Raw genomic sequence first — 72,089 nt, 5'->3', positions numbered from 1 at the left:
ACAAAGCCAAAGTGCTCATTTATTTAGCAGAATAAATAGGACACAATTTTAAGAAATGGGACAAACTGTGCTTAAAAGGACTGAGATTTATCACTCCGACTCCAAACACAACAATGAAAGACATGAAAAGGATTAAATTTTCTGAAGCATTGCAATTGAATGAGTGTTTCCATAGAAACAAGTGTTTTCTGAATAAGAACGGCACTCCTGCCAGTCTTTTGTACATGTAACGGATCACCAAAAAAAACTCTCATAATTTAGGAGAATTTTGACATTTTCTGACATTTGAGATTTGCATTGGTTACACTCTGGGAAGTTGAACAACACCAAAATAATTGCCATTGGTGATAACTAAGAAATGACAAAGTCAAAGGCAGTGGATTTAGTAACGTTTAGGCATCCATACAAATGTGTAAAGAACAATTTCAGTTTTTGGAAAAACTCTATTTAATAATGAAGTGGGTGGCATGTAATGTTAGAGTTGCATTAGTTTCTGCCATCTTTAAAGGAACACCACTTTACCTGAAGTGAGCAGGTTCAGTTGATTCTTGTAGAATTTGAACTATGACATCATTTCCAAGTGACAATATGTTGTGTTTCAACAAGTTCTATGTATTTTCAGAAAGTCACTGAACAAATTGGCCAACAACTTTTGTAATGAAGATTGGGTTCTTTGTCTTGTTTGTGCAACAATATGGCCTGGATCTTGAGGTAAAAATAATGGTGAGACTATAAATGCTCACAATTATTCAAGAGTAAAACAAACTTCAAGCACAGTGAAGTTCAGAAATGTCTAAGCTGATGTTTGAGTTGCATGACTGCTCCAGAAACTGTGTTGTCTTGGTGTGTCATTCACAGAATGGACAGTGAAACACATGCATGGACGGAAATTTATCCACAGCTCGTCATAACTTGAATTGCGTACTATTCCCCTTTTCTCTCTTAATGCCTTTTGCCCACATGATTATAATTAAAATTCTAAATGCCAGCAGAATGCATGCAAAATATGTGCAATGTAATGACAGCCATAGCTTTTCAAACCCATCATTAGCTAACAATTCTGGCATCTACTGGCAGAATTCTAAAAAGTTTTCTGCTCACATGGAGGGGATGTATGTTACTTCTTGGACTAATTTTCCCACAGGCATCAGAAATCTGAGTGACTTCTGACATTGGCCAGATCCATATTGCAGCAGCATCTGTGTGGGGGTTCTCCTCCAAGCTGTTAGGAAAAGTTGAGGAGTGCTCTTCTTTGAGGATGGTATGAGAAAGACCTCCCTCCAGACCGAGGCAGCCTGACAGAGATGGCAGAGGAAGCACACTGCCAAGTGGTGACCAGGTGAACCTCATTTCCATTGCATAAAAAGGGTAGGCAATCTGTTTTGATCTGCAATGGTGAGTGTCCATGACACATCTTTCAATAGAGTCTATTGTATAGTCATCAATATTATACATGTACCAGCATGCAGCTCTGTCAGAAGGGTGAATGCATGATCAACCTTACTGCCACATGACAATTCAGGGCAAAGAACTTTGAAATGCACTTTCAGAGAAAAGATGTTATACCTGATTGAGATTTGTGCAGACAAGAAGCTTAGGTGTCACTTGATATCACTAACTCTGCAGAACAAGCAGACACTCAATGCCTGGGATGTGGCAGACCTTCAGCACCTCACACTAATAGAGAAGGTGGCAGTGGGTGTTGTTAAAGAAAAGGGAGTGAGATCCATGGCAGAGGGTTATGTTGAACGAGTCTGGTGTTAAGAGAATGAGATAATCAATCAGCTGGTGGTACTTAGGTGCATGGGATGCACACACGAAAAATATTACTTGCTTAAACTGTGAAGATGTGTAACATAGATAATGGGAACTGCAGATGCTGGAGATTCCAAGATAATAAAATGTGAGGCTGGATGAACACAGCAGGCCAAGCAGCATCTCAGGAGCACAAAAGCTTTTGTGCTCCTGAGATGCTGCTTGGCCTGCTGTGTTCATCCAGCCTCACATTTTATTATTAAGATGTGTAACATGCTTTGTTTTGTTCTCTAAGTTATCAAGGACCAGGCCCCTGCCAAGACAGAAGTCAGAAGCCTCCACCTCTGGCAATGAAACAGCCAGTATCTCATAGAGCATACCATCAACTGCCTTATCATCTATCTCTGCCAGTACACAGGCACCCACAGTATCTGCAGAGGGACCCATATGTCGATTCAAGAACATAATCTTAGTGAGCACAATAAAAACGTGTCCCAGCAACTGAAAGAGAATTTGAGAACCAGGTCCCCGATGGTCCGAGGACCTCTGGGGTGTAGGCTCCTGGAGAATGAGACCTACTGGTTATTGTCAACTATGGCTCTGAGTGAAGAGGGTGCACACAGTGAGAGCTGCCATTTAATTATAAGTCCCCAGCCATTTAATTAAGTATTTGGGAGCCACTATTGTTAGCCAACTATGCATAGCATGAACTCTATGCAGCCGAAACAACCCACCCCCCTTCTACTTCAATTAAACTTACATTCAGGAAAACTGTATCCAACAACAGAGCCTTAAAGTATGGTGCTGCTCTACATTTCAAATTCTTCTACTTATGCCATATCCCATCACCATGCATCATCTTTGCCCCTGTCCCTATACCTACTTTCATCCCAATATGTCCTCTGACTCTGAATCCTCCCATTATCTACTTCACTTCTTTCATTCGTTCCTGTGATCCATCCATTAGATCTTTCAATATTGGACATGACTTCAGATCTCCCTCAGTTCCAAACTCCATTTCCTCTTTGAGAGTGACTGTTCCTTCCGCCACTACCACCGTAAATTCAATCCTCAGGTCCTTCCCATTAATAGAAATCACCACTCCCTTCAGACTCATTAGCATCTCCCTGTTTGATCCGCCAACTCTTATCCCCTTTTGGGCCTACCACAGCAGGAAGATAGGTTTAGATTAGATTAGATTAGATATAACAGTGGAAATGGGTAAGGAAATTAATGAGAGAAAAAGAACAAAACTTCAATATCTGACAATTTTGCTCATATTATTTGAAGATCAAAATATCTTGAAAAACACATTAAAAACACAAATGCTATAATAATTTTAAAGATCTGACCAACTTTAGAAAGAGAATGCTGGTTATAGAGAACAGAGGTTAATGAAAAACTGGAACTGTTCTCAGCACTTGAGATGTTTCTTGATCAGACTTCAATACCAGTGTCTTATTTCAATCAATATTTTGATGTATTTCTTGTCTCGATATGAATTTGAGATTGGAACATTGCAACCCATATTGCCTATTTTGTCAGATTTCAGATTTTGAAGCTATTCATTTTCGTTTTGGCCTTGGGGAAAATAAATTATCAGTATATCATTGGTCAGGAGAGCAAGGTTGTTGCTTAGTCGTTACGATATATGTTTAGAGTGCAATATATCATGCAAAGGATAGTATGACAAGTGTTGCAATGTTCCTATCTGTGCTAAAGGACAAATTGCAAATTTTCTAATGAACACATTTTTTCTTTTTCATAAAGTTTTATTTTAATGGGTTTTGTTTTTGAGCCTGGACATGATTAGAGATCTGTTTCAGAGTGGCTCACTTTACAGGGGATCAGAGACCCATGACAATAAGACAAGCCCTCACATAAATTCTTACTGATTAGATATGACAGTGCTTTGAATTAAGCTCTGTGGAGTGCAGGAATACAAAATGGACAAACCCAGAAATGTGTTTCCACTGTTATCACTTTTCACAAAAGGCTTAGTAAATGAGATTTCAGGCTATAATGACCAAATGGATACAACATCCATTTCTGATACATCTGCCATGACATTCACCTGCAGGACAGAATTCATTCCAGTGTCAGGATGCTGTCCTTGGAGATTCAGACCAAATGTTGGAGTCAAATGATAATCACAAAGTTGTGTATAACTGCAATTGTGCCTGAACTGAACAAATTAATAGCCAGAGAAGATTGAGACAAGGTACAAAAATGAGGAGGCGGGAGAGAGTTGCTGGAGAGCAATTGTTCATTGGCAGAGGAGTCAAGAACCAATGAACACTAACATAAGTTAATTGGCAAAATAGGCAAAAATTACATAAAAAATATACTTCATGCACAATGGATCGCCTCAGTGTATTGTGAGGGCAGTTTGTATTGAGGCTCACCAAGCAAAATGAATAAGCACTTAGAACATAGAACATAGAACATAGAACAGTACAGCACAGAACAGGCCCTTCAGCCCACAATGTTGTGCCGACCATTGATCCTCATGTATGCACCCTCAAATTTCTGTGACCGTATGCATGTCCAGCAGTCTCTTAAATGACCCCAATGACCTTGCTTCCACAACTGCTGCTGGCAACGCATTCCATGCTCTCTCAACTGTGAAGAACCCGCCTCTGACATCCCCTCTATACTTTCCACCAACCAGCTTAAAACTATGACCCCTTGTGCTAGCCACTTCTGCCCTGGGAAATAGTCTCTGACTATCAACTCTATCTATGCCTCTCATTATCTTGTATACCTCAATTAGGTCCCCTCTCCTCCTCCTTTTCTCCAATGAAAAGAGACCGAGCTCAGTCAACCTCTCTTCATAAGATAAGCCCTCCAGTCCAGGCAGCATCCTGGTAAACCTCCTCTGAACCCTCTCCAAAGCATCCACGTCTTTCCTATAATACGGCGACCAGAACTGGACGCAGTATTCCAAGTTCCTGATATGCCTGAATGATGTTTCAAATCCTTGAACTTTAAATTTCTGTAATTTATGAAAAACATTGTCATTTTAATGATTTACTATTTGGGGCACACATCGTAATCAGTTTTGTTTATTTAGACTTGCAGTACATCTGATTTTAGATTGGGGAAAGCCCTTGACATCAGGAGAATTAAAATTCTAATACTTACTTCCAAATATTTCCATGTTTTTCCCCTTACCTATTTGTACAATCTTCACCAGCTGCACTATTGTGCAAGATCTCTGACCTTTAAATTCCAGCCTTTCAAGCAGCTTTGATTTTTGACTGTTCCAGGGCCAGACCTGATGGCTGTGCTTTCAGTGACCAAGGTTCTGTGCATTCAAATTCTTCCCTCCACCCCTTAAATCTCTACCTTTTCGACCTTACTTTCAACTCTTAAGATATTACTTAGAACTGACCTGTTTGACCAAGCTTCTGGTCAGCTCTCCTGATATCTCTTCATGTAGCTCATATTTGGTTTCATACTTGGTTTTATAATGCATCTGTGACGTTTAGCACCTTTGGGATATTGTATTGCGTAAACTCCCCCTTATAAACAAATTGCTATTCTGTAGACAAGGACTTTGAATCATTAGAACACTTTCCCGAAGGGAACTGCCACGGTCTCTCAACTAATCTCTGCTACGTTTCTGAAATTCATTTTTTTTTTGCCTTATTTTGCAACATTTTATCAAAATCAGTCACAAATTGAACATTTGTTTCTTTCCAATTTTCAACAATTTAATCGTATTCAGTTTTTCTTTGCTGGCCAATTCAATTAAAAAGTGTTGAGAAGATCAACTTTTCTGAAGAAGGGTCCTGAGCCGAAACGTCAAGCTTTCCAGCTCCTCTGGTGCAGCTTGGCCTGCTGTGTTCATCTGGCTTTACACAGTGTTATCTGAGAAGGTCAACTGCTTGGTACTTGTAACCATGAAAACAAGTATGGTACCCTTAAGATTAATACTTGTGATTACAGGATGCGATAAATATTTCGACCAGAACATGATTTATTTCTATCTGCTCCTGCAGTCTGCACTGCTCCGATTTTCTACGTTTAGCTGAGTTATCGCCATCACTGAACCCACATTGTATTATTCCAAGAAACAGGTCTTCAGGTCACAGGTGCACAACTATCTGAAAGGGAGCTCCTCAGAGTTGTTGGAAAGAGAGCCTGGAGTTAGATGGGAAGAAATTAATTGACAGGGCTGCCTTGACCTGGAAGTGAATGATCAAGATTGGGAACTTAGCTCACTCATGCTTTTATGATGTCAGCTGAAGCATCTTTTGTTGAGTTCACAAAATGAACCAAGTAGTCCCTTCATCTTCAGAATTTGTTCAGAAAAATGCGGAACTAATGTTTTTTTTCCTTTGCAGTATTGTTTTGAGTTTTCAATGATCTTTTTAATGCTAATGAATTGTTCTGGTGTGGAAGATAATGAATCTTCCAAGTTAACTGTTGAGGTTACTCGAAGCAGAAATAATAATTTGAATCAATAGTCGTATTGGGTGTTATTGTGAAAGATGTCTCTTCAACGTATCAAAGTGCATTTGTGATCTTTAAACAGAGAGCATTGACAGGGACAAGAGTAAAGTAAAATGTCTTATGGTCGTGATTAATAATGATTTAATAAAACTGCACAGTTGCGCCTCTGAACAGTGCTTGTGAACTGTACTATCTGGAAATTAACTGCTAGTGGCATCATTTCCTCCTAGTTTGTAGCCATGCTCAGTGATGTCCTGCCTGCTTAGCTGCCTAACTTTGCCAGCCACCTATATGACCTTGGACGTGTCTCATGCTGTGTAACATACATGTGATGAATTAATCTTGCTTCACCTGGCAACTTGCACCCTGGCATCATATCTGATCGAGTTACACAGTGCATAATGTGCTCAAGCATCTAGGGCAAGCCCACTGCATGCACATTCCCCTCAGCCAGAATCACTAGAATATCTGTTGGCTGTCACTCATTGCGTTTGTCAACTCAGATTTGCAAGTCTTGTAAAAATGTTTCAATCACAACAGATTTCAAACACACCTCTGTGGGCAGAAAGGTGAGGGGGATAAAAGAAAATTAAGAGGGGGCTTCCTGATGTACATGTTGCATGTTTGCCAAATGTGGAAATGTCTCATTCCTGCCAGTCAGAGGATGGAAACTCCACAATTTATTATCAGATCTCTTGACTCCCAAAGCATGTCCACCACCGAGAAGGAATGAGTCGGGAGTGTGATGAAGACTGATCCAGGAAAGTGAACAATGTTGCTTGAGCAACACTGAAGACACTCAACATGAGTGTGGATGAAGCAGCGTGCTTTATCAGAACTCCATTCGACACGTTAAATGTTCATTCTCTGCACACCAATGCTAAGTGACATGAGTGTATATTATCTATGAGAAATCCTGCAACAACTCACCAAGGCTCCTTCAAGGGCAACTTCCAAACCTGTGTCTTTACAACTTCGAATTTTGGTAAGAGCGGCAGATGTACCTATCGTGTCCCTTTTTTTGGAAGCACACACAATCGTGACTTGGAACTACATTTACTGTTGCTAATCAGAATCCTGGAACTCCCTTTCTAACAATATCGTGGGTGTAGTTGTACCAGATGGACTGCAGCAGCTCAACATGGCAGCTCACAACCACCTCAAAGGCCTTCAGATTGGCAAGGTTAGCATTTGTTGCCTGTGAAGCCACATCCTGTGCAAGGATAAAAAAATGTTGAATCAAGCAGACTTCAGGTATGGAGTAAACTCATAATCACCATGCTAAAATTAGCACCTACTTTCATATCCTTCAATTTGTGCCATTTGTGTACATAATGTCAGCATTCATAACATTTAGGATCCATTGGACTTGTGTGTGTCAACCGGCTCATCATCTTTTGCCGTTGTTGGGTTTTTCAGATCAACAGAACTAATGTAAAGGAACTGCAACAATTTTCAAGTCAAAAGTACCAAGGATTTAGCATAATTTTGTTTTTGCTTCCTTGACATGCAAGAAATAAGAGATGACTTCATTTCATAGCTCTCCAATCACAACTTTCACTTGACTTCAAGATTTTGCTTCAAAAATTATTTATGCCTAAACTTTGATCATGCTGGGAGGGCAAGTATGACACATCTGTTCACATCTATCTTGTCTGGTGTGTCAGTGATTTTTTTTTTAAATAAGATGTCATGACTTCAACAGCTTGGCATGGATTTGAATTAACCCTATAAGATGCAGGTTTATAAAATTTAAGTGACAAATTGACTGACTGCTTTCAATAAATGAGTTTCAAGAATCCCCTTTGTAAGAGAATGTAGAAAATGTGAGTTTTTGTGCAGGTTTGTGTCCTCCAGGTTTTTTTCAGAAGTTTCAATGCAATCTTATCATCACTGTTAACACTTGTAATGTTTGAGTTCAGAAACAAGCAACTCTGTATTAATGTTGTGTTATCTTTTGATATGTGTACTTTTCTGAATACCAAAATTTCCAACCATGAATTCATAATAGACTTCTTTACTCTATGCTAATGAGCAAACTATATATTCGAGTTGTTCACGTCTATTAACAGATTTAAACTGTAAGTCAGTGACATTATATAATTGTACTTAGTTTATGGTTGTATACAAATACCTGAGAAGCCAAAGACTTGTTTCAACCCAAACAAAAAACTTTGTGCAATTACTATTTCTCTTTGACCTCACATATTATTCCCAATTTTACTGGTCATCACCAAATTCATTCCTGTGCTGATTTGCCTGCAGAACTCTTATGTTGAACATTGCTGTTCATGGTAAACTTCCCTTATTCATCTTTTCTATCAGTTTTGGTCATATAAGGTAAAAATGTGCAAACAAAAGATTGGACTTCTGGCACAGTGAAAAGGACTGGAATACAGAATAGGGCAACATAATATATTTATATCATTTCTGGATACCACCTTCGTGGAATGAATACCAGCACTAAAAAAGATGCGGTCTTTGTTTATTGTTTCATGTCTTGTCTTGTGATATGAGGTGATATGTGGTGGGATTAAGAACTCAACATCCTTTAGAAGTGACTGCAGGTGTCTAGTTTCTTTTGAGAAAGCTGAAAAAGTTGTGAAAGCTTTCAAAACCTTCTGATGAATTGGAATTCCCAACAATGAAATTGCTAAACTAGAATGGCTGCTCAAATCATTTTTGGATTAATTCTCAAAAGAAGAAGATGTGAACTTGTAGATTAAAAGAAAAGTAGGGCTACATGGAAAGATTGAGGGACTGAAATTAACTTAATTATTCTTCTGGAGATCTGATGAACCAAATGGCCTCCTTCTGTGTTGTAATTATTCTGTGATTCTATGTGAGAGATCAGGAATTCAAGATTAGCAGAAATCTCAGAGCATCAAATATGAAAAGATATAGTTGAAAATGGTAGTAATCCTAATTGGAAAGCAAAGAACACTGAAGAAGTCTTGCTGGGACTGTCGCTATAGCTCCTGGTGTTCATATTTACTAATGACCTTGCAACGAGGTTGTAAATGGAATGTTTAACTTTATAATAGATGACAGAAATTTATGCAGACAAACAGCCCAAGAAGCAGAATGTTATTGAAGGTAATCAACTGCAACAGACCATGTGGACAGTGAATAATAAACAATTTCACTGGAATGGAATGAACCTCACGGGCAATGTGCCCACAATTGTCTAAATACTGGCCTTTTAAAGTAACACAAACGCAGAAAATTACTCCGTTGTGTACTTGAAACATCAAACAAACAAGAAACATTTTGATGATTCTGAAAGTGTTTTTTTTCTGACCAAGTAGCTTTCCTCATTAAAGATCCATCTGTTTTCAACCTTCAAAAAGCTTTCACTTATTTTTTATTCTCGTCACAAATTTGTCCGATTACATCCCTCACCATTGCAGTAGTCAATAGATCTCTTCAGGTTTTTTTTTCCTCATGTAGACATCTCGAAGTGAATATCAGAACAAAATAATGCACTGTACAATCATCAAATGCATTAACTAGCAAGACAGATCTATTGTTATTTATCAGACCAACTATATCTGCCCATTATTTCTACGTGCTTCATCTTATAGACTCCTGTCTTCTAGTCCATCAAAGGACCAGGCCAAGAGCATTAGGAAGTAGAAAATCTCCAGTTTTCCCATGCTGAAAGGGAATACAAAACTCTTTGATATTTTGCTTTTTCTAAATTGCTGTCTTTCTTTTTTATCCAGTGTCTTTTTGTTTATGTGTAATGAGGCTACAGATTGACTGCCCAATGTTTAACAAAATGACTAAGTAGCAACCAATAAATTACTACAATAAGAATTGCTCCATGAGGGAGCAACCCATATTCTAAAAATATGAGACATATCTTGGTTCTTCAGTGTTCTACTGCATTTCTCTGTTAAAGTTGAAATATCAAGGCAAGGCTTGCTTCTGACCTAAGTGACAAGATTGCGCAATTCATATTTAAATGTTATCTACATGAATGGAAAAAAGCTAGTATTACGCTAGTTTAAATAATCAATTAAAAACGCACTGTGCTCGATGTTGGGATCATACCGTTGGATATTTTAAGTTAATTGTTGATGAATTGCATTGAAATCAATGGCTTTTCTACTATTGACAACAGACATTCAACTGTGTACATTTATTCTTCATCTTAAATTTGTCACATCTGGTAGGCGCTTATCCTACCTACAACTTTAAAACAAGAACTGTAATCCATTTGGCATGTTCTAGAACTAAATTTCAGAATGGACTGAACGTTAGCAGTCAAGATGACCCTCATTGCTTATTTTTGACTGAGAACTCAGACAGCCATTACTCTCTTGAAATACCTGAACAACTGTTTGAAAGCCCTGGCTGTCTGATCTCTGTTGTCAATTTCACCATGTGTATTTACAAAATGTTTAATGGTTCTAAGTACTTTTCAGTTTCAGCTATTTAAGAGGCATGGATCAGTGAATGTTTTATTGACCCTTAACAAGAAGATTTTTTTCTAAAAACATAAGTAAAATATAGCAAAGAATGATTGATCTTTTTAGCACATAAAATTTTCATGAGAGCTCTTGTTTTTTTCTACATAGCGTATACTGGGTGAATCGACATGGAATTGCAATACCTTGGCATGGAGTTTTGATGTTTGGGAGGTTGCTCTTATTATTGCATTTGAGCATAAGGAGGACAATTAGAACTTACTTTTCAAAAGGTTCACTCATGCGAGCTATGGTTGGTAACATCTCTGCTGTGTCCTAAACTACAACCTTTAAAAACTTAATCCAACCCCAGAAATAATATAAAGGAGTAGGCTGTGCACATCTCAGCAACAGAGCCAGTCAAGTGAGAAATACTATCATAAGATAATGAATCAAGGCAGTCCACACCCTTATAAGGCACTCACGGAAATGAGAGATGCCAGGGATGGGGTTTGTCATCACAAAAGCACAAGTTTTAGAAGGCTCCAGACTTATCCTAACTTGGTAAAAACCTAGGAGAAACACAAATAAACCAGTTTATCAAAAGTGTGCATGACTAACCCGCCCATTTCTCCATTGTATCGCAGTAGCTTCAAATATCAAAACATTCCAGGCACACAATACTGGGGGTTAAATGACAATTTAGCATGATTTTCAGATGATGAACCATTTATTCTGATTCAATCTGTCTACAAACAACAACTGCAGAGACTCCAGACAGAACTGTAACAGTGATACCATTTTTTCAAAAAAAATCTGTAGACTGTAATCACTCAGGGGTGGCATGGTGGCTCAGCAATTAGTATGAGTGTCATCCGGTTAGACTTTCAGGATGAATGCATGAATAAATAATTCACTTTTGTAAACCTCCCAAAACACTACTGATTTTTCAGACACACTAATTAAGGAGAGTAAAGGAAGAGATTTGGAGTTTCAAGTCTCTCTCATCGCCCTCTGTAATACATTTAATCACATTATTTGTAGTCAGTTTTCGAGTTAATGTTTTAAACCATTGATCAAGCACTTTTGTGCCTTCTGCAACAATTCACAGGATGATTAAAATTAACCTTTCTCCATTTTATTTACGAACAGTAAGCTAAAGTAAACACCTATAGAAATTAAAACCCAAAAGAACTGTGGATGGAGTAAATCAGAAACAAAAACAGAAGTTGCCAGATAAGCCCAGCAGGTCTGGCTGCATCAGTGAAGAGACATGAGATATAACATTTCAGGTCTGGTGACCCTTCTCATTTCATTCCACAGATACTGACAGACCTGCTGAGCAACTTTCGTTTTTTGTTTCTAAACAGCTATAAATTTTCCTCACAACTGGTATCAGCAGTTTCCTTCAATTTGCTAATTTCTTACGCATTTCACTGTCCAGTGAATTTTAGTCAGCTAGCTAAGTTGTTTTCTCAAGTAAGGCCAGATTATTTACTTATTTATTTTACTATACCAGCGAGTTTTGAGAAGATTTGTAGCTCAGGTTGAGTTTCTGGATGTGAGTTTCCTCGCTGAGCTGGAAGGTTAGTTTTCAGACATTTCGTTACCATTCTAGGTAACATCATCAGTGAGCTTGCAGTGAAGCGCTGGTGTTATATCCCGCTTTCTATTTACCTGTTTAGGATTCCTTGGGTTGGAGATGTCATTTCCTGCATTGGTGATGTCATTCCCTGTTCTTTTTCTCAGAGGATGGTAGATTGGCTCCAAATCAACGTGTTTGTTGATGGAGTTCCGGTTGGAATGCCATGCTTCTAGGAATTCTCGTGCGTGTCTCTGTTTGGCTTGTCCTAGGATGGATGTGTTGTCCCAATCAAAGTGGTGTCCTTCTTCATCTGTATGTAAGGATACGAGTGATAGTGGGTCATGTCGTTTTGTGGCTAGTTGATGTTCATGTATCCTGGTGGCTAGCTTTCTGCCTATTTGTCCAATGTATGTTAAAAACCTATTAAAAACATATTTTAAACTAGTGTTAAAAAATTCCTAGAGGCATGGCATTCCAACCGGAACTCCATCAACAAACACATTGATTTGGAGTCAACCTACCATCGTCTGAGAAAAAGAACAGGAAATGACATCACCAATGCAGGAAATGACATCACCAACCCAAGGAAACCTAAACAGATAAATAGAAAGCGGGACAGAACACCAGTGCTTTGTCGGAGGCTCACTGATGATGTTACCTTGAATGGTGACAAAACATCTGGGAACAAACCTTGCAGCTCAGTGAACCAGCTTACATCTCGAACACAATAAAGACCCACTCTCTTGTGGACCGAGAGGACGAGAGTGCTGTCTTGGAGGTGAAAGGAGGACGTCGGGTTGGCTGTGCACCCTTGTGACCAGTGGATCTTAATGCTGGCTTCGGCCTAACGCTGGTTCAGGGGAGCAGCCAACCTGCAACGATGGCTGCGGCAAGTGCACGTGCCCCAGGTCAGGGGGTCCGGAACACCATCTGTGTTTCTGTAAAGAAGGTGGATGAAGGTGCACCTGTGGACCGCACCTTCTTCGTGAAGAGGGTCCTGTTGGACTGTTGTGGGTTTGCTGCTGCGGACATTTACTGCCTGCAGGATTTCCCCGGAGGAGGTTTTTACGATGTGACCTTCCGGAGTGCCAAGCTTTACGAGCGCTTCCTGGAGGTTTTCAAGGAGAAAGGGGGTGAGGGCCCCCTCTCTGTATTGACCACTGTCCCACTGTTTGTGATGCCAGCACAGAGGAGCCGTATGGTGACTGTACACATGTACAACCCGCATGTGCCAGCAGTTGATGTCCTGACCTTCCTCGGAAGGTATGTGAAGGTGGAAGGGGACCTAACTGACATCGTGGACCCCTTTGGCATCTGGACGAGTAAGAGGCAGGTCAAGGTGACGCTGAGGATGGGCGCAGACGGGAATGTCGCACACCCACCGTCCAGCTTCGCGATCGGCGGGAGCAGGGGCTACCTGACCTATGCAGGGCAACCTAAAGTCTGCCATGCCTGTGGTAGGTCAGGTCACATGGCGGCCGACTGCAAAGCCACCATCTGCAGGAACTGCAGGGAGGAGGGACACCTTGCAAAGGATTGCCCACGAGAGAGAAGCTGCAACATTTGCGGGGAAGCAGGCCACTTCTATAGGGCATGCCCGCGGCGGGGTACCACCTACACCCAGGTCGCCGGCAGGGGAAATGCGGGGCCAGCACCCCCGGAGGAGAGGAAGGCACCAGGGCCCAGCAAGGACCCCACTAATGTGCAGGAGGGCCAGGCCGTGCAGGAGGGCCCAGCCCCACAGGATGGGCCCGAGGCCAGCAAAGCACCCCTGCAGGCTCCGATCCCCCCCGACAACCCGGAGCCAATGGAGGCGGCGACAGGCGACCCAGGGGAGTGGACAACAGTCCGGAAAGCGAGGAGGAAGGTGCGTCGATGGGCCCAGGAACCGCAATCATCAGGTGGGAAGAGGCAGCTACAGGGGGGCTACAAGAGCTCCTCTGACGAGGGGGATTCGGAGAGGGCCCACCCGAAGCAGAAGTTAAAGGTCTCGAGGGGGAAGGAAAGCAGCACCCCGCTTCCAGGTGACGGGAGGCGTCCTGAGGCTCCCTCCGACACCCAGTCAAGTGCCGCTGGAGCACTGGAGGGCCCCCCGGAACTTCCAGGCGGGAAGGAGGAAACAGCGCGTCCCCAGCCTGACCCGGAGCCGGACCCTCCTGCCTCCGCACCCCTGATGGGGGGATGCCACCCGGAAGGCAGCACGGACGGTTTCCTGAGCCCGGAGAGCGTCCAGCAGTTAGCCCGGGCAATAGGCATGAAGGGACAGATGGAGGGGCTGGACCTTGGACTTGGGAAGAGTACTGCGGTCACTGCCCACAATGGGGGTACGAGTTGCGAGCATTAATGTGCGCAGCATCAAGTCAACCGCGAGATGTGTGTCCACGTTGGCCTACCTGACCACCATCGAGGCGGACCTCCTGTTTCTGCAGGAGTGCGGGATACCGCACCTCGGCAGGTACGGGAAATGGTCTGGCGCCTGGACCTGTGGGCCTTTGATCTGGTCGGGGGGGTAACCACTGTCGCTCCTCGGGCCTGGCTATTCTGCTGCGGGGGCGCAACTTCACCATCTCTCAAGTTCAGGAGGTGGTGGGGGGGGCGCCTCCTAGTGGCTGACATCACCTACAGGAATGCTCCCCTGAGGCTGATCAACGTGTACGCCCCAGCGGTACGGAGTGAGCGGTTGGCCGTCCTGCAGCGGCTTCCACCCCTGCTGGCTACGTCCAGGCCGGTCATCCGAGGCGGAGACTTCAACTGCATCATTGATGCAGATGGAAGATCCGGCGTGGGGACAGCGGGTGGGGGGATTCAACTGGACGTCACGTCCAGATTCCTGAAGGGCACGGTGAAGGACGCCAAGCTGCTCGACATCTTCAGCACCCCTGCAGACGGAGCGCAGCAGAGGTACACCTGGTCGCGGCCAGACGGGTCTATCCGCTCAAGGATAGACTTCCTGTTTGTGTCACGGACGTTCTCGGTCAGGTCCACCGGTGTCGAGCCGGTGTTCTTCTCTGACCACTGCCTCCTGTTGGCCGACTGTCACTTACAGGACGACCAGCCGGCCGGCAAGGGGACGTGGAAGCTCAACACGACTCTGTTGACCCCAGAGAACGTCGAGGAGCTTAAGAGGGAGTACGCCGGTTGGAGAACCGTGAAACCCCTCTTTGAGTCTCCAGGCGACTGGTGGGAGACAGTGAAGGAGAACATCAAGAGGTTCTTTGTCCTCAAGGGTGTTCAGAAGGCAAGAGAGAGGTGGGGAAAGCTGTCGCGACTCCAGAAAAGGGTGCAGAACCTGCTCCTTCTGCAGTTGATGGGGGTCGATGTCACGGAGGACCTCCGCGAGTTGAGGGGCCAGCAAGCCTCACTCTTCGCCGCGGAGGCCTCCAGGATAATCTTCCGGTCCAGGGTCCGCTCCGTGGAGCAGGACGAGACGTGCTCGCGTTTCTTCTTTCAGAAGGTGCACAAAGAGAGCTCTGTGCTTAGCCGGCTGAAGGAGGACGATGGCTCGGTGACGTCGTCTCGGCCCGACGTTTTGAGGATCAGCAGATCCTTCTATGCCAGACTGTACGACATGAAGCCCACGGACAGCACGGCCTCCGAGTCGTTCCTGTCGTCTATCACGGAGGTCTTAGACGATGGCACGAGGGAGTGGCTGGACCGGCCGATATCCCTGGACGAGCTGGCCAGAGCCCTCAAGTCCTTGCAGAGGAATAGGACTCCCGGAAGCGACGGCTTACCGGTCGAGCTGTATTCCGCTCTGTGGGGCCTGGTCGGCCAGGACCTGCTGGAGGTGTACGATAGTGCGCTTTGGGCAGGGGAAATGTGCAAGTCCATGAGGAAGGGCATCATCACCATCATTTACAAGAGGAAGGGGGAGAGGGAAGAAATTAAGAATTGGCATCCCATTTCACTTTTGAAAGTGGACTACAAAATCCTGGCCAAGGTCATTGCCAACCGGGTCAGGTCTGTCCTGGAGTCAGTGATTCACCCTGACCAAACCTGTGCTGTGCCGGGCAGGGAGATCGCTGAGAGCCTCGCGCTCATCAGGGATACGATCGCCTACGTACAGGACAGGCGGGGGTGGACACCTGCCTCGTCAGCCTGGACCAGAAGGCCTTCGACAGGGTCTCTCATGCTTACATGAGGGGCATCCTCTCCAAATTGGGGTTCAGGGAGGGCATCCGCAATTGGATCCGGCTGCTCTACGCTCACATCGTTAGCGCAGTCTCGATCAACGGGTGGGAATCTAACAGTTTTCCTGTTAGATCTGGAGTCAGGCGGGGCTGCCCCCTCTCTCCTGCCTTGTTCGTGTGCTGTGTGGAGCCCTTCGCCGCCTCCATCAGGAAGGACGTGAGCCTGAAGGGCGTGACTATCCCAGGCAGCGGAGGCCTTCAGGTCAAGACCTCCCTGTACATGGACGATGTCGCCGTCTTCTGCACCGATCGTCGGTCAGTGAGTAAGCTGTTGGACATCTGCGGCCAGTTTGAACTGGCCTCGGGTGCCAAAGTCAATAGGGGTAAGAGCGAGGTCATGTTCTTCGGGAACTGGGACGACCGCTCCTTCATCCCCTTCACCGTCAGGACAGACTACCTGAAGGTGCTGGGCGTTTGGTTTGGTGGAGCTGGGGCATGCACTAAGACTTGGGAGGAGCGTATCGCCAAATTTAAGCAGAAGCTGGGCAGGTGGACGCTCCGGTCCCTACCCATCGTGGGTAAGAACCTGGTTGACAGGTGCAAGGGGCTTTCGATGCTGTTGTATGTGGCGCAGGCCTGGCCTATTCCCTGGACCTGCGCCGCTGCGGTCACCCGGGCCATCTTCCACTTCATTTGGGGGTCGAGGATGGACCGGGTCCGCAGAGACACCATGTACAAAGACCTGGGAAATGGGGGAAAGGGCGTACCGAACGCCACCCTCGCCCTGACGGCTACCTTTGTGTGTGGCTGCATCAAGCTGTGCATAGATCCTCAGTACGCAAACACCAAGTGTCACTACTTACTGAGGTTCTACCTGTCCCCAGTGTTGCGAAGGATGGGCCTGGCCTCGTTGCCGCAGAACGCTCCGAGTAGTTGGACCGTTCCGTACCACCTGTCCTTCGTGGAGAAATTTTTGAAAGGAAACACCTTTGACCACAAGGCCGTCAAGGCAGTGGCCAGCACGTAGTATCCTCAGGACCCTTCGGGAAAAGGAGAGGGTGGATCCCGTCGTGTGGTTCCCCACGCAGACTGCTAAAGTCGTTTGGCAGAATGCCTCATCGCCAGAACTTTCAAACAAGCACAAGGACATTGCTTGGCTGGCGGTGAGTGGGGCTCTGCCAGTGAGATCCTTTATGCATGCCCGGAATCTCTGCACCACTGCACGCTGCCCTCGAGGTGGCTGCGGGGGGGACGAGACCGTTGATCACCTCCTTCTGGAGTGTGCCTATGCGCAGGAGGTCTGGAGGGGGATGCAGTGGTATTTGTCGAGGTTCGTCCCGAGCAGCTCCGTGACGCGGGACTCGGTGCTCTACGGGCTGTTTCCGGGGACGCACACCGAGACCATCATCAACTGCGCCTGGAGGACCATCAATGCGGTGAAAGACGCTCTTTGGTCTGCCCGCAACTTGCTGGTCTGCCAGCTGAAAGAACTGACCCCGACCGAGTGTTGCAGACTGGCGCACTCCAAGGTCCAGGGCTACGTGCTGAGGGACGCGCTAAAGCTTGGGGCAGCCGCCGCCAAGGCGCGGTGGGGAAAGACCACCGTATGAGCCCCCTCGTCCAGAAAAGGGAAAAGAATCCTATCTGGTAACTGGGCCCAGCTGGCGCCTTCCCCAACTGGTCAGGGGGCCAACTGGGACTGTGCGGGGTGGCGACTGCCGGGGCGGTTTCTTTGCTTTGTTTTTTATTCTCTGTTTTGTTTTTTTTCCTTTAGTTGGTGTACGTACCCCCGGGTAACCCGGAGTGGCTTGCATGACTGGGTAGGTGTATAAATGTTTTATTTTTTGTACATTCTATGAATAAAGTATATTTTTTTCAAATAAAAAAAAAGGTGACAAAACATCTGGGAACAAACCTTCAAGCTCAGTGAACCAGCTTACATCTGGAACAAAATAAAGACCCACTCTCTTATGGACCGAGAGGAGGAGAGCACTGTCTTGGAGGTGAAAGGAGGGCGTCGGGTTGGCTGTGCACCCTTGCGACCAGTAGATCTTAATGCTGGCTTCGGCCTAACGCTGGTTCAGGGGAGCAGCCAACCTGCAATGATGGCGGCGGCAAGTGCTCGTGCCCCAGGTCAGGGGGTCCGGAACACCATCCGTGTTTCTGTAAAGAAGGTGGATGAAGGTGCACCTGTGGACTGCACCTTCTTCATGAAGAGGGTCCTGTTGGACTGTTGTGGGTTTGCTGCTGCGGACATTTACTGCCTGCAGGATTTCCCCGGAGGAGGTTTTTACAACGTGACCTTCAGGTGTGCCAAGCTTTGCGAGCGCTTCCTGGAGGTTTTCAAGGAGAAAGGAGGTGAGGGGCCCCTCTCTGTATTGACCGCTGTCCCGCTGTTTGTGATGCCAGCACAGAGGAGCCGTATGGTGACTGTACATATGTACAACCCGCATGTGCCAGCAGTTGATGTCCTGACCTTCCTCGGAAGGTATGTGAAGGTGGAAGGGGACCTAACTGACATCATGGACCCCTTTGGCATCTGGACCAGTAAGAGGCAGGTCAAGGTGACGCTGAGGATGGGCGCGGACGGGAATGTCGTACACCCACCGTCCACCTTCGCGATCGGCGGGAGCAAGGGCTACCTGACCTATGCAGGGCAACCTAAAGTCTGCCATGCCTGTGGTAGGTCAGGTCACGTGGCGGCTGACTGCAAAGCCACCATCTGCAGGAACTGCAGGGAGGAGGGACACCTTGCAAAGGATTGCCCACAAGAGAAAAGCTGCAACCTTTGCGGGGAAGCGGGCCACCTCTATAGGGCGTGCCCGCGGCGGGGGACCACCTACGCCCAGGTCGCCGGCAGAGGCAATGCGGGGCCAGCCCCCCCGGAGGAGAGGAAGGCTCCAGGGCCCAGCAAGGACCCCACTAATGTGCAGGAGGGCCAGGCCGTGCAGGAGGGCCCAGCCCCACAGGATGGGCCCGAGGCCAGCAAAGCACCCCTGCAGGCTCCGATCCCCCCTGACAACCCCGAGTCGATGGAGGCGACGACAGGCGACCCAGGGGAGTGGACAACAGTCCGGACAGCGAGGAGGAAGGTGCGTCGACGGGCCCAGGAACCACAACCATCAGGTGGGAAGAGGCAGCTACAGGGGGGCGATAAGAGCCCCTCTGACGAGGGGGATTCGGAGAGGGCCCACCCGAAGCAGAAGTTAAAGGTCTCGAGGGGGAAGGAAAGCAGCACCCCGCTTCCAGGTGATGGGAGGCGTCGAGCCGGTGTTCTTCTGACCACTGCCTCACGGTGGGAACAGCCCACGGACAGCACGGCCTCCAAGTCGTCCCTGTCTATCACGGAGGCCTTGGACGACGACACGAGGGAGTGGCTGGACCGGCCGATATCCCCGGACGAGCTGACCAGAGCCCTCAAGTCCTTGGAGAGGAATAGGACTCCTGAAAGCGATGGCTTACCGGTTGAGCTGTATTCCGCTCTGTGGGGCCTGGTCGGCCAGGACCTGCTGGAGGTGTGCGATAGTGCACTTTGGGTAGGGGAAATGTGCAAGTCCATGAGGAAGGGCATCATCACCCTCATATTTACAAGAGGAAGGGGGAGAGGGAAGAAATTAAGAATTGGTGTCCCATTTCACTTTTGAAAGTGGACTACAAAATCCTGGCCAAGGTCATAGCCAACCGGGTCAGGTCTGTCCTGGAGTCAGTGATTCACCCTGACCAAATCTGTGCTGTGCCGGGCAGGAAGATCGCTGAGAGCCTCGCGCTCATCAGGGTTACGATCGCCTACGTGCTTACGTGAGGGACGTCCTCTCCAAATTGGGGTTTGGGGAGGGCATCCACAAATGGATCCGGCTGCTCTACACCAACATCGTTAGCACAGCCTCGATCAACGGGTGGGAATCAGACAGTTTTCATGTTAGATCTGGAGTCAGGCAGGGCTGCCCCCTCTCTCCTGCCTTGTTCGTGTGCTGTGTGGAGCCCTTCGCCGCATCCATCAGGAAGGACCTGAGCTTGAAGGGCGTGACTATCCCAGGCAGCGGAGGCCGTCAGGTCAAGACCCCCCTGTACATGGACAATGTTGCCGTCTTCTGCACCGATCGTCGGTCAGTGAGTAGACTGTTGGACATCTGCCGCCAGTTTGAACTGGCCTCGGGTGCCAAAGTCAATAGGGGTAAGAGCGAGGTCATGTTCTTCGGGAACTGGGACGACCGCGCCTTCATCCCCTTCACCGTCAGCACAGACTACCTGAAGGTGCTGGGTGTTTGGTTTGGTGGAGCTGGGGCATGCACTAAGACTTGGGAGGAGCGTATCACCAAATTGAAGCAGAAGCTGGGCAGGTGGACGCTCCGGTCCCTCTCCATCGCGGGTAAGAACCTGGTTGTCAGGTGTGAGGGGCTTTCGGTACTGTTGTATGTGGCGCAGGCCTGGCCTATTCCCTGGACCTGCGCCGCTGCGGTCACCCGGGCCATCTTCCACTTCATTTGTGGGTCGAGGATGGACCGGGTCCGCAGGGACACTATGTACAAAGACCTGGAAAATGGGGGAAAGGGCGTACCGAACGCCACCCTTGCCCTGATGGCTACCTTTGTGTGCGGCTGCATCAAGCTGTGCGTCAAACCTCAGTGCGCAAACACCAAGTGTCACTACTTACTGAGGTTCTACCTGTCCCCAGTGTTGCGAAGGATGGGCCTGGCCTCGTTGCTGCGGAATGCTCTGAGTAGGTGGATCGTTCCATACCACCTGTCCTTCGTGGAGAAATTTTTGAAAGGAAACACCTTTGACCACAAGGCCGTCAAGGCAGTGGTCAGCACGTAGTATCCTCAGGACCCTTCGGGAAAAGGAGAGGGTGGATCCCGTCGTGTGGTTCCCCACGCAGACTGCTAAAGTCGTTTGGCAGAATGCCTCATCGCCAGAACTTTCAAACAAGCACAAGGACATTGCTTGGCTGGCGGTGAGTGGGGCTCTGCCAGTGAGATCCTTTATGCATGCCCGGAATCTCTGCACCACTGCACGCTGCCCTCGAGGTGGCTGCGGGGGGGACGAGACCGTTGATCACCTCCTTCTGGAGTGTGCCTATGCGCAGGAGGTCTGGAGGGGGATGCAGTGGTATTTGTCGAGGTTCGTCCCGAGCAGCTCTGTGACGCGGGACTCCGTGCTCTACGGGCTGTTTCCGGGGATGCACACCGAGACCAACATCAACTGTGCCTGGAGAACCATCAATGTGGTGAAAGACGCTCTTTGGTCTGCCCGCAACTTGCTGGTCTGCCAGCTGAAAGAACTGACCCCGACCGAGTGTTGCAAACTGGCGCACTCCAAGGTCCAGGACTACGTGCTGAGGGACGCGCTAAAGCTTGGGGCAGCCACTGCCAAGGCACGGTGGGGACAGACCACCGTATGAAACCCCTTGTCCAGAATGAGAAAAAGGGCCCTATCTGGTAGCTGGGCCCCGCTGGCACCTTCCCCAATTGGTCAGGGTGCCAACGGGGTCTGTGCGGGGAGATGACTGTCTGGGTATTTTCTCTGCTTTGTTTTTTTTCTTTTTTTTTGTTTCTTTCTTTAGTTTTTGTATATACCCCCTGAGTAACCCAGAGCGGCTTGCGTGACTGTGTCGGTGTATAAATGTTTTATTTTTTGTACATTCTATGAATAAAGTTTTTTTTTTCAAATTTAAAAAAAAAGTGACAAAACGTCTGAAAACAAACCTTCCAGCTCAGTGAGCAAACTCACATCCATTTTACTATACCACTTTGAAAACCAATAAAGCATGGATACTGAATGCTCTTACCATGTGGTCCAAAAAGCATTGACGCTTCTTTCAGGCTCTTATGATTTTCAGAGGATATTCAGAATGTCACATGTCGGCTTCATGTCAAATGGTAACTTTGCATTGATCAGCTCGTAAATAACATTGGACATTTGCAAAAGACAGCTGTTAACTGAAATACCACTGACATTGGCTAAAACTAAAAATGGCTGCCAGGTTTTCATTTTGCTTTGCTATGCAGTTTAAATTCCAGGGTCTTTCATGCCAAAGCAATGAATAGAACTCCCCGGGAATGTGTAAACTTCCTTCTTACCGTCATTTCAAAATGAGGTTATTCACAATATTCAACTGTTGAATGATTCAAAATTTATTTGCTTAGACAAAAAAATTGATAATTTTAAAATGCTTGTGCAGATCTGAGCTAGTCAAAGCTACCATTTGGAACATACAATAACATTTTTGACTTTCTGTTGGCAGCTCGAGAAAAATCACGTGGCCAATCAAGCTTTGTATGTATTTTCGAAGGGCATTTCTTTAAGCAAAAGACACCCGCCATCTGTTGGATGAAGCTGCTCTCTCTGTCTCTGCATCTCAGATGGAGCCCTGTCTACAGAGTTTGATTTTTTTTTTAAATTCATCCACAACATATGTGTGTCACTGGGTGTACCAGCATTTATTGCATATCCCTAATTGCCCAGAGTTGGGAGTCAACCACATTGCTGTGGGTGTCAATTCACACGCACGCCAGATGTGGTAAGAATGACAGGTTCCTTCTCGAAAAGGACACTATTGAACCAAATGGATGCTCCCTGACAATGGTTTTATGGTCACTATTTGACATCTGTCATAGTAGAATTTGAACCCAGATCCCCAAAACATTACTCAATCTAATGATAATATCACTAGGTCATTAGCTCCCCTGATTGTGCCTATTTTCCTGCAAACAGGCAGAACTTTTAAAGTCAGACTTCAGCTTCCATAACAGTATTAGGGCTGAAGCAGTACAAAATGGCTGAGGAATATTTTTAGCTGGAACAGCAACTTCAAAGCTTTCATTCTATAAATTACAGTAAATATCTGCCATCACAGAAATAAAATATTTGTGGTAACTAGGTTAAGACAAGGAAGAAAGAGTCTTAAGAAATTTATACACCTGGCCCTGTGGAACAGAATAGATGTAGTTGCTTGTATAGCAACAGTCAGATAATGTGTAGCCTTGTGGAAGGTTGATAGAAGCCTCCATATCAGGCCAGTCCAAAGCCTGGTATTCATCGTGGGATAGATGGAAAGGGTCTGACACGCACATTGATTAGGGATACACATGATGTTAAGGACCCCCCGGTAATTAGATGAGTAGTTAGATGATAGCTAACCAAAATGGCCCGTGCAACCATCTCAAACTGCATGTTTTCCTTTATTTAGTGAAGAAGACCTTGGACTGTCCAGATGCTCTCTTCCCATCTCTATAAAACAATAAAGCTCTTCAATAAACTCTTCCACCCCATCAGCAGCATTTCCCCAAGAAGATGACATCAATTCTGATTTCAAAATCTTAGCTGAGCAATATAAAAGCTTTGCGGAGTTACGACCAGTTTCAATTAACCCAAACTTCTCTTTTTTTCTTCTTATTAAGTCTTAATTTTGTATGAAATGAAACTACTTCGCAGTTTGTATTTCTGCATATTTGTTGAAGCATACATACTTGCGGGTGTTATTCTAGGAGTCAAGATGTAATTTACCATTATTAATATTTTTACCTGTGTGAATTAATATAATTTATTACGCTATTATTTTAGCATTATAAAACTCACTCATCAATTGTTTAACTTAAGAAAACTGGCAAAACTATTATTTTATAAAATCACAAAACATAAATGCAAGTACACTGAATGGAAGTTTGAATAGTCTATGGGGAGTCATTTAGTTAGCGTTGAAGTAATGTTTTGTATGTTTAAAGTTTGTGCTGAAACAAGGTTCTTTAAGTCTCAGGTGGCCTTGTTAGGCCTTGCTGGTATGAAGCATAACTGAGGAATGAAGAGTCAAAGTAAAGAGGCAAAGTTGCTGGGCCGGGATACGGGGGTAGTGGGGGAAAGCGAGGAAAAGGGCAGGGAGTATGACTTTGACGATTGTGCCAGGATCATCAGGGAGCCATTCTTTTACCTGAGTTTTAGTGAGCTGTATGCTTGAGATATAATTGTTCACAAAGAGGCTGTGGCTGAACCCTGACAACTGCTGCAGATATAATTGCAAGATAATAACACAGAATGGATACCATTGCCTGTAGCTGTCAAATTGGCTGTGGCTTTTAACTTCTTTGCATCTGATTCCTTCCAGGCTGCCGCCTCACAAGCAAAACAAAGTATGGCAATTTGAAGTTCAATGTTGCATAAGGGAGACCACTGATGCTCACTATGCACAGAGACTGATTCACTTCGTTCTCTCTTGTCAATGACAAACAAGCAGAGTAAAAATAAGGATTTGCATGAATCTCAGGCTCCCCCATGGTTGGTGCAGTGTGCATACACTTTAGCAGCTGTGTATATCATGTGGGCTCTTGGATCCTCCTCCCTCTACAGATACAAAACATCACTTCATCTTTCCACATATTCCACCAAAATCTTCAATGCTGTGTTTGAAAATTTCCCCGCACACTCTTCCTCACATAATCAAAGCTCATGTTCAGAGTTCAGACTCAAAGGTTCAAATTATCATTGTTCATTCTTGAGCTGGACAACAGAATGGAAGGGACAATACCAGCCTGCAGTTAGTCCACTTGTTACAGTCTAGCTCCTGACCCCTGATTGAAGAGAATATAACAGCATCCCGAGGCAGTTGCAAGAAAGCAAGGTAGACCTTTTCTTACTTTTCAGATTACCTCAGAAATTTTATATCCACCTCACTTTGGCAGCCAGACAGTCTCATTCACTAAGATACATGAATGCCTCCACCTCAGTCCTGTCAGGCTCTGTCTACACGGAAGGTAATCCCAGATCTTTTTGTTGACTTCAGATTGGACATCCCATATGTACAGGGGCCAGTAGTACCTATATACTTTAGGTGCACTATCTTTTGTCAGGATATGGAAAAGAAAAGAAAAATTATCTTTTATTTCAAATAAACAAGTGTTTATTTGACAGGGATGTGTAAATATGAATTTCTTGCTTCTTTTTTAGTTAACAGCCTTCAAGTTTCTGCTTGTACTCAGTAATTAGTGCATACTAGCTGCATAGTACTCTGCCTCCATGGATCACTTGAGCAACACTGTGTCAGTATCATCCAATGGGAGGTAATGATGAAATGTATCGTTCAAAATTGCAATCGCACATTTGTGCCACTGTCCTGCCGCTTGACTCTGAACTTCATTGGCTCATTACACTTTAACAATAAGCTGTACGCCAAGCCATTGATGTTAAGTATTAATTGAAAAATACTAATACTTGTGACACATCAACCTAATAAAATTATGCAACTTGCAGCACAAATCCACAAAACAAAATCATAACATAAAATAGATAGTGTTAACTCTGATTTCCATTTTATTCAGAATGTTTGCTTCTATTTTCTTGGTCTGGTATCAAATACTAAAAGCAGAAAAAAAAATGCCAAATTACTGATTTAGCAATCCTTCACAGTCAAAAGGTCATCACTTCCCTTCACAAAGGGCAGAATCTTCTCGTCTTGGAGAAGGTGAAAAGAAAGGAGACTGATCTTAAAAGGAGGGTCAAATATCCTGACTTGGGAAACCTAGCTGCAAGCAACCTAACTTAAAAGCATAATTACCAGAATGAAGAACTCACTCTGAATTAAGTTTCACCACATCAAAAATCCATACTGTCAGATACCTAATTGCATATAAGAGACACATACTTTGCAAGCTTGATGACATCTGGAGAATCTGGAGAAAGCATTTTGTTCTTATAGAGACATTTGTTTGTATAATTATCAAATTGAGAAAGCGTGCTAACATAGACCTATTTGGAGTAAGTAACTATCTTGAGAAAAAGACTGCGTTTTGTTATGTCTTGTACTTAGTACAGCTTTGAGCGATGAGCTCAGGACATCATCATTGCATGTGACCTGAAGGTGTAAAGATCTCATAGTCCACTCTGGATTACATCACTATAAGTATGTTCATCTGTAGTAAACTACTGAAATAGTGAGTATTGGTTAGGTGACTGGGAAATGAGCTTGTCATTTGGTTAGTTGAAATAATTGTCCATAGATTCTTCAGTGCTATTATATTTGGACCCAGTTCCTTATGATCATCACAGAACCCTACCGTGTGGAAACAGACTGTTCGGCCCAACAAGTCCACACTGACACTCAGAGTATCCCACCCAGTCTCATCCTGCATATTCACCAAATCCACGCATTGCTGAGCACTACAGGCAATTTAACACGGCGAACCCACCTAAGCTGCATATCTTTGGGCTGTGGGAGGAAACCAGAGCACCTGGAGGAAACCCACACAGACATGAGGAGAATGTGGAAACTCCACACAGACAGCCACCCAAAGGTGGAATTGAACGTGGGTCCCTGGTGCTGTGAGGCAGCAGTGCTAACTGCTGAGCCACCGTGACATAATTTAAGGATTTGTGAGTCAGGTAAGACACTCTTTTGGCAGCAAATTCACCAGTGACAGTGGTGGAGGAGTTAGGGGGGATTTTGGTGGAAGCTGTCTCCTCTTCTTTTCAGAGATAATGGGAACTGCAGATGCTGGAGATTCCAAGATAATAAAATGTGAGGCTGGATGAACACAGCAGGCCAAGCAGCATCTCAGGAGCACAAAAGCTGACGTTTCGGGCCTAGACCCTTCATCAGAGAGGGGGATGGGGGGAGGGAACTGGAATAAATAGGGAGAGAGGGGGAGGCGGACCGAAGATGGAGAGTAAAGAAGATAGGTGGAGAGAGTGTAGGTGGGGAGGTAGGGAGGGGATAGGTCAGTCCAGGGAAGACGGACAGGTCAAGGAGGTGGGATGAGGTTAGTAGGTAGCGGGGGGTGCGGCTTGGGGTGGGAGGAAGGGATGGGTGAGAGGAAGAACCGGTTAGGGAGGCAGAGACAGGTTGGACTGGTTTTGGGATGCAGTGGGTGGGGGGGAAGAGCTGGGCTGGTTGTGTGGTGCAGTGGGGGGAGGGGACGAACTGGGCTGGTTGAGGGATGCAGTAGGGGAAGGGGAGATTTTGAAACTGGTGAAGTCCACATTGATGCCATATGGCTGCAGGGTTCCCAGGCGGAATATGAGTTGCTGTTCCTGCAACCTTCGGGTGGTATCATTGTGGCAGTGCAGGAGGCCCATGATGGACATGTCATCAAGAGAATGGGAGGGGGAGTGGAAATGGTTTGCGACTGGGAGGTGCAGTTGTTTTTTGCGAACTGAGCGGAGGTGTGACTGACCTATCCCCTCCCATACTCTCCTCTCCACCTATCTTCTCCTCTATCCATCTTTGGTCCGCCTCCCCCTCTCTCCCTATTTATTCCAGTTCCCTCCCCCCATCCCCCTCTCTGATGAAGGGTCTAGGCCCGAAACGTCAGCTTTTGTGCTCCTGAGATGCTGCTTGGCCTGCTGTGTTCATCCAGCCTCACATTTTATTACCCTCTTCTTTTCAGTCTTTTGGTAGTGTTTACTTGAAGTGTAGTAGAGATAGAATTAGCTGTTAAATATGTGAACAACCTCTCTCCCTATTTGTGCATCTGACAAAACGCAGATTGGAGGCTTCTTCACTGGCTTCTTCTGAAAGCTCAATCTCTCCATCAGTGCAGCTACAGTCTGTTCCTATCCTGCCAGCTCTGTGGCATCTTCTTCAGAAGGGACAAAGATGTGAATATCTAGTGCTCCTCTGTTGATCTGGGATCATTCCCTTCAGTTATGGGCACTCCTATGCTGCAAACTGAAGTAAAAAGAGTAGTTACTCAGTGTGTGCTCATCACTCAGTAAGCACTTCATGAGCATACTGAAAATGATTAAATGTCTGTCTAAATGCCCTTCAGATGTGGTGGCTGGCCCTTTGACTTTTGAAGGTGCCAGTTGGGGTGTAGAAAATTCCTGGCCATAAAATTCCATAAAATTCCATTGCATAGAATTCTGCATGCAAATGCACTAAAAACGATGTGATTGAAAGAAGAAGACAGAATGCATGCCAAAGCAGATGTGAGATCGTTAGTTCCAGGCCAACCTCCATAACATTGTACTCATTGATTCCAATTTGTTGGATCACAATTTTGTGGTTAGACTTGTGACTGACCTGAGCAAATACTTTTAAGAGTCGTATGGTCTAGTATACTAGCGCACTCCTGCGCACACTCACACTCGCACTCTCACACACACACTTTTTCCTTCATTCTCTCTCACATTTCTCTCACTCTCTCTCACACTGTTGAGTGGGATCGGGTGAGGGAAAAAGTGCAGGAGGCACATGTCCTATTTCTGTTGTTGCTCATAAACCATTTATTTGGTGTGACATTTCTAATTCTTAGTTATTAATGAATCTTTGCAGATTTGAACTCATCTGTCTTTTGACTGTTCACCCATCTTGAGTCAGGGAGGTTCAGGTATTTTTTGTACACTGGCTGAAATAAGATTAGTTGCTAATTCACTGTGAATTAGAATGAAGGTACCCATTCCTGATAGTTTCTATAATGTTTTTCAATCATCAAAGGCTTTTTAGCCAGTTGGTTCATGCAATCACTTGATACTTTTGTCATATGATCACAGTTCAGTTACCTTCTGACAATTAATAACAACTTGTGTTTATACAGTTCCTGTAGCATTGTCATCCCACTTAAGGTTCAGAAGCAATGCCAGGTTATTTTGCCATGTGAGAAGGTATTAGTTGATTTAAACTTTGGGAAAGAAGTTAACTTTTCAAGATAAAGAGGTACAACAGTCTAAGGAGGAAATTGCAAGTCTATACTCTTAAACAATTGAAGGAATTGCAGCAAAGATGTAAGTCCAAAGAAGGCAGCCTGTAAACAATTCTGGCTCACACTGAAACCCCTTCAGATGAAGTATTAAACTAAGGTTTTTTTTGGCCCTTACTAGTGGACATGAAAAATCCCTTAGCACTGTTTTGAATAAGCATAGTAGAGTTGCCCTATAGAAAAGAAAAATGAAAGTATGCAGGTATTTGAACATAAGGATAAGAATCGTAAACGCAAGTCATTGTAGGTTCAGGTACTGATGTAGATCAGCTGACTCAGTGGCTGATGGCTGATGTGAATTAACATATGGATAACTGTTTTTTGAATTATCTGAATTCCCCAAGTTCAACAAAACAACCAAAAGGATTTATTATGTTTTCACTTCACGTTACTTTGCCTTCCTTCTTGCTCATGTCCCCTACTCCTTCCTCCAGAATTTTTGTCAGCTGTTTTTGTGTGTAACAACTGCTGAACGGTCACAAAGAGTCAGCCACAACTTTCCTTTTGTTGAATGATTATTTAAGCCAAAGTCCTGTGTTAACATCTCAGATCCATAGTACTGAAGATAAGAACTTAAATTCAAGGCGTTGGATCAGGAGCTCTGGTAGATTAGCAAGCAGAAGATCGATGGGTGAACAGAACAGAGTGTGAGGTAAGAATTCTAACAATGTTCTTGACAATACTTATTGCTCAAATAGTGTCCAATTTTTGTGGGTCTTTCTGTGTGGAAATTAGCTGACACATTCCTTAATGTTCAAGATAAATTACTTGATTGTACAGGACGTCCTCTAAGTGCCCTGTTCACAATGAGATTCATTCTTTCATTTTCTTCCAGCCTAAGGCTTACATTCAGTCTAACCTTAATTTTTATAATTTAGCCATTTGCTAGACAATCATGTGTACTCATTTCGATGTAATGTTTCATATATGTATCCTAACATTTACTTACACACGTGCTTGCATATCTGGAAATTTATCCTTGCCCTAATGTTTTTGTGCTTTACAGTCCCCTCAAACCTTTCTTCAGCCTAAATCATGCTTGAAAGAATTCAGCAAATGCACTGCATACAAGTACAGCTTGCTTTAAAAATCCAGCACCCTGTGAAGAATATAATCATTTCCTGCCATTTAATTCTAATCTGGCCTTAAGATACATAAAATTATGATTCCTGGTCCTCCTCAACACATTTAATTAAAACAAACTTACAATCTAATTGCTTCATCCTCCTGTGAAGTTTGATCAAATCACCCAAAGTCTAAGCTTCCTAAAAGGGAGCCAATGTCGATTATGAAGATACTTAATGCAAGAAAAGTGCAAAGAGTCTGGAACAAAAACAAATGCACGCAGAATCTAGAAAGTAGAGTGAAACTGTGAGTGTCATAGAGACAGAGAGAAAAAGAAATATAGGGAGAGTAGAAAAGAAACAAGAGAAAAAGATAGAGGCCAGCAGGAGGATTTTCCCCATGGATTTCGGGATCCCACCATAAGGCTCAAATGGAGGTTAGAAGCCCACTGTGTGGTGGGGTAAGGGTCATTAACTTGTGATTTTACATGAATTGGGTCATCTAGTGGCAAGAACAATGTTACAGACTTTTGTTTTTTTGAATTTATTTCCACTAACTGTTAGGGTGTGATTTGATACCAAGTCCTCAACTTTACCTGAATCTCTGAGCTAATAGTCCAGTGATAATACTAAATGTTTCCATTTACCTTCCTAAAGATAGAAAATATGAACAGGAGTAGGCCCTATGGCCCTTCAAGCCTGCTTCGCCATTCAATATGATCACAGCCTACTATCCAACTGAAAACTCTATTCCCACTTTTTCCCCATACTCTGGTCTTTTTGGCCCTATGAACTATATTTAACTCCTTTCTAAAAACATCACTTGTTGTCCCTGTATACTTTTTTTTAATGAATTCATGTCACAGAACATCCAGAGTTCTCTGTTCCACCCAGTTTTGCAACCTCTCTGCAACAAAACTGCTTGTCTATTCGAACTGTCCAAGCAGCCAAAGTAACATTTACCCACGCTGGTCTCCAACTGTCGAATTTTTAGGATCATCATCAGGTCAGCACTTGAAAGTTTGTGATTTCGAATAAACCTGTTGTACTATGACCTGGTGTCATGTGACTTCTGTCCTTATCACCCATACTTCTAACATCTGTGACTGTAGACCTTAATAATCCCTGAACTAGTTGAATTAGCTCCATGCCACTTTTAGGCAAGTAGCCCATGCATCCTCTATCTCAGATCCATGACAAAGGCCCAGAAGGGTGAATGGAGCCAGGGTACTGGCAGCCAGTGGCATGAGATTTTACACTCAGCTATTTTCATGCCTACCCCTTTGAAGGCTGAAAGTCCTCCTCTTTGAGATGAACAATGGGAGAGAATCAGGTTTTGCTTTTAGTGACTCCACAGGAGAGCAACTAACAACTCTTCTTTTTGTTGAGAGAGGGCGATTTGTGCGCTCCAATAATCTCTCCTACTAAACAAAAGAGGATACAAATAAAAATAGACAATTCCAATTACTGGTTTGGTATACAAAAGAAACATAGCTTTAAACTGTTGTGCAAGGGCACTGCTCATTGCACATTTCCATTTCATATTTAATCCCATTCTGGGAAGAGCTTCTTGTTGTCAAGAAAGCCTGTAGCTGAGTCTTGTCAATTTATTTCAATGCCCCACGGGCAAGGTTGAGGCAAACCTATCAGCACATCCACACTAACAGTATGTCCTCGCTTGCTGATAAGTATGCATGTTGAAATATCAGTTGGGCCCAAATCAAGACTGCCTGAAATATGATTTGATTGTTTAACATTCTATGAAATCTAAGAGAACTCATCAAACAGCCTTCATCATCCAAGCTGAAATTTTCTCTGCAATTAAAATGCACTGCACATAACATTTCTGTTCCCTTTCCTACTGTTTGTTTTATTGATATTATACAATTTATTGCTTTTGCACTCTCAGTTTATCTTGTGTTGCAAAAAGGCATTTCAACCCTCCGACCAATATACATGGTTATCAAAGAAAGTAAATGTGCTTTCAAGTTTTAAGATCTAAAAGGGCTGTGATTCAGAACATCAGAAAGGCTTGTTAGTGTTACTGGATTTTAATAACTGAAGGCTATGGAACTTTTAAATACATTCAGAGAAGAAAAAAAACACATATGATTCATTTATATTATAAATGAACACAGCAAAGAGCTTTTACTGATGCCAGACCTGAAATCAATGAGGCTTAGATGCATTCATATAGACTTTGCACATACAGCTATAACTGTGGTACTCAATCTTATTTTAATCATTTGTGTTGGCATGTGCAAGTATTGATTTTTTTTGCCTCTTGGCACTGTCTAGTAGCCTTCTGGAAATTGTTGCTTTGACTTTTAACTTTAAATTGCACACGATCTTGAACCCCGGCACACACAGAGTTGTATACCTTGACTTGAAATGAGGCAGTCATTTAGAAATGAAGGAAGAGAGGACTTTCCAAGTCTTCTGCCCTATCCCAGTTCATAATTCGTTGGGGTTAAAATTTAAAACATTTAATACGACTGGAATATAAACTTAGTTGATAAGAACAATTTTTGATACAAGCAACCAAAGATCACTTGTCATCCTGGTGAGTGCATTAATGATGCTGGTTTTAAAAGGCCTTTGGTCTTAACAAGGGTGATACAATAATTACTAATTCAAATTACACATGGATTGTGAGGTTTGGATATTTTTTCTTGCAGGTAGCTGTCAAAGCATTATGTAAATATCCTCATAAATAAGCATCCTTCAGAAAGTTAGGATGAATGACATTAATTTTAATCATATTTAGTCAAAATATGTCACCCGTATTTCACAAATTTCTCCCAAATGTTAGTAAGATTGTCAAAATAGTTACGTTAAACTCCTGTTAGGTTCAATACTGCTGCAATACTGCTATCTTATCTTCAGCCAGTTTAAATTGAGCTTCTAATTCTCAATCATAATTGGGAGCTAATCTGCATATTATGTGACTTTTTTTGACACGGATTTTTGAGAAGTGACATATCATCCTCAGTTTTTCACTGCACCAGCACACCGTAGCTCCTTTTTCCATGATGACAAAATTAAAGTTTAGAAATCCTTTCTTGTATTTTGACTCCATCACATTAGTAATGGAAATGCAAAAACGGCATCTTAGAAACACAGTCTTTGGTGTCCTTAATGTGTAGTTTATTTTTGAAACACCACAAAGTTGAGGCAAGGCCATCCTCACAAACTCCAACAATTCTCATGCAATTCATCTGTAATGGTGGCAAAGCACATTAATGCCAAAACTCCACTAGCTAAAATGCATTTTGACATTTTGATATATCACGATGAGGAGTGAGTTGGCTTCCCACTTTTCAACCTCTCCAGTCAGACACAACGAACATTTAAATTCTTTTGGCAAGCTGCCATCCCTTAACCTAATTAAAACTTAGTTCACAGTTTTCGCCAGAAACAACAAGGAACTAACTTCAGAGTTTTCTTGAGTGAAATAAAGAACAACCGTATCACGGCTAATCCCAAGGAAATAACAAAGTTGTGACATCAAACATATAGCTTTTATGGATGTCATGTGTCTGCATAAGTGCATGTGGGGGGCAAAGGCTAAAGGGGATAGTGTCCAGAATAAAGGAGGATAGAAGGATATAGAGTTTAGAGTCCTTGATGCATAAAGTTTTATCCTGAGAACATTTAGTTGGCTTCACAGATTGGTACCAATCATGAATATTGCTGATAGCTTTTACTTTTTCATTTCTCTGAAGTTTCTAACAAATTTGAATTGATACTGACTGCCTTGTTACTTGTGAGAGGAAAAGAACGTTTTCTCAGCTGTTACTCAGTTCTGTACCTTTCATTTCATTTACTTATCTTCTAAGCAGAGGAACCTCAGAACTAGTAGCTTCATTTGTATATTCTCTATCTGCAGAAACTATGCTTTCAGGTTTGATAATTGGAGGCAATGTTCCATCTCCAACATGTCAAGATTCTTACAATGGAAATTAACTAGATGATAGGGTTTTCCCACAGTTCCCTTTGGAGTATTGCTAAGTAGTTTCAGTGCCCTTAGGGGAAAATCGTTAACTTGTTGTTGTTTGTCTAATCCATATCGATTTCATGAACCTTGGTCAACCTTGGCCTATCGCCTTTTTACATCAGAGTTTTTGGCCCCTTTTTAAAAACATTTCAGTGCATAAAAATCCCAGAAATTAAATGGGCTGTCTTTACCCAAAATGATAATGTTAAACTCACCATTACAAAGGGAAGCTGAATTGATTACAATGTATACAATCAGGGAGAAGTTAGGCACGCATTGGATGGAGATCCTCACATTTGTAGGTTTGGATGAAGAAAGATAGGATTGACGTTTGAATGAAACACAAACATCACAATGGTCTACATTATGTAATGTCATGAATATAAAAGAATTGGAGACTGGACAAGTCTCCGTTCAACCTAATTATGTCACATAGTCTTGGGTAGAGACTTGAGGAGCACAGTTTTAGATCCTGGTACATCCAGATACGTCAGCTCCTGCTCATTATGTCCTTCATAATTATGTCATACTAGCCAATTATGACCAGTGACTGTTCCTATCAAGCAATAAGCTACATCTTGTTAAGACTCATGCGTGATTCATCTTTTCCCATATTAGTCAAACATGATCTTAGGTACATAAAAAAGAGAATTGTTAGCAGTACTGTAACTCAAGTACAAGTTGCCAGTTGTTACTTTAGTAATGGTATAACAGCCTGTTACAATGTGAGAGGAACAACACTGGCAACAGTAGCAGAAGCAATTCCAGCAGTAACAACAGCGCTAGCTTCCTCTCTTCAGCTTCATGCTGCTTCAGAGGATGGCTCAGTTGGATATAAAGATCCAGCTCAAATCAGTTGTCACAGCATGCCCAGGGCATTGAGTCACTCAGGCTGCCATGGCAGCTTGTTATTGATATCTGCAGCCTCCTGAAACAAGACTGATTTCTTTATTCAAAGTGGCATGTAATGTCTTAGATTTTTCATTTACCCATTGGTCAGATTCAACCAATGGAAATACACTTTAAGCGTACCTCCTTAGCTGTCACCAGATTTCTGAGTTTATTCTCTCCTGAATGCATCCACCAGAGATAACAAACAAGAAATCCATTCAGTACAGGAGCAGCTCTGCAGGACAAGACATACCCTTCATTTGATTTGATTTATTATTGTTTCATGCACCAAGGTGCAGTGAAAAGTTTTGTTTTGCATGCAGTACAACAGATCATAACATACAGGACACAAAGATCATAGGGTGATTGAACAGAGTGAGGAACACAAATTATGGCTGCAGAGAAGTTGTATAAAAAGCAAGATCAACATTACATTTAAGATTTGAGAGGTCCATTTTGAAGTCTAATAATAGCAGATAAGACACAGTTCTTGAAACTGCTTTTCTGATGAAGGGTCTAGGCCCGAAACATCACCTTTCCCGCTCCTAAGACGCTGCTTGGCCTGCTGTGTTCAAACAACTCTACACCTTGTTGTCTCGGATTCTCCAGCATCTGCAGTTCCTATTATCTCTTGAAACCTGTTGGTCCGTGTGTTTAAGCTTTTGTATCTTCTGCCTGATGGAAGAGGATGAAAGAGATTATAACCAGGGTGTGAGGGTCTTTGATGCTGTTGGCTGCCTTTCAGTGGCAGCAAGAACTGTAGATGAAGTCAATGGACGGAAAGTTGGCTAGCATGATTGTCTAGGCTGCGTTCACAACTTTCTGTAGTTTCTTATGGTCCTGGATAGAGAAGTTGCCATAGCAAGCCAGGTTAGAATGCTTTCTATGATGCATCTGTAAAATTTGGTGATTGTCCTTATGGACGTATTGAATTTCCTTAGCCTCCTGAGGAAGAAGAGGTGTAGTTATGTCACCTTGACCTTCACATCAATATAGATGGTCCAGGACAGATTGCTAGTGATCATCGCACCTGGGAAATTGATGCTATTGACCATTTCCACCTCAGCACTAATGATGTAGGTAAAGATGTGTCCCCCTTCCTTCCTGAAGTCCATGATCAACTCTCTATTTCTGCTGACATTGAGGGAGAGATTGTTATTTTTGCATCATGTCACTAAACATTCTATCTTTGTATTCTCTCTTGCCATTGCTTGATATCCGGCTCACAACGGTGGTCTTGTCAGTGAACTTGTAGATGGCGTTCGGATGAAATTTATCCTCACAGTCATGGGTGTACCAGGAGTACAGAAGAGGGCTGAGTATGCAGCTTTGAAAGCTGCCAAATTTAAGGGCTGTCATGGAGGAGACGCTGTCGCCCATCTTTGCTGATTGCGGTCTATGGGTCAGGAAGTCAAGAATCCAGTTGTAGAGGGTGGAGCAGAAATTTAGGTCTCAGAGTTTGGAGATTAGGTTGGTTGGGATTATAGTGTTGAAGGTAGTGCTGGAGTCAATTAGTAAAAGCCTGACGTAGGTATCCTTCATAACAAGGTGTAGAGCTGGATGAACACAGCAGGCCAAGCAGCATCAGAGGAGCAGGAAGGCTGATGTTTCGGGTCTAGACCCTTCTTCAGAAAAAGGGTGACTTTTGTATGTAAAAAAAAATGGAGGATCATGCATGAGCCTAGGTTTTCTCATCTCCCTCTCTCCACCACCACTCCACCCCCACAACCCCAGCCCTCCAAGCTTCTGGTTCCATTAACCTCTGCAACATCACCATTCTTCCTGAAAATAAATGTTAGAACAGTTCTTGTGCAGCCTATTCACCATCCTTTTCTCTCACACACACTCCACATTATTTCTTCTAAATGAATCAAATTAATAATGTGAAATGGTATGTATTCAGTGTTTCGAGTTGTTCAGCTTATGGGATTACGCGCTATTCCCTTTGCAGAATCTTAATATACATTTTGCAGTAAAGTTTACAGTTTATATTTTACTGTAAAGCAATAGAGAAATGTTGAACATATGTTCTAATAGTTGGATTGTAACTACTCATAATTATCATGTGGAAATATCAAAGAACATTAATGACCATAGACAAGTTAATTTGTCCTAAAAAAAACCGCTGTTCGAATCTTCCACGTAAAATAAAAAGTATAGGCCTGTCAAACATAGAAAATGAATTGAGTAATAGCAGAAAATTCTGTAAATTAGCAAAACGTTAGTCAGTATCTGTAAAAAAGGACAATTCCTATTTGTAACCCAGTACAGCCACAACGACCAGTGCAAATGATGAGCTGGATAAGGTGTACGCCGGTGGTTAAAGAAAAGCTGATGGGTTACAAAAGCTTTCCCTCAATTGTAGTTGTTGGAGTTCCAGCATAATGGACATCATCTGTGAGAGGCATATGGGACCTAATTAAGTGAAAAACCTGCTGATTATGTAATCACAATCTAATTTTTATTTGAAATCAGTAAAGGCCCAGATGGCAAAAAAACCACAAGAATACCTAAGGCAGCAGAAAGCAACCAGCAGGTACCATGCAGTAAATCGGTTTCTGGTTTTGTGAGTGTTTGTATGAGCTAAGAAGACCAGGCAGACTACACCAACTCAATAGGAATCCTTCCCAACTTTGGCCTTTCTTCTTTTTTCCGACAACTAGTAAATCTTTGGCAGTCTTCTCTCTCAGCAATGACCCTAATGCAAGGACCTCTTGTGTTATTAGTTCCTTCCTGACTTTCTGGTCTCTGAAGGGCAACATTTTCATACAGGGTGGGTTGTATGTGGAATGAACTGCCGGAGGAAATGGTAGATGCAGATACAGTGACAATATTTATAAGTCAGGACATAAATTGGAAAACTTTAGAGGGAGAGATAGTAGGAACTGCAGACACTGGAGAATCCGAGATTACAAGATGTACAGCTGGATTAACACAGCAGGCCAAGCAGCATCTTAGGAGCAGGAAAGCGGACATTTCAGGCCTACACCCTTCTTCAGAAAAGAAGTTACTTTTACAGAAAAAAAATTCTGAAGAGGGGTCTAGGCCCGAAACGTCAGCTTTCCTGTTCCTGTGATGCTGCTTGGCCTGCTGTGTTAATCCAGCTCTACACCTTGTTATCTAAGCTTTAGAGGGATATGAGAAAACACAAACAAATGGGACTAGTTTAGTTTGGGAAACTTGGCTGACACGGACGGGTTGGACTGAAGGGTCTGTTTCTGTGCGGCATGTCTATATGACTCTATGATTCTCCTACTGGCTTCTAGTTATTCTCTTCAAATTCAGGCAAAGGCAATGTGGATAAATTCAAAAGTACCTGTATTGGGGGTGGAAAAGGGAAAGGGAATTTCTCCTACCCATCTCACATCATCCATCACCACCTCAAGCTCCACCCTGTTCCATCCTAAACTTGACCAGAGAATGTACTCAGGCTAAAAGGTAGGGTTGGAAACACCGAATGTCACAGAGAATTAAAATATTAAGTGCCTCACAAATTCACTCAATGGGGAATGGTTCAGGAAAATAAGAAAAATGATAACAGTACAGACATACTTAATTTAAAAAAAACATATTTTTGGGAATGTGGTGAGAAAATATAGGAATCCCCTAGTTTAGTCCTTGAGAGGAGCTAGGAACAAAATGTGTCAAAGGCAAAACAAGCTAATTTTGTAGCAAGGGCAAATGAAAGAAATTAGTTATAAATTTACTACTCTCCTTCCCCTCTCAGCTTCCCTAAAGAAACCTTTTGCACAGAGCAGGGTTTAATGCTTCCTCGTGTACTTGAGCTAGTGTTCTCCATGTGATAACATTTTAATACTGTCAAGGAACGAATGGATTACTATAGCACGGATATAGAGGCCAGTTACATCAGGAGGCAAGATACATAGATAATGAAGCAGAATGATCCTAAAAGCGCCGATGTAATTCCCATCCTGGCTATTATGGGTCTTGGAGAGTCCCCTCTCTGCCTCGCCGAATATTTTATGCAGAATGGTGATCCAGCCAAATGATCACTTGTCCCTTTAACAGAGATAGTTGGTCATGGTCTGTGGTTAATTATCTACTCTGTTGTTGACTTATTACTCCTAACACAGTTTAAATCTCTTTCTAAGCATGCTGGACTTGCAAATAGACATTGTCCAAGGAATGATGTTGAAATGTCAGATCTGATTTGTGAAGTTATACCAAAAGGTTGAAATAGGTATAATTTTGCCTAAATAGCGTAAAAATTGTTGACAATATCAATCTCATTGGAATCAGGTTCAACAACTTTTTGGGATATTGTATGTTTTGCATTGCATTTCAGCAGGTACAGCATCTCTGGCAGAATTGGGCATTTGTGGTTCTAAGAGAACTATTCAAATAATATCAGTGATATGTTAGTGGTTCATTAGTTCTGGTCAATAGGTGTCAGCCATAGCTCAGTGGTAGCATTGTTGATTCGAGGCAGACGTTCATGGGCTGGCTCTGGAGAACCCAACACAAAATCATAGCTGAAGCTGCAATAAAGTTTTGCATGAGATGCCTTACAAATGAGATGTTCAACCAAGGGCCTATTTAATGTATAGGTAGGTACTAAATATCTTATGGAAGTATTTCAAAGGCCTGCAGAGTCCTGTGATGCGAGTTTGGCTTCAACTGCTGTATTTGATAGAATAATGTTTATGTTGCCTACAGTAACATAGAAACTGGTGTGGATATCCTGGTCTTAAAGAATTAAACTGACATTATTTCAACTTTCCAAATTTTACCATTTGGCTGCATTTTTTCAGTTCTCATCAAAGCATCTCCAGAACTTGTATGCTGCAATTTTTTGGAGGATAATTAATAGGATTAACTCATTGGTAAGACATAATACTGCATCACCCTTAAAGATGCTGATTGGGTCAAATTAATTGCATACAGGCGTTTGAGATCATTTGCTGATTCAAGTTTGTCACACATAGTCCATTCCAGAACATTTAAATCTCATGACTACATGAAGATCTGTAGTCCTGTCACCGAGAAATATTGATGTCTACCAAATAGACGAATTCGGGAAGCAAAAGTGAATTTCAATATTGGCACTGCAATGTAATTCTGCCAATAAACAGTATGGGCGGTCCCTTATATGCTGTTAAGTTATGTCTCATAGGGTGTAAAATGGAGCTCCACTAGCTGATGTCCACTTTCCTGCCCTTTCCTCAGAACTCTTCATTTTGCATACTAGTCAAGAATCAATCTATATCAGTCTTAAATATGCACAAGCCAAAGATTGTTGTGGCAAGGTGTTGCAAAGACTCTCAAGTTTCTGAGAGAAGAAATTCCTCCTCATCTCACTCTTTAAAATTGGTATCCCTTAATTGTGAGTTCATGCCCTCTGGACCTAGGATCTCCCATGTGAGGAAACAGCCTCACAACATTTACTCTGTCAAGCCCCTTAAGAATCCTGTATGTTCCAACAAGATCACCTGTCATCCCTCTAAACTCCAATGAGCAGAGACCCAACCTGTTTAACCTTTATTCATAAGGCAAACATTCCATACCAGGGGATCATGCTCGTGAACATTCTGTGAACTGCCTTGAATGAAATAACATCTTTTCTTGAATAAGGAATTCCAATGGGCTTCAGTCCCCTGTGTTCTCATGGTCAAAAACTAGTTAAGACTCTTGCTCTAGATTGCAGTTTATTGAATCATACTGAAATGGGCAAATGGGGATAGTTTCTAAACACATGATCAGGCACACCCATACATAAACAAAATGAAAATGCGTACTCAAATTGCCTTGTGAGGCATACTGTCAAACCTTAAAGGGGAATGCTCAACTGGATGAGACACTAGAGGAACAAGCCTAGAGGGCCTTTAATTGAAAGGAGAACAGAGACAAAATGAAAGCTTTCAGATTGATACACAGTGCAAATCAGAAATTTGTTGTCACTGCTAAATTGTAGTCAAAATGTGAATCTGACTTAGATTAACATGACACATATTAAACACCAAAATAACAGATAAATACACCAACATAAAGTGGTGCAATAGTGATAACATTTTAATTTCCCCGGCGTCTCTCATCCCCTCATTCATAGACCTGATCCTTTAATAACATTTCTTGCTTTTTCTGTTTCTCGATAATCTGGTCACACAGCAGTAATTAGATTTTTGACTGAACTGTGATCAGAACCATTTTTATGCTGATTTAATAAATTAAAGATGTTGCATCAATTTCATTTCACTGTATTACTGTAAAGATAATTAATTTTTTAAAAAATCCAGTGTTTGGCGAAGGTGACATAGGCAGCAATACACTTACACTGCAGAGTTTAAAAAAAATCATTTTATTTTGACTTTGTACTGCAGTGTGAATCAGTAATTTCAATTTAGTATTAAAATTACTGATTACTGTGGTTTATGGCTAGCTTCTGTAGCATAGCAGTTCAAATATCAGAAGGGAATTGATCCTGTGGTGTGTGTAAATCTTGGTGGAAGCCGTATTGTGGGAGGGTCCTCATTACACCAAATGAATGTTTTCTTTTGGAACTGTGAAAGAGTTATTTTTCTTTCCAACATTTTTTTTATTTCAAATGTAAAACAAACCAGGAACTGCATGGTGCAAAGTTTTGAAATATTTTGCACTTTTTACCTCAAATCTATTATGCAGGACTGAGAAGGCTGACTGTAAATATTTTCGTGCATTATTTACTATAAAAGATACACTTAAAAAGAACAGAAAATTGACTCAACATCTCTTCATTCACACCAGGTACACTAAACATGGAACGTTTCTGCTTCTTTGAATTCTTAATGCACTACCACACATATTAAAAGCAAAATATGAAAAGAAAATAGACAAATGAAGAACTTTGTATGCCTGGTTCAATCTCCACTCAAAATGCCATCGCAATACTTCAAGAATCAGATTAAGCTCTCTACTTCTAGCTTGCTGAAGTCATCTTGAAATATTAAGACAATACCCATACTTGATGTATCAACTTAAGAATAGTCATCAAAATTAAGTATTCCAAATGGGGTTTTCGATGGGCTATTTGAGGGAGAAATCATGTAATGAACATGAATATGTTTCACCTCAAACCAAAAATGGAAGCAGTTGGGATACATTTCATAGCCCTACCTACAGAGAAAAGTTAAAATTTGTGGTGCAGTGTTATGTTATGTTAGGAAAATAGCCAAGCCCCTCTGATAATTACCAAAACACAAGCCCCAATCCACTATGATGGAATTAGAGGTTGCCTTCTAATAATTATCCTCTTAATGGCCAGAAAACTTCATCTTTCCCCTCGTAATCTGTTAAAAGAAAGAAAATCCCTAATCCACTTAATAAATAACAAGGAACAATTTAAACCTAGCAGTGAACAATTTGACAGAATTACTAACAAACTGAATAATTCCCCTCTAGGCTACTAACTACTTCCTAACTGGTCTAAATTCTCCTGGAATGCTGTTTAAATAAAAACAAGCCCCATTAATATAAATCTAATTAATAAGAAGCAATAAGCTATACTTTAGCCTGTGCGAACTTGGAGATATTGTTTGGGGAATATTCTGTTGTCCCCATTCTCTTCACAAATACTTTCCTTCCGTTAATACTGTTTTCAAGGATGTCTAATTTCTATAATTTCTTCAGTAAGGACTTTGAGGTAAAATACCGTGGTTCCTTCTATTAATTAGATGGGTTTTCTTTGAGGCCCGAATGGCGCTAACTCTGGCAGTTGGTGGATGGCTCCCTTTTTCAGATTGCAGTTGGATCTCTCTGATTTTCCAAATGCCCTTTTCTTATATACCTGAAATAACATAATCAAATTGTTAAAATATGATTAGTTTCGGGTTGTCAATGCCATCAGATTTCAACTCAATTGGCTTTCTGTATCTAGGCACTTTGTTTAAATTAATTGGTCAAATTGAAACTTGTTGTCATGGAAAAAGTGCTATTTGACTGTTCTATACAAAATGTTTTCATTTGGGCACTCTCTATGCATCTGCATACATAAGCTTCCAAGCACAGGCAAATCACAACCACTTAAAGACAACACAGTACTTCACCACTATCATTTTTACCAACAAATTCTAACTTCCTGCCTTTCAATTCATAAATACCCTATGCAACTTCATAGAGTGTTGTTTCCCTATCTCTGAACCAGGAGGCTTGGGTTCATGTCCCACCTATTCCAAAAGCATGTAATTGCATTTCTGAATTGTTTGTTTCGAAAATATCTACACGAGGTGCATGGAACCCAAAGCAAAGGAAGACCAGGGAATTGCTGGCGAGAAATTGTCAGGATAAACCATCACTAAAAGGTGCGCAGATGACTTATGCAGTCAGCTAATTCAGAACTTCTGACAGAGGTATGAATTCATTCAACTCTATTTTACTGCTGAATTAATTGTCAAGAATTTAGATATATTGGTGCTAAGCATCGAAAGAGCTTTCACATTGATAACAGAGGGAGGAAGCCAACACATACATGTTTCCTGCATAAATTGTTGGTTCTGAAAGAGTTAATATTGAAGCTGGATTAGCTCTGCACAATCTCTTGACGATGTATGAATTTTGGATGGAGAAATAGTTTATCTTGCATGAGGTTCTGATGGAGACATGATTGATGCAAATGGCTGTTAACAGTTAAACATGTGCTTAATTGATGTTAATTGTATCTGTTACTGTCATGCACTTAACTAAATGATGTTATGTAAGACAGGATCTTCTTCTTTGTAACACCCTGTAGTGGGCAATTCATTACCAATGTAAGTTAGACAGGTTCCCAGATTCAACTCAGATCAGAGGAGTAGCGGTAGCAAGCAATTGCCCCCACAAGTCCCTAGAGGTTGATAACTATAAGATATGACATGTTGTCATACTGGTACCATAAAATGTGACAACATTAAGCATTTGATTACTTGCATCATGTTGTGATTTTGGGCCCATGGTTTCTGAACAATTAAAGGTTAAAATATAGAAAGACAGACAAAATTACGTTTTTCAACATAGATGTTGTCTAAATGTCAATGGATCCACAGAGAAAACCACTGAAAAAATAGAAATTTCACTGAGTTGTTTATTCTGATATGCTCCACTCACATTTACACAACAGCTGTGTTGAATCAGTTCAGAAATGAATTTTCAGTTTCCATCCCAATGCTTCATGTTTTAATAACAATATCTCAACTTCTGTTGAGCCAGTTATTTTTAATTAGTTCATTATATTGCTTTCTGAATGCATAAACAGCACTGCACCTCTCACAAAAAGAGCGCATTTCTAGACAATTTATGAATCTTGACTTTATAAAAGGGTCATTTTAAAAAAAGCTTAGCATCTGTAAAAAGTGATGAATGATTAATCAGACTGCATACTATTTAAAGTAGAAATATCCAAAATTTTGAAACATCTTGAACTATCTCGGAGATGCTGAATGTTGAATGAATTGATCTTTAAAATGTCAAAATTAAATGATAACTAAAACTAATTGATACGTTATTTTATAGCTATGCTTGCATGCATTTGTACTTTAACTACAACTGCGACAATGGCAGCTGCATCTCTGTACGCAGTCTGCCTTGTAGAGAAAATGTATTAATATTTTGTACAAAACTAAGTCTGTTTAAAATATTTCATCTCTGTGCATTTTGCTGCAAACCTCTGATTGATAAGAGGAAGGACCATTTATAAATAGAACCAGAGACAATTGATGTCACACTTATAAAGGAAATCTTAAAATATGGATCATGCAGAAATAAATCGCCAAGATGCAGCAGGAAAACACTTCCGGACAGCTGCAGAATGTGCGTATCTCCTGTAGTGCAAATTTTAGATGGAGGGTTGAGATATGGCTGGGATTTAATATTTAAGACAGGGTCCACTGACTGCAAAACAAATGGGATCCTCGCATTGTGTGGAGGCCTTGAGCAATGGGTTAAGAGTCACGCATTTCTAGACAGTGTTGATCATCCTGTAGAATCAACCCTGAGCAATGTGACAAATCCCCACTGCCCCTCCAGGACCTGCCAACCAATCAGAGACTGGCAGCTGTCCAATGCTGGTTGTGTCACAAGGAATGGTGGCCATTGCTGGTATTGCAGATAGCCCTTCATCAGGGCTCACCATTGAATATTTGAAGAGCAGTAAGAAAGGCAGGATGGGGGTGCCATGGAGAGCGATATGGTGTACGGGGAGTTGATTAACTACAAGAGAGAAGATGCCTAGTAGCAGGGTATTTTATTAATTTCTGCCAAGTTCCTCGATCAGGCACAGGTTACCTATGCCACTGAAGGGCATCAATTGGCCCCCATGTACAAATGCTATAATCTACCCTTGAAAGTGCTGGGACCTCTGACCAGCATTCTCCTGTCTGATCTCAAGGTTCACTCCTAAGCAGTCCTCAACCCTGTAACTCCCAGCCTACAATCCCACCTCATGGGGCAGGGGCTTGTATTAAATTCAACCCAGATTATCAACCCTATAATAAGTGAATAAAGTGACCTTGAAAAACAATGGCAGGTACCTCATTTCCTTGACTCCCAGACTTTCGTTTAGGCCCAACCCTGCTTTTGCCTGAGCGAGTTTTGTCTTACTTTAAGATGTTACCACTTAACAGTAATGTTATGATGGCAACTAATTTGCAATTGTTGTGTACTCACTTTACCTGTACAACATTGTTTTCTCATTTTTCTTGGACATGTCGTGAATGTATTCCTGGCCATATAAGATCAAATGACAGTAAAATTAGAAGACTTATCTGCAGTCATGTAGAAATCTTAGATTTCCACAATATTGTGTATTTATGGAGAAAGAAATTCTCTGCTATTTATGGAATCACCCTTTCTATATGAAGCATGCAGGTAAAATGATCTCCATAATATCACCTTTCAAACAGTTATAACCAGATTGAAGTAGTAGCTCTGTCACTGAATGTCAGGATTCTCTTAGTGTGTTCCCAGATACTTCTACAAGATACTTCAAATTGTAAAATGGTACTAACTAAACTTGCACTGGAAGGATTACCAGAGGTAAATTGTCAGGGATCTTAAAGAGGATTAAACTCCAGCAGTATCTATGGATATGCTTTGAAAGGGAGGCAGAAGACCTACTGGTTTTGGCTGTTATCAGGTTCATGCAAGCTCTCTATGCTTAGTTATACACAGAATGTCCCAGTAGTAAGTCAGCTTTTTTTTACATTTGTCAAACAGAATTCTACTTGGCTTGCTCTCTATGTACTTTCGTGAGGGACCTTTTAAGAATGGTTATGGATCTTCCAAATAGGTCAGACATCTGGCCAACAAAAGATCTCTTGTGATTTTCTTTAATGTCTTATCATTCTTGCCACCAAGACGTGAAAGGCAATGCTCTCAAATGTGATAAGACTAGAGCTATGATGAAGTATTTCATCACTTGTTATCTTGTAATTCCAAAAACAGACAAAGGAGACAACTAAAATTACTAAAAATTAATACTGAAAATGACGTGTTAAAATTATAAACTGGAATGTGATTTTTTTTTAAAAATTGTACAAATTATATAACATGCTGGGAGTTGAGAAAAATTGAGTTAAGCATGAGTGATTGAGACAGCTGTCTGTTGCTTGTGTTCCGAAAACGATGAACAAAATCACCCTTGTTGATCATTTAAAAAAGTGATTAACATACTTTCTGAGCCTCTTCCATTTTAAATGTTGTTAAACCAAGACTTCAAAGTTGTCATGCAGTATCAGCCTTAGAAAACCTCAAATTTAGAGAGTATTTCATAAAATGAAAACTGTTTGGCTTTATCATTTCAAATCACAGCACTGTTTCTTTCTAAATAAAGGTTTTTAAAGTAAATAAATTTTCACGTGCTTGTGTACATTCACCGGTGCAAGAAATCTTATGGTTTCACACAAAGGCAAAAGAAAGGCTTTATAAGATTCAAAGTGAACATGGATCCATCTCTGTGGTTTTCTCGAAGTTGTAGTGACAGTGAACACTGGCCACACTTTCCATGAATTCAGTCTGGTCAAATAATTCAAATGTCTGCATTGCCTCAGGCATTGGGGTGGGGGAGAAAAGTTAAAAGTGCCTTTTAACTAGTAGGAAATTTAAGGATTACACCCATTGTAACTTAAGCCAGGGCAAAAACAAAATGGAGTGGAATGGTTTGTCTTCTGAAGAACATCTTAAGGATATTTTTTGTCTTAAACAGTATTGGTGAAGAAGACAAAACTGATGGGCTAAAAACAAGCAGAGTGTTAAGGAAAGAAATGGAATCTATGTGTCTGCTTGCTTTCCAAATGTCCATCAACTCATTGATGTTTAAACTAGTTACAGATGCAGTAACTTTTAGCTCATGAATTCCTTCCATGTCAATGGCTGACCTTATGTTGTTGACTTTGTTTGGGTTTGGCCGAGGCATCATTACCAACAATTAAAGCCACTGTCAATTGCCAAAGAAGGTCAGGACACAGCATGTCTGAATCCTAGATTAACCTAGAGCCCTTGCTGTCCACCTTTCAGACATGCAGCAGGTGGTTTGCACAAAATATAACCCATTTTGTCTGGAAAATAACAACAAAATTGTTTCTTGCTGTTCCTAGAAGTTTCTTTATCAAAACTATTCACTGGAAATGCTCAAACTTTTCCTGTTTCTGTCAGAAGCCACCTCCATTCAAACAAAACTTTTAAATCACCATGAGGAATAAAAGGGAACAATATTAGTAATGAAATCATTCTGGTTCTGTCGGTCAGCTCACATTTCCTGTGTATTGCAGTTCTGCATCATAATTTCTGATTGGAAATTTTCTGTACTGAACAAACAGTGAGAAATTTTAGGCATATAATGTATGACTTGAGCTGTTTTGAGTGTAAAGAGAAAAGATGGAGAGAGTCCATGAATTTGTCTTGACCTTAATGCTTCATAAGTAGAATCACATTACAATGTGTACACATTTTTTTAAAAAATAGCTTTTTGCCTACTTGCTGCTACAAGATGTTGAACGTTGTCTTGTCTGCCCAGCCCAGTCCAATCTTTATAAGAAGGCACTACAAAATAACCCACCAATAATTGGAACTTGCATTAAAGACCCAAGATAGGTATTTAATCAACCTGGAGATATTTGTGAAGGATTCACATTATGCCAGAGGACAGGATGTGCTCACATTCTGGCTCTTTAAGAAAAGAAGCTCCATCAAACATTAGTTAGCATTTTAATTATATTGCATTTCTTACTTAATTTAAATGCAAATATCCTTAATACATAATTATCGAAATCTGAAAAGCACATTAAATTTGATGAAGGGTATGATACAGTCTTTCAATAAGTAAAATAATTACAACTTGTGTGTGGGGACATTTTTAATGAGCCAACTTGTACTTAACTTAAAAGTTAGTTAAACTGAATTATATTCATTTATAAACAATGATCTTCACAGCAGCCCTAAGCGTAATATGTAATTTGGTTCTGCCCAACTCTTAAAGTTAATGTGTTATAGAGGCATAAAAGCCAGTCGATCTATCTTAATCAAAATTATGCCATAAAGTTAACATCCAGGGTCCTGAAAATAGCTAACTGAAAGGTTAGGGTTTCTAATCTGGCGTTAAAGGAAAGTGGTCATTTCTTTAAAGCGAATTTTTTTTAAAAACTTTCCCAGTCCCTAATTATTCTAAAGTGCAGTTCAGCATCAACCACATATTGCTGTGGGTCTGAAGTTACCGATAGGCCAGACCAGGTAAAGATGACAGTTTCCTGAAGAGAGTAGTTAATGAAGCATACTGTATTGATTACTTTATTAATAAGGGCAAGGGACATTAGTGAACCAAATGGGTTGTTTCAACTGCTGATTCATGATCACCATTAGACTCCTACTTCCAGAATTTTATTGACTCCAAATTCCACAACCTGCCACGACAGGATTTGAACAAGGGAACATTACCTATGTTTTTGGATTAATGGTCCAGTGATAATACCACCAGGCTGTTGCTTCCCCAATTATCATAGTCAAGCTATTTAAATGGAGCTGGTTGTAAGTGTGAACAGAGTTTTGAAACTGGCAAAAGAAGCAATGAAGTTGCTGGTGATATTAAGAGGAGAGATGATGTCCATTGTTCATTATATTATTGTAGTAATTGGTTGCAGTCCACACAGGCTAAACTAAATTCAAAACCTGGCTGCCTCTTGTGGAATTAGAATTCAAGATATGGCGATACATATTTTCATTGACCCTTGGTTATAGAGAAGCTGTAAGAAATACCTTTGGTTGGACATGGAAGCATTTTTCACTGTGATAATCAAGGTGTACAGACCCACAGATCCCTGAAAGTAGCAACGTAGGTCGATAAAATGATCAAGAAAAGGTATATGGAATGCTTGTCTTCATGACCAGGACATCAAAAGTTTGCAAGCTATGTTACAGCTGTACAATATTTTAGATGAGCTGCATTTGGAATATTGCATGCAGTTCTGGTCGCCACACTGCCAGAATGATGTGGATGCTGTGGAGAAGGTGCAGAGAAGGTTAACCAGGATGTTGCCTGGTCTGGAGGTTTTAGTTATGAGGGCAGGTTGAACAAACTGTGATTATTTTCACTGGAAAGACGGATCCTGATGGGTGACCTGATAGAGGTCTACAAAATTGAGAGGCATAGATAGGATGGATAGTCAGAGGCTTTCTTCCCAGCGTGGAAGGATCAAGTGCAGAGGGAACAGGTTCAAGGTGAGACGGAGAAAGACCAGGGGAGAAGTGCGTGAAAATTTTTCCTACAGAGTGAGAGTGCCTGGAACACCGAGTGTTGAGGTGGTCGAAGCAGGCACGTTAGCAGTGTCTAAGGCATATCTTGATAGACACATGAATGGGAAGCAAACAGAGTGGTAGAAACCACACGTGGGCAGTAGATTCAGTGCGAGATTGGTGGGCTGAAAGGCCTGCTCCTGCATTGTATTGAATTGTAGTCTATTGTATTGTACAAATGTGAAAAACAGAGTAATGAATCAGCATTGTGACTAAAACAGAGACACATGGTGCTTGAATCATACATAAACACCAAGAGTGGTTGCCTGCTGCTTTCCCAAGTTCGAACAAGTGCTTAGCCGGAGCCGGCTCCAAGTATGGTCAACTCCCAATGACTGAAACTAAATACTCATCAGCAGAAAGTCTCTCAATGAGAAACTGTTGCCCTGGTTTGAGAGGTTGGGACTAGGCACTGAGTGGTAGAGCTGTCTCACACATTGACCAACATCCTCTGTCTGGTTACCAGGGTTACCAGCACTACATTCCTGGAAATTTCATCACAAACCTTCCTGCCTCCAGCCAATCCACCTGGGTAGTTCAAATAGTCTCTTTTCCCACTTCAAATGTTTTCATGTTAAATGAGCAGAAGTGTCAAAAGAAAATGAAAAGTCAGCATGTGATGACTTGCATTTTGTGGATACTATCTGTGAGGATTTCACCACAGCTATGTCGTGGAATAAATCAGACGGAAATTTCCAGACCACGGTTGATTGTGTAATCTTCTGTCAGATCACCTCTTTTCTTTTCTCCAAGGAGAACTTCCATAATGTCTCTAATTTAGCTTCATAATTTAAGTTTCTGCTCCCTGGAACTATTCTTGTAAAACTTTTTGGCACTGTCCCCAGTGTTTTAACACGTTTCCTTTTGTGTGGCATCCAAAAATATAAACAATACTTCACTTTTAAGTAGCTTTCATAAGTCCAGCATAAACTTCATGTATCGTGCTCCTTGCCCCTGTTAAGAAGGCAAACTATATTCTCTTCTTGATTAACTGCTCTCATCAAGTTCTGCCAGTTTCAATGGTCTATGCACGTATATACCCAAACCTTTTGTTCCTATACACCGTCTTGTCCCTTATTTTGTATTTTGTCCAAATGCTTTCTATCAAATTGTATCACATCACACTTCCCTACATTGGCCAGAAGACTATAAGATGTAGGAGCAGAGTAGGCCATTCAGCCCATTGAGTTTGATCTACCATTCAATGAAATCAGGGCTAATCTGAAAATCCTCAACTTCACCTCCAGCCTTTTTCCCATAATCCTTGATTCCTTTGTTGATTAAACATCTGTCTACCTCAGCTTGAATATACTTCATGAGTCATCTATGTCAGCCCTCTGTGTCATTGAGTCATAGAGTTATACAGCATGGAAACAGTCCCTTTGGTCCAACTCGTCTGCACAGCCTGATATCCTAAACTGATCAATTCCCATTTGCTAACATTTGGTCCATAATGCTCTGAATCCTTTCTGTTCATGTCCCCATTCAGATGCCTTTTAAATGTTGCAATTGTACCAGCCTCCACCACTTCCCCTGGCAGCTCGTTCCATTCACACACCACGCTCTGCATGACAACGTTGCCCCTCGGGTCCCTTTTGAATGTTTCCCCTCTCACATGAAACCAATGCCCTCTAGTTTTGCATTCCCCTATTCTGGAGAAAAGACCTTGGCTATTCATACTCATCTATGCCCCTCATGATTTCATAAACCACTGTAAGGTCACCCCTCAACCTGGAGAGAGAAAGCCCAGCCTATTCAGTCTCTGCCTGTAGATCAATGAAGAATTCTGTAAATCCACCAACCTCTGAGAGAAACATTCTTCTTATTGCAGCCCTTTCTGGGTGACACCTTGCTCTGTGAGTGTGCAAGTCTCTCCCACTCTCACCTAGATATCACCAACAATCAATCCTGGTCCATCCATGCCAACTCTACTGTCAAGAAAGCACAATGATGCCTGTACCTCCTCAGAAGGCAGAGAAAATTTGGTATGTTCACAAAGACTCTTACCAGCCTTTATAGACCCACCAATGAAAGTACTCTTTCTGATTGCATCATAGCTTGGTACGGCAACTGCTGTGCCCAAGACCACAGGAAATTACAGAGAGTTGTGAACACAGTCCAGTCCATCACAAAAACCAATCTTCCTTCCACTGACTCCGTCTGCACTTCCCACTGCCTCAAGAAAGCGACCAACATAATTAAAGACTCCTCCTTCCATTCTGATTATGTACTCTTTCACCCTTTTCCATTAGGCAATTACAAAAGTTTGAAAACACAAACCAACAGATTCAAAAACAGCTTTTTCTCCACAACTATCAAACTTTTAAACAGATCTCTTTTATATTAGAGCTGATCTGTCTGTGCACCTTTTCAGTTGCTATAACATTATGTCCTGCATTCTGTTCTATTACCCTGTTGTACCTATTTAAGTTTTGATTTGTCTGGTCAGCATAGAAAACAATACTTTTCACTATATCTCGGTACATGTGACAATACTAAAGCAAATCAAATCAAATCAAATCAGAAGAGGAAGCAACCTCTCCACATTTAACCTGTCAAATCCCCAAGCATCTTTTTTTAAAAATATCAATAAAGTCGCAGTGCAGCTTACTCAATTTCTCCTTGTAAGACAATCATTCCATCACAGGTATCAGCCTAGTGAACATACTCTGGACCGTCTTCATTGCCAATAATCCTCTCCTGGTTTCATTGGTCCTCACAAAATGGGGGCTACACTGTGTGTATCCAATTATGATGCAGTTTCTTTCAGCCTGCGCAATTGAAAATTTCAGGCAATAGTCAGCTTGCTTAGGCATGAAATACAACAAAGAAAATATAATCAAATATCTCTTTGGAAAGTTTCCAATGCTGAGTAGCAGAATTATGTGTGTAAGAAGCAGTGGCTTACAGTGCTGTTATAAAATAACAGTTGATGTCTCATTGAATGCCATGGGGTTGTGACTTAGTTTTATTTTGAAGACATGAACTAGAGTTGACCCTATAATGTTTCTTAATCAAAAAGTAATTGTAAATGATGAAAACTGTACATCTATATCCTGTCTACAGGCAGCCAATGAATTATTTCTGAAATGTAGTTATCTTTGCTTCATGGAAAATATGGCCACCATTTTGCACGTAATTAAGTCTCGGAAATGGAACACAAGATGAATTACCAGCTAATTTATTTAGATTGTACTATTAGCGATTGAAGTTAAAATGTTGGACAACAGAACATTAGCCTTCAATCAATGCCAAGGGAGTTTTTACTGATACCTGTACAGACAGGTTAGTTGTTGGCTTAACAGTTTTCTTATAAAGGACCCAGTGTAACATGAATTCAGTCATGTTACAACAAGAAAGAAAACTCAATTGATTAAACTACAGAAAAAAAAATTGTTCTTTGTAACTGTCATCTAAAATGTTCTGTACTGATGTACTTGTAAATGAATGATGTAAAATGACTGAAACTGGCTGAAGAGGAACTAAAAACCTAATAATTCACAAAAGGGCCCAGTAAGACAATCTAGGACCAACACCACGGAGGGAGATTATACCCAATTAAAGGCCAGCACCTTGCCTGGAAATGATAGTCATCTCAGGCAGCAAACAATGGTTGTTTTGTTTTAGCTGCAAGATTTATTCACTTCGGGGTCTTAGCGAAAATTTCATCTGAATCAGTCAGAAACTTCCAATCTCCACTTGTCTTCAAGAAGCTAAGTGAGTCCTTCAGGCCTGCTGCATCCAAAGTACTGTGTAAAAAATTGACCTGCTTCTTACTACTATGTTAGTAATCAAATGTATGGAACATCTTGAGACATCTGGAAAAATCTTCCCACTCACTACATAGTATGAGAAAATCAGCTGAAAAATTGAGGAGCTTATAATAAGAACAAAAATTCAGATTTTTCAAACAAATGCTGAACAAAGAGACACGGTTCTCACTTGTAAACAACGAGTGGCCTATTTGTAAGCATTAGCAGACATTAACATGGACATTATTACATATTCTCACCTCAAGGATGGTTTCCGATTTCTCCACACACTGGATAGAAACTAGGCACTAAGAATTCTTGTCATGAACGGCAGAGTAGTTACCTGGTAAATCCAGTTTAATGCTTACTCTTCTGAGCTTTGATCTTGGACCCATGGCATCAACATCTCAGGGCATACTCCACAGTCAGTGGTCACACTACACCTATGGACCTCAGCATCTGACATGTACCAGTGTCACCATACTTCTCTGATACATTTCGTAGATAAAATACTCAGAAGCACATCAGCTGAACGATATGTTTCACGAATACTTTTATAATGACCCAGGGCTCAGGCTTCAACTTATAGCATCTCGTCATAGTCATAGAGTCACACAACATGGAAACAGGCCCTTCAAACTAACTATACCTAGCCCATACCTACCATGTTCCGAAATCAAACTAGTTTCACCAGTCCTGTGTTTGGCCCATTTATCTCCAAATCTTTCCTATTTATGTACTTACCCAAATGAATTTAAAATGTTGTATCTCTGCTGGCATCCATCACTTCCTCTGGTAGTTCAATCGACATACAAACCATTCTGTATGTAAAAACATTGCCCCTCGAGGCTTCTTTAATCTTTCCCTTCTCACCATAAAAATATGCATCCTAATTTGGAACTCCCCCACCCTGGGGAAAATACTCTTGGTATTCACCTTATCTACACTCCTCACGCTTTTATAAACCTCTATAAGGTCACTACTCAAATTCTCATGCTCCAGTGAAAATATCGCAGCCTATCCAGCCTATCTTTATACCTCAAACATTCCATCCCAGAAACATCCTCGTAAATCTTTTCTGAATCCGCTTCAATTTAATAACATCTTTCCTATAGCAGGGCGACCAATACCGTTCCCAGTACAACAGAAGAGGCCTCACCAACATCCTGCTCAACCTCAACATGACATCCCAACTCTTGTGCTCAAAGGTCTAAGCAATGAAGACAAGTGTGTTAATTTCTTTCTTAACCACCCTGTCTAAATTAAAAGCCCTGCCCTTATTTATTTTACCAAAATGTAAAATCTCACATTTATCCAAATCAAACTCTACCTGCCACTCCTCAGCCCATTGACCTAATTGATCAAGATCCCTTTGTAATCACTGCCCACTATACTACCACTTTAGGTGTCATCCATAAAGTTATTAACCACATCTCCTAAATTCTCAACCAAATATTTTGTCTTGAAGACGTAAATTTACAGGCTGGACCTGGAGCACCTAACATTGCACCTACTGGCCACACATTGTGTGATACCAATATAGTATTGATTTAAGTCCCTCTGGCGCACACTAGACATACCCTGTGTCACTATTCTCCTCCAGCAGCAATGTGCAAGTGATATAGGAAATGACCAGTAGTGCAAGGTGTACGAGAGAAAAGGTGCAGACCCCTGTAGTAATGCACTGCAATGCAATGCAATTTCTTTCCTGAAAGTAAAATTAGATGATAGAATTCTTTGTCAAAGCTATTGACTGTTAGGTAATTTTATGGGTATTCATAAACTGTCATAGTCAAAAAAGGAAAGTGCTATTTAATGAATGACACAGTTCACTTCTCGGTAAGTTTGAATTATTGACAAAAACTCATTTAACTGTCACAGTTTTACATGTAAATAAGTTATTATTTCTGCATATTTCATGGATGTTCATGGGTGATCAATAATTGGTTCAAATGGCTAATCAGATTAGGGAAAATTAGTCATGCTGGTTCTGTGAAATAGCACTGCAATTGGAAATAAGAATGGGTTTCCTTCCTTTCTGTTCTGTTTTTTTTCAGCTGTAATTGGCCCCTAAGGCAGAAAGCATATTTCATTTTTCTATGACTGTTTTATCCACTATTACTTTATACAAGAATGAGAAGTTCACTAAAATTTCATCTTTTAGGAAAATGCACAGTTGTATTTAACATAATAAATGGTCCAAAATACAGCTAAGGAAACAGAGTAAAGTATTTCTTCCCCCTTATTTTAATGGTTTATTTATAATTGTTGGCACTTGATAGATATCTGACTGCAATTTTACTAAACATTAGAATTTGATGCCTTCTTGAAAATGGTCATGATGTTCTCAGTGGCCCAAACACACTCTGGAATAAATATTAGAGTATTGTGATAAAATATTACTTGTTATATATTAATCTGTCTTATCTCTTTTACTTTCAGAATGTTCCATTTTTTTAATCCAAGTTTCTGGATCTGTATATATTACATATTTTTTAAAAGATTGTGTTTAATGAATGTGATGGCAACACCTCTTGTGGTGCAGAGTAAGGTCAGTAATGAGTGTCACAGCAATGCCAATCATCAACTTTGTGGCTATGATGCCAAACTGAATTCACTCAGGATAATTCATAAATGCTAAAGGAAATTTAATGGATTTCCATAACTGAAAGGACATGAACATTCAAAATATTTCAACAAGTAGTTCACGATCATTGATGCATCCACAAAACTTTAAATGCTGTATTTTCAGCTCATTAGTATATATATTTAAAATTAAAGTCTTCAGTTCATCAAAACTCCACAAAAGGCAAGTTGAAGGCAAATGGACTTGCTTGCATTTTTGATTGAAATAGCCCATGAAGAGCATTAATCTGTAGGGAAATAATTTTTATGAATATTCCTCTTTGTGACCAATAGTCATGAAGCTGTACAGTCCAATAAAGATAAAAGGAAATAATTATTTTCCTTTATATTTTACTGGAAGCATTTCAACATGTATATTACGCAGCCACGATGTTTTTCTTCTTCCAACGTCCTCCAGACATTGTGAAAATAATTATAATCATAAATCAGTGAAATAAATCAGAGTTCCTGATTTGAATTGAATCCTCTACACAAAAATTGTCAGAAAAGCCTCAGAAAGAGAGCTATATATCTCTGTATGGCTGTCACAAGCACAAATGAAGGGGGAAATCAAGAGAAATGAGGCCAAGCTAGAAGAAATGTTTGTTTTTGTACAACATGTTTCACAAATTCAGGATGCCTTAAACTGCTTTACAAACCAGTGAAGTACTTTGAGCTGTACTCCCTGTTGTGATTTTGTAAATGTGACCAACCAATTTGTGCGCATTTAAAAAAGAAACAAACAGTGATGTGAAAATGATCAGATAATTGTTATGTGTTACAATGCTCTTCACTGAATTGTAACTACTGCTCACGTCACCAGGTCACGTTGCAAGGCCTCCCTCAGTGAAATGGCAAGAAAAAAACAAAATAACAAATAATTATTTTTTATTGCAACAGTTTCCTATTTTCTGGAAAACCCATTAAGTTAATTTATAGAAGAGTACAAAGTATATTTGATAGGGGTCATTTGTGCATATGGTGGTAATATCAAAGTCACAATGTCAACTCTGCTGTCTTTGATTAACACTTCCCTTTTCTGTCTCTGATGACTATATTGTAGATGCAAACAAGGGGAGATATTTAAGAAACGGCAATACCAAGATCACATATTCTATACCATCAGTTAAATGTACAAATTACTCCCAAAAATTCATTCAATACTCTGTCATTATTCAGCTTTCTCCTGCTTTATAAGTGTAACAAATATTTTCACCTCGGCTATTGTAGATTTATATAGCAGAATAAAATAATATCTTCAAAATTTTTACTGCTTGGTTCCCATATATGTTGCTCAATGCTATTGCCTTCTGTCATACTTATATTTAAATATTGTAGGTATTTTGCCAATGTTGCACATCGACTAGGGAGCTCTGGCCATTGCAACTGTGTTATCAGATTGCACAACCACGTTTGGAGAGGAAAAACAATTGAACACCTTGGGCCTGAATTTCCATTATGCAGTTCCCATGGGCGAATTTTGTGTAAGTGTTTCTTTTAACTTCATTTTTGAAACCAACTAAGGAATATAAAAATGTTTGATTAAAAAGTAAATCAGTCTTTACACTGCCTCACCATAATGCACAATTTGGCACTAAACAATCTTGCTTAGTGAAGACAAAAGAATGATTGGTTGGCAAAATAAAATAAAACGCATTGCTTGCTTTCCAACCTGGAAGGTTGTGGCCTTTCTTGGATTAACACCTGATGTAAACCTTTGACCTAACTTCCTGTCAATAGACAAACTAACAATAATCTGCTAATCTCAGTAACTGTAAAGTTCTATTTTCATTTGCTTGGTTAGATTTCAAAGAACTGAGAACCGAAATAGAACACAGCTCCACAATGAACATAGCTCTACAATGAATTTGTTTGATGTCATAGAGTTGTACCGCATAGAAATAGGCCAACTGGCCCATCATGTTTAGGCCGTGTAACAAACACAAAACCATATTAATCCCGTTTATTTGCCCTTGGTTCATAGTCTATGCCCTGGCATCTTAAGTGCTCATCTCAATGCTTCATAAATGTCATGAGGCAATCTCTTTCCACCACTCCCTCAGACAACACATTCCATATTTCTACCACTCTCTGGGTAAGAAGATTCATTCTCAGATCTCCTCTAAACCACTTGCCCCTCACCGTAAGCTTATGCTGTCTGGTCTGCCATGGGTAAGAGATTCTCATAATCTAGTCAGTCTATACATTTCAGAATTTTGCACATTCCCAGTCAGATCACTTTCCTTTTTACAGCCTCTTCTGCTCCATGGAAAACAAACCCATCAATCCAGTCTTTCCCTGTGATTGAGGTTGCATTCCCAAGCAACGTCCCGGTGAATCTCCTCCACACTTTTTCCAGTCCAGTCATGTCCTTCCAATTGTAAAATGACCAGAGCTACACACAGTATTCCATCTGTGACCTAGCCGATACCATTGTGATGTAACTGTATGATTTATTTTATGAATATAATATGTACTTTAAGACTACAAAACAAGATGAAACAGGAACAGGGTGCCCATTTGATCGGATCATAGCTAATCTGATACTCCTCATCTCCATTCTTCTGCCCTTTCCCCATAATTCTTGATTCTCCTATTGAGCAACAATCTATCTGTCTCAGCCTTAAAGATACACAAGGGACCTGCCCCCAAAGACCTCTGTGGCACGGTGTTGCAAAGGCTCTCAACCTCCTAAGAGAAGAACTGCCTCGTCATCTCAGTCTTAAAATGGCATCCCATCAATCTGAGACTATACGTTCTGGTTCTAGGCTGTCCAAGGAAGGAAAACATCATCTCAGCACTTACCCTGTCAAGGCCCTTAGGAATCCTAGATGTTTCAGTAAGATCATCTTTCATTTTTCTAAACTCCAAAGAATAGAGTCCCAAATTGTTTAACCACTGCTCATAAAATACTATCTCCAAGACAGGGGTCATCTTAGTGAAGCTTCTGTGAAGTGCCTCCAATAAAATGGTATCTTTCCTGACATAAAAGGGTCACGCCTGCTCACAGTACTCCAGCTGACGTCTCACCAACAGCTTGTTCAGTTACAGTAGGACTTCCCCACTTTTAACATTATTTATTGTAAGTTTAGATTTTGTGTGAATTGCAAATGGGTTTTCTGTGCGTCTGACACTAATAATTAACTCGTAACTATTTCTGAGGCCGTGGTGGTTTTTTTTTGGAAATAGTTGTTGCATCATGGCTTCAGAGTGAATGGGTTTTCCACAGCACTGATGGATATTTTTCCACATAGATTGGGTCATAAAAAATACAATCAGGAAAATAATGGGCCTCAAAGTTTTATAGAGAGTTCTGGGACTTGCAATTTTTTAACCTTAAGGGGACTTTTAGGATTTTGGTTTTACTTTGATAAACCCTTGGAATCCTTGGAATAGGACTTGATCCATCTTCCTGATCTATAGCACTGCCGTCTCACAGTGCCAGGGACCTGGGTTTGATTCCAACCATGTGCAACAATGTGGTGTGTAGTCGCTATGTCCAGTTCCCTCCTGATGTCTAAAGATATGCTCGTTAGGTGGATTGGCCATGCTAAACTGTCCATAATGTCCAGGGATGTGTTGTCCAGGTGAATTAGCCATAGTAAATAGAGGATGATGGGTCTGTATGGGATGCTCTTTGGAGGGTCAATTTAGATTCGATGGGCTGAATGGCTTGTTTCTGCACTGTAGGGGTTCTAGGGTATAGTGAACTAGGTTACATTCAAGTGGGGAGTTAATGTTAGCCTGTAACCGTAAGAGATGAAATTAAACTTTGAAGTTAACCCAAAGCTGGATACCTTGAATCTAATTTGTATGATAGCTTCAGGAAGCATTTATGTGCAGTTCCAGTCTAAAATCAGAAGCAACTTAAACCGACTGAGACATTAGGTACGGTCTTTGGTGTAAGTGGTGTTTTAGGTATTCTATCAGGGTGTGTTTAGAGTACAATACAGAATCTGCTATCTTTCTTCTCAATTTTAATTTTTTGGGATTGATAGGATTCAACATACTTTTTTTAAAAATATTGAATTTGTATTATAAATGAATGGTTTGGTTTATTCCATTTCCTTCATTTCTTTTGTTAACAGACCTATATTTTATGTAGATTAAAAGCTGCAACATTGCACGTTTGTGTTTCATTGAGACCACTTTGTTAAAACCAAAACAAACCAGAACATGATCTATTAAACCAGATTTCAGGTAGAATCCGACTTGTCTAGTAATAACATCCGTTGGGGATCTTTACACAATTAGAAGAGATTTCATGTTATCTTATGTTCCATAATCTACTACTGTTGAATTGTGTCTCCAAACTGAATGCTTTCTGCCTCTTTTTAATTTCAGTTTTACAATATAATTGCCAAGAATATTTTTCTGATCACTTTGCTTCACAACATTGCCAATTCTCTGCTTAAAATAATGGTGACTACAATTCCAACAAATTCAGTTCAATTAACAAGTTTTAAATTCTTTCATCTGTTGAACATCACTGGCAAGGCCAACAAATTTGGTTTGTTACTAACTGGTCTTCTGAAGGAGTGGTATGCCATTTTCTTGAACCAGTGCAGTCCATCTGTTATAAATATATTCATAGGGCAGTTAGGAAGGAAATTCAAGCATTTTGAATGCATGACGTTAAAAGAATAATGATTTATTTCCAAGTGAAGACGGTGTGGGGCTTGGAACAGAACTTGTAGGTCATGCCATTTGCAATTTTTCTGCTTCAATATGGTAGAGATTAATGGGCCAAAGAGGTCCTGTCCGAGGAAATCTGGTAAGTTGCTACTTTGCATCTTCTCTGCAGAAAATACTGTGACCACTGGGCCAGTGGAGGGAGTGAAGCTTTTCAAATGGATTGATTTGACTTAGATGGTGCCAAAGTTCATGAGCAGTTTTGGTGCTATACATTTCCAGGCAAGTGAAGACCATTCTGTCACAGCCTACTTGCAGAATGCCCAGCTTCTGACCTATTCTTGTAATGATTGTTTTTATTTGACTCGATCAGTTTGGCTTCAGAACAATACAATTGCTAGGATGTTTATGGATGCAAATCAAGGTGCACAGTGACAGTTTTATATTTGAATAAACTTGTTTTAATTACTGTATGATAAATAGCATGCTTGTAATCTTTAAATGTTCTGTGGTTCAGTCAACTCTGCATCTTTTCCTGTTCTGCGCTGTGCTGCTGAGGCTGTCTCTTTCAAAATTTGTTTTCTTTTAATTCATGAGATGGAATTTAATGGTCACGTCAGATGGTGAGGGAGCATCCTCCAGCTGTTGGTCATAGACATAGGTCTTTTTAAATATTTGTGGAATGAAAGGAGCTGTAGCAGTGATGTGCGTCCTCAGCAAAACAGGCATAAAACACCAGCAAAAAATTTACTCTTCCTTTGTGGATTGTGTAAAAGCTTTTTGACCAGATTAACTGGTAAAAGCTGTTGAAAATGCAGTAAGTGATCAGCTTTGATCAGGGAAATAAGAGGCTAAAGATCTGTAGATGGGGCAGATTGTTTTAATCAGAACATTATTTGGTAAGACTGAAAGTACCATAATCAAGCATGGTGTGATAAAGTTGTTACCATTCAACTATGCCCATTGCTCTTTAACACCAATGTGGAAGACATGAGGAAAGGTGCGTTAGATGTAGTACAGAAAGGTATCAAAGTGGGACGGCAATTGGTGGAGTGATGAGATTTGCAAATGGACCAGCATCTATTGGCTGGTATAACATTATATCGGATTTCATAGGACTAAACAGGACCGATGGCTCAGAAACAGACCATTTGAGCAAACCAGTCCATGAGTGCTTTTATGCTCCACACGAGTCTCTTCCAACTTTTATTCGTCCAAATTGACAATTTTTTACTTTCTATTCTCCTTTCTCTCATTTGCTTGGCCAATTTCATTTTAAATGTGTAATTCCCCTGCCAGTCCTAGTGATAGTGGGTTCCACATGCTCACCTCTTTGTTTTTTGAGGAGCAAGGGGCAAGAATTTTTTTTCCTGAACTCCCAACTAAATTTCTTCTCGTCGCAATCTGATATTAAGTCTTTCCCCGAAAGAGGAAATATTCACCCTGTATCCTTCATAACTTTAAAGAGACTCATTAAGCTTCTTCTTTCTAAGATAAAAGACAGCCTGCCTGACAGCCAACCACTCCTGTTATACGTGCTCATTCCTTTGAACCCTTTCCTTGTAAGCTTTCCTGCACTGTCTCAGTGCCTCCATATCCAGAGTGTAGTCCTCTGATATTGATCTCGTGAAGCTGCCAGATAGGCTTAGCATACGTTCCCTAGTTTTCAATTTTAACCATCAAAAATAAAACCCGGTGCTAAATTTCATTTTTTGAATGGTCTTGCTGACCTGTGCTGCATCTATTGGTGATTGATATATTTATCCTTTAACATTGTTTTGTCCCTTTACCTGACCAAGACAGGCTCTTTCCAAATAACAGATAATTCCCCTCCAATGAAAAGATGTCTCTTTTACTGGGTAATTATTAGCCCACTCTGCAAGGTTACCAATGCTGTCCTGTAATTTACTCTGCTCCTCCTCAGTATTATTTTTTTCCGCCCGGAATAAAAAGTCTTTACCCACATTTTCTGACTTCTGGCTTGAAACAAGAGAGCAATCCATGTTAATGTTGTCAATTGTACTATTCGGGTTAAGAATAAACAGGTTAGAATATTGACTTATGAAGGAAATTCCACACATATGAGGGCTGTTATGGTGCAGTGGTAATATCCCCAAATGCAGATCAGGGGACCTAGGTTCATTTCACACCACCTTTAGAGGTATCTAATAACATTCCTAAACAGGTTGCTTAGAAAATATCTATTCCTTACACATATGTAGTATTATGGCCAAGTGGTCTAAGACACTGGATTTCACTCCAGTCTGTACTTATTTGTGGGTTCACATGCCACTGCTATGAACATTTCAGGCGATTTGCCCTGCCAGGCAGTCCCTCAGTGTGAGCTGGCAATGTTTGAGTATTTTGCTCACGTAACCTGTAAATCAGGGGCACATTGCCTGTGAAAGATTCTATGGACACTTCAACCAGTTTGTTATGGATTAGTTTATTACTCATAAAACACCTTCACCCAAGTGCTCTTACAGAATAAAACAAGCGAAGAGCTGTGGTTCGCTCTTGACATTCCTAGTTATGTAGCTCGGCAGAATTTAGGCCCCCAGCACAGTTCAGGTTTACGTTGACCTGATGGGTATACTTCCTATTGCGAAGTCTATTTTGTCCTTCTTTTTATGAACAAGGGTTGAGACAGTGATGTCAAGCAGTCTGCTCAAAGTTAATAAAGTAAACAGCTTGTGAAGACTTGGTTACTTTTTTTTAAGTCTGAACAATAGAAGCAGCCTAAATCTTTGGGATGAAGCTCTCACAGAACCTGAATTTTTAGTTTTAGTTTTCAGTTCTAGTTGCTGGGATCTTGAAGCTGGATGTGGAAGCTTTCATTCCTCTCTCAATTACAGCTAAATGCTGGGACTCTCTTCTTGTGGCTAGAATTGTATGTGAGACAATCTATTTTATTGAATTTGCCCTTGCCAGGGGTGTGGTTATGGGATTTTGCTATTATTGGAACAGTTGATTAGTGGGAGTTAATATTATTAATTTGTTAAGCATTTTGATAGAGTTACAGTTAAACTAATTCTTTTTTATTTTTTCCGCATTTCAACTGTGGTGTTAATATGTGTGTTTTGCTAAAAGTCAAGTAGCTTGACCAATTGAATTACACATGGAATGTAATGCTTCCACTTACCTTCAAAATAAAAAAAATAGAGGCTAAGCAACCTTCATATATATTTTTGAGAGTGTTTGGTCTCGTCCATTAGATTACTTTCTCCAGCAGTGGTGTCATTGCCCATGATTAGGAAACTAATACTCTTTCTGAGTCATGTGTACACTTCCGTAATCTGATTTGTCTGTGCAGGCCATGATGACTGGGTCTTCTCCATCCCGTTGTAATTTAACTTCCTGTCCAACCCTGAGCAGTTGTCCTGAACCGTAGCACCAGGCAGGCAACACAGTCTTTTCAGGTCATGCCTTTTGTTGCACAAAACCATGTTTATCCCCTTCACAACACTGTCCTCTATGCCCATTACATTCCTTTTTGATAACTCCACTGGGATGGCTTCTTGTACCATAGTGCCACGGTGAGTTAGCTCAGGTGCCTGCAGGCTTAACTCTCATTCAAACATGCTGAATAAGCCTCAAGGTTATTAGTCAATTGCAAATGACTTAGCATCCTGCTCTCCAACCCTCTGAGTTGTCTTAACTGTCCCAGCTTCAGTCACACTTCCCTGTCCCTGATCAAATAGAACAATTGATCCTCTAAGGTGTGAACACCATCTCATACAAAATATTCTGGTGACTTATTTTTTAACTCGCTCATGAGATGTGGGTGTCTCTGGCCATTCCAAGGTACCTTTGAAATTGGTTGTCAACTTCTTTCTTTGCACCTCTGCTTCCCATGTGCTGTAAAGCAAGAATGCAGTAAAAGGTGATTTCCAGCATTTTGACCCAGTGACAGTGAGGGATCGGTGTTATATTTCCAAGTTAGGATAGTGAGTGATTTGAAGGCAAACATGCAGGTTGTGGTATTCCCATGTATCTGCTGATCTTGCCTTTGTCGATAGAAATAATCATATGTTTGGAAGGTACTGTCTGAGGAGCTTTGGAGAATGTCTGTAGTGCATCTTATAGATAGTACATACTGCAAATCAAGCGCGCTGCTTTGTCCTGGATGGTGTCAAGCTTCTTGAGTGTTGTTGGAGCTGCATTTATCCAGGCAAGTGGGGAGTATTCCGTCACCCTCCTGACTTGTGCCTTATTGAGGGTGGACAAACTTTGAGGAGTCAGGAGGTGAGTTGCTCACTGCAGGGTTCCTAGCCTCAAATCTATCAACATTTCTTTATTTTGCAGCATCTTTAGAATTGTGATCCCAAACTACTTTAATTAAGCAGTGCAAATTGGTAGGCCACACACTCCATAGAAAAACAACAAGATTATGGCACAGAAAGAAGCTATTTTGCCCGCTATATCTGTGTCAGCTGTAAAAGAGCTATCCATCTTCATCCCAGCTTTCACTTCTTGCTCCATAGCATCCCCCCCACCCACCCAGAGAGCATCAACACGTGTGCAAATTCAATCGTTTTTTGAATGTAAAGAGAATGTCAGATCAATAATAAGGTTTCACATTGGCTTGGCTCTCTAATGCAGTCTAGCTGCTGGGAAATTTCTTGAGGATTAACAAGACTAAAGATCCTAGTATGAGCCATTCAATGTGACTGTCGTTAGTTCACCAATGGCAGGAGCACCCCCTTTTGTTTGGGGTGTCCATCAGCTAAATGAACATGATAGCCTGAATTTGGCAAAGGAAATTGATTTTTAGAGAGTTTATTGACAAGTGTCTTCATCACCTTGGAAATAAGACAAAAAGAGGTAAATGTCTCAAAAAACAGTATTGACTTATACTTTGATGTTGGAGCTTCAGAGCTGAGGTTTGTTCAGCGAGCTGAAGGTGATCTGGTGATAGGACACACTGATGTACAAGCACATTAACAGTAGTTAAATGGAAAATTGCACTGCAGTTTCTGCCTGCTTTCATTTGGCAGGGCAGTTGAGAAGATGAGCAGGAGTGCTGAACAACTGCAAAGTAGCAAACAACACAATCACAAGATCATATCAAAACAAAATTTAATGAGTTAAACTACTAATCAAATATGAAGTTAACACTCAATACAAACGCATCTTGACAACATTGAACGAATATTTCGCGTCAATGACCTTCCATCAGAACAATTTCTTTTCATCAAAAAGTGAAAACAGGCAATGGGAGAGGCAGTTGTAAATCATTGAGGATAAAGGAAGGTCAAAAGGGAATTCTGATGACAGGGAGAGGCCGATAGCCGCATGATGAAGAAAGAAAGAGATTTGGATAGAAGGGACAAAGTGGCCAAAGAGTGTAACTGGAGATGGTGGAGGTGCTGAGCTAGGAACAAAACACATCCTGGTATTGAAATACATACAGCAAATCAGATAGAAAAGTAGAGAAGTCACTGAAAAGGTTCATGCAATGAATTGTGAAAAAGATGAGCTTGGGTTTGAGAGGATTAGCTCATGTTTGGCCAGCTTCCTCTTTGACTTTGTGATAACCATGACAATTCATGTCAAAGGTTGGCACAGTGGCTCAGTGGTTAGCACTGCAGCCTCACAGCGCCAGGGACCCGGGTTCGATTCCAGCCTCGGGTAACTGTCTGTGTGGAGTTTGCACATTCTCCCCGTATCTGTGTGTGTTTCCTCCGGGTGCTCTGGTTTCCTCCCACAGTCCAAAGATGTGCAGGCTAGGTGGATTGGCCATGCTAAGTTGCCCGTAGTGTTCAGGGGTGTGTGGGTTATAGGGGGAGGGGTCTGGGTGGGATGCTCCAAGGGGCGGTATGGACTTGTTGGGCCGAAGGGCCTGTTTCCACACTGTAGGGGATCTAAAAAAAAAGTTCCAGAAATTAAGTCCTGAAATGTTGATTCTTCCATTTGGATGAGATAAGAACCATTGGTCACACTTCCAAAGGCATTCATTGCACAGAAAACTGAGAGTTAGGAGAATACACAAACTAATGTTTTACAAACAACTGAATGAAGGAAGAAGTTTTTTTTATAGATTAGATTCCTTACAGTGTGGAAACAGGCCGTTTGGCCCAACAAGTCCACACCGCCCCTTGGAGCATCCCACCCAAACCCATCCCCCATAACTGACACACCCCTGAACACTACGGATAATTTAACATGGCCAATTCACCTAGCCTGCACATCTTTGGACTGTGGGAGGAAACTGGAGCACCTGGAGGAAACCCACGCAGACACGGGGTGAATGTGCAAACTCCACACAGACAGCTGCCCGAGGTCGGAATCGAACCTGGGTCCCTGGCGCTGTGAGGCTGCAGTGCTAATCACTGAGCCACCGTGCCACCCAACAGAGCTTTTGAAAAAAGGGTAACAGTGCCTGAGAAGAGAGAATCATTTACAATCGCAACTAGGATGGTTGCTGGGAAACGAAGGTAACAGTAACATTTCTTTGAAATGGAGCCAGGGATGCATGAGATAGGTCGAATGAATGGGGGGAGCACATAGAGAAACTAGAATAAGACCTAGATTGAAGAATAAAGTAATGGAACTATATGTGAAGGAATTGAATATAATGTCATTTCATCATGAATCAGGTATGAAAATTCAATAGTCAGTAATTTAGTGGGACTATGATTGAAGGATAATATGATCAATCTCATGGATACGTTTTGAGAAGATAGGAAGGTATGTGGGAGATAACTAGGAGGAGCCTCTTGTTTAGGAGCATTGAAATAATCTAGCTACCAGGCTATAGAAATGCGAGTGTGTGGTGCACGGCGTAGAGTTAGGGAAGAAGGTGCATAATTATGTGGAGATGAAATAAGACTATCTAATGACAGTTTGTATGGGTTAATCTGGGTTAAGTGATCTATATGATCCCGTAACCTGAGGGTTGGGGCTCGTGGGGTGGGAGGGATAAACTACAGGTAGAAGTATTTTGATAAGTTGAGATGAATTGATTCAATTTTGCCAAGTTTGTATGGAAATGATTTAATGTGAATGGATAGTGCAGACATACAGCCATGAGGATAGACTCCATGTTTCTTGGCAGCACTATCAAAGGATGGTCTGTTAATGATGAAAAATAAGGAACCAAGTTTGCAATTCCAGGTTAGATAAAGGTTATCGCATGGGTTTAAGAAGAGAACAACTCAAAAAACTATAAGCTCTGGTGCAACAGATGAAATCAGACTCAAAATGGAACAACGCCACAGAGATGGGACAGTGCAAGCAAAAGGCAGAATTTTCCATTGCTAATCAACATTTGATCATGCACAAAATCCAGGAGGTTGAGGAAAGAAATTAGATTAAGGAGACACTCACCAGTATCCTGTCATTTGATTCCACTACCAGGATCTTCTGCCAAAGTTTTGCTGACAAGGGCAGCATTGATTGCTCATCACCAGTTATCCTTCAGAGGAGATAAGGTGCTTTCTTGAACTGCTTGGCCCATATAATGCAGGTATACATATAGTGTTGTTGGGAGATTTTCAGGATTTTGACCCAGTTACAGTCATTGGTCAATGATAGAGCTCCATGTCAGAATGGTGTACAACATGATGCGGATCTTGCAAGTATGATCGTCCCATACATTTGCTACCCTCTGCCTTCTGTGTAATACATGTTGCAGGAAGGTACTGGCAGGAACCTGGGGTTTCGGGGGAGGAGAGGTGGTGTTGCTGCAGTACAAAACAGGTAGTTATCCTATGGTGAGAATCAGGATGAAAACTAGAATTGAAGTCGATGATCAATCATGCCATGTTAAATGACAAAGCAGATTTGAGCAAGCATTTATCGAACTCCTGATCTTGTTTATTGTGGGTGTATCTGGCCAATACAAATGGAAAGTCAAAGGAAAATGTAAGGTCATGTTTCAGAACAGGAAATAACAATTCCTGAATGCAAATATAAGAAGAAAGAATCAAACAGAATGGGGTAGCAGTAGGAGTGCTGGGGGAGGAGTGGTTGGTAGACAGAAATAAAACACTGTTTCAGCAAATATAGTGAGTGAGAGAGAATCTCCTTACTGCCAAACCTCAGAAATACTCAATATATCAATGATGACTGTCGAAGTGGCTATTCCCAGCTCAAAGTGCTCATGGGGATGGGAATTAAGTTGATTTGTTCTTTTTCTTAGCATTTGGGATATAGGAAAACTAAAGATAATGCTCAGTAATATTTTTTTTGTATTTATTTCTTTTCAGCTTTGTTTTACATAAGAGGGTAGGGAGCAGAAAAGCTGAGACAGTAAAAACTATGCACCACAGAGCTGTTAGGTCTCCAATGTAGCTTGCAAATGTTGCATCAACACTATCAGTGAGGTGCTTCAATTACATAACAGGTGAGATATTCTAGTTGAAGATTATAATTTAGCATTTGTTGCAAAATATACGTACCATGTTAATTCCAGCTTTTATACTTTGCTAAAATCCACTCATATTTGCTTTCTTCCAGATCGTTCCTTCCATTTCAAGGTACGTACATTGTTCTTCTGTTGAAAAGAAAGTAAAAAAGATTTAAATATTATTTGGCCCTTCCTTCAACGTTATGAACCTATTTGTGCTATAGGCATATAAGCCAGAAAACATTACCATTGTTAAAATGGTATGCTACTTATGATGATTATATTCAAAATAGGATAGATTTGAAGGAATATAATTGTATCCTCTATGACATGGTACATCTCTTGTTCTTAACCTTTGGTCATTAAAGTTTTTATCACTTCTCCATAAACATGGAATACCTGAATTGCTCATCTAATCGAGAATAAAGATTGATTGTACTTTGACATGCATTACGTCAGTTTTCTGTCTTTTATATTCAAGAGGCAGAACTATGCATTATTTATATTACAACTTTCTGCTCGTGCTCGGATTCAATGATTGTATGCTAATGCCATCTAGTGGTACTATATATTTATTGCAAAATAAAGAAAGGAATTTTAATATTGGCCACTAACCTCTTCTAAAATGTTCAAAGTTATTGCAACTTTTAAATTGAGTTATCTGTCTGAAACACATAAAAAAAATTACCGGCTTGCGTGAACTAAATCTGATCAGTAAACTTGTCAAGTCCTCCAGCTGTCCAAAATGCTTTACAACTGAGAGTCTGCTTTTATTGGGCATTTTCAGTAAAGTCAATGAATATTGTAGCCATTTTGTACATAGTAGAACCCCACAAAATGCAAATACACATCAAATTTTATAACTATGGTGCCTTTAACATTGAAATCGAAGTTCCAGCTTATTTCTCAGAGGTTTATGAATGAAACAGATGCTCAGCCATGTTGGAGATGTTGATCCTAGCGGGAAAATAGGCTTAGATTTTATGTAGCCCCTCCCACTACTACCAGGAAGGACAGAAGTGACATTTATCTTCCCATTCACCACCAGCCCAAGTCACATAATTACCATCTTTCCCACCATATTTGAGTAAATGTTTAAATGTCAAATGACCTGATGATGCACTGCCCATACCAAAATATGGCTTTTGTGGGCAATTGAGAAGGTTGTTTTTTCATGCGATATGGCATGATGGTAGGGAGCAATGAGAGTTACCCAATCACCATGACAGTTTGGGACGAACAGGCACTGGCAAGTGTAACCAGGAAGAGGCACATCAGTAATAGACCAATACATTGCTACCCAGTCTTAGTTATCAATTAAGACAAGTATATCTGTCATCCACATTGACATTATCCTTGTTCAGAAACAGATAAGTTTTTGAAGTGAATAGGTGAGGCAATGTCAAATTGGCAGTAATTAATCAGTAGCCAAGCCCAAAGCGAAATTAATTAGTGTCATGAATATGACAGGAAGGAAATTATGCAGGTGAATTCACAGTAAGCACACTGTGAAGGAAGATCACTGGGAGTTGGTTAGAGCAATTACAATTTTCTGCACATAAAATGGCACCATCAGCTAACACACTGCACTTTTCAGCGATGAATAAAAGTAATTGGGACCTTATTCATGGGGCATCCAACCCTGGAACAGTGGTGGAAGTACAGTTAAAAAGCTACAGGAATACAGTAGGCTACAGAGGAGAAATGAAACAGGCAACAAGAAGGGCAGGACACATGAAAGAAAAGCACTTGTAAAGAATATGAAATATAGAATCCCTACAGTGTGAAAACAGGCCCTTTGGCCCAACAAGTCGACACCAAACCTCAGAGCATGCCACCTAGGCCCATCCCCCTATAATCCACCTAATCTGCACCTCCCTGAACACTATGGGCAATTTAGCATGGCCAATCCACCTAGCCTGCACATCTTTGGATTGTGGGAGGAAACCGGAACACCCGGAGGAAACCCACACAGACACGGGGAGAATGTGCAAGCTAAAGTTAAAAATCTTGAATTTGTAAGATCCTATCGAGGTCATCTATATTGCTGATGTAGCTATATTGGTTAGAGCACTGGCAGAAACCTTTCAACATCTGTGAATAGATGCCTTAGGGAATTTCACACTCATCTGTACAGGCAAACCAAACCGACCAAATCTCATTTTTCAACTACAGTAACATGCTCACAAAATTCAGCCTTCTCAAAGCTCAAGTATTTGATAACTGTTATCTGAGCTGAGATAACATCACTGACCCTGTTTTATTTATCAATTTTACACAACTAACTACAAATAACATGAGATTGCTAAATCAGTTTTTTTTGCCTTATTACAGTTAAGCAGTGGTTAGCACAGCTATCTCACAGTGCTAGGGACCCAGGTTTGATTCCACTCCCGGGAACTATCTGTGTGGAGTTTGCACGTCCTCCCCGTGTCTGCTTGGTCTTCCCCCAGGTGCTCCAGTTTCCCCTACAGTTTAAAGATGTGCAGAGATAGTAGGAATTGCCGATGCTGGAGAATCTGAGATAACACGGCGTGAAGCTGGATGAACACAGCAGGCCAAGCAGCATCAGAGGAGCAGGAAAGCTGATGTTTCGGGTCGGGACCCTTCTTCAGAAAGAATGATTTCTGAAGAAGGGTCCCGACCCCAAATGGCAAACTTCCTTGCTCCCCTGATGCTGCTTGGCCTGCTGAGTTCATCCAGCTTCACGCCGTGTTGTAAAAGATGTGCAGGCTAGGTGGATTGGCCATGTCAGTTGCAGAGTTACAGAGATGGGGTAGTTGGGGGTTGGGTTGGGAGTGGATTCTCTTTAGATAATTGGTGTGAGTTTGATGGGCCAAATGGCCTGCTTCCACACTGTAGGGAGTTCATGATTCTATTCTATGATTCTCCATTATCACATGAAAACTTCCAAATATGGCAGCTGGTGATCAACACTGTCCAATGTGGTTGCTGCAGAACTGCACCTAACTGAAGGATTATCAAGTTTGAAAAGACAGAT

This window comes from Stegostoma tigrinum, chromosome 6, assembly GCF_030684315.1.
Source record: "Stegostoma tigrinum isolate sSteTig4 chromosome 6, sSteTig4.hap1, whole genome shotgun sequence".
NCBI lineage: Eukaryota > Metazoa > Chordata > Chondrichthyes > Orectolobiformes > Stegostomatidae > Stegostoma > Stegostoma tigrinum.
Note: the sequence above shows the minus strand (reverse complement) of the source record.